This window comes from Phasianus colchicus, chromosome Z, assembly GCF_987193195.1.
Source record: "Phasianus colchicus chromosome Z, bPhaCol1.hap1.1, whole genome shotgun sequence".
NCBI lineage: Eukaryota > Metazoa > Chordata > Aves > Galliformes > Phasianidae > Phasianus > Phasianus colchicus.
Genome location: NC_143476.1, coordinates 5,133,728 through 5,204,205, shown reverse-complemented (window position 1 = coordinate 5,204,205; position 70,478 = coordinate 5,133,728). Strand labels below are relative to the sequence as shown.

The window sequence follows — 70,478 nt, the reverse complement described above, 5'->3', positions numbered from 1 at the left end:
ATGCCAGCAGCTGATGCCCACAAGGACTGCCAGCCTGGACTTATTTTCATTACATACCTTTGTCCTGATGTCCTTCTAGAAGCTGGGACATTTCTCCCTCTCAGCAGCAGAGGGCAGGAGAGTTGCAAGGTGAGGGCACACTCTCCCCTGTTTATCTGGCACTCAAAGAGAAAGAGAAAATGAAAACCAGATGTGTTTCCCTGCCCATGGCAAACACCAGCCTTTCCATCCTTACAGTCCTTCCTGACATCAGCACTAATTGAAACAACATCCCACTCACCTTTGCCATGTCTGGCAGAGGTTGCAGCTCTGTCTATTGCATCCCTCTAGCTGTCAAGTCAAGAGCTCCTGTGTCACACTAGGAAAAGCAATCTGTTACCTGCTGTGCCATGCTCATGTCAGCAGCAATGCAGATGCCAGCAGCTGATGCCCACAAGGACAGAGAGCCTGGACTTATTTTCATTACATACCTTTGTCCTGATGTCCTTCCAGAAGCTGGGACATTTCTCCCTCTCAGCAGCAGAGGGCAGGAGAGTTGCAAGGTGAGGGCACACTCTCCCCTGTTTATCTGGCACTCAAAGAGAAAGAGAAAATGAAAACCAGATGTGTTTCCCTGCCCATGGCAAACACCAGCCTTTCCATCCTTACAGTCCTTCCTGACATCAGCAGCAATGGAAACAACATCCCACTCACATTTGACATGTCTGGCAGAGGTTGCAGCTCTGTCTATTGCATCCCTCTAGCTTTCAAGTCAAGAGCTCCTGTGTCACACCAGGAAAAGCAATCTTTTACCTGCTTTGCCATGCTCATGGCAGCAGCAGTGCAGATGCCAGCAGCTGATGCCCACAAGGACTGCCAGCATAGACTTATTTTCATTACATACCTTTGTCCTGATGTCCTTCCAGGAGCTGGGACATTTCTCCCTCTCAGCAGCAGAGGGCAGGAGAGTTGCAAGGTGAGGGCACACTCTCCCCTGTTTATCTGGCACTCAAAGAGAAAGAGAAAATGAAAACCAGATGTGTTTCCCTGCCCATGGCAAACACCAGCCTTTCCATCCTTACAGTCCTTCCTGACATCAGCACTAATTGAAACAACATCCCACTCACCTTTGCCATGTCTGGCAGAGGTTGCAGCTCTTTCAATTGCATCCCTCTAGCTTTCAAGTCAAGAGCTCCTGTGTCACACCAGGAAAAGCAATCTGTTACCTGCTGTGCCATGCTCATGTCAGCAGCAATGCAGATGCCAGCAGCTGATGCCCACAACGACTGCCAGCCTGGACTTATTTTCATTACATATCTTTGTCCTGATGTCCTTCTAGAAGCTGGGACATTTCACCATCTCAGCAGAAGAGGGCAGGGGAGTTGCAAGGTGAGGGCACACTCTCCCCTGTTTATCTGGCACTCAAAGTGAAAGAGAAAATGAAAACCAGATGTGTTTCCCTCCCCATGGCAAACACCAGCCTTTCCATCCTTACAGTCCTTCCTGACATCAGCACTAATTGAAACAACATCCCACTCACCTTTGCCATGTCTGGCAGAGGTTGCAGCTCTGTCTATTGCATCCCTCTAGCTTTCAAGTCAAGAGCTCCTGTGTCACACCAGGAAAAGCAATCTGTTACCTGCTGTGCCATGCTCATGTCAGCAGCAATGCAGATGCCAGCAGCTGATGCCCACAACGACTGCCAGCCTGGACTTATTTTCATTACATACCTTTGTCCTGATGTCCTTCTAGAAGCTGGGACATTTCTCCCTCTCAGCAGCAGAGGGCAGGAGAGTTGCAAGGTGAGGGCACACTCTCCCCTGTTTATCTGGCACTCAAAGAGAAAGAGAAAATGAAAACCAGATGTGTTTCCCTGCCCATGGCAAACACCAGCCTTTCCATCCTTACAGTCCTTCCTGACATCAGCAGCAATGGAAACAACATCCCACTCACATTTGACATGTCTGGCAGAGGTTGCAGCTCTGTCTATTGCATCCCTCTAGCTTTCAAGTCAAGAGCTCCTGCGTCACTCAAGGAAAAGCAATCTTTTACCTGCTTTGCCATGCTCATGGCAGCAGCAGTGCAGATGCCAGCAGCTGATGCCCACAAGGACTGCCAGCATGGACTTATTTTCATTACATACCTTTGTCCTGATGTCCTTCCAGGAGCTGGGACATTTCTCCCTCTCAGCAGCAGAGGGCAGGAGAGTTGCAAGGTGAGGGCACACTCTCCCCTGTTTATCTGGCACTCAAAGAGAAAGAGAAAATGAAAACCAGATGTGTTTCCCTGCCCATGGCAAACACCAGCCTTTCCATCCTTACAGTCCTCCTCACATCAGCAGCAACTGAAAAAGCATCCCACTCACCTTTTCCATGTCTGGCAGAGGTTGCAGCTCTGTCTATTGCATCCCTCTAGCTTTCAAGTCAAGAGCTCCTGTGTCACACAAGGAAAAGCAATCTGTTACCTGCTGTGCCATGCTCATGTCAGCAGCAATGCAGATGCCAGCAGGTGATGCCCACAAGGACTGCCAGCCTGGACTTATTTTTATAACATATCTTTGTCCTGATGTCCTTCCAGAAGCTGGGACATTTCTCCCTCTCAGCAGCAGAGGGCAGGAGAGTTGCAAGGTGAGGGCACACTCTCCCCTGTTTATCTGGCACTCAAAGAGAAAGAGAAAATGAAAACCAGATGTGTTTTTCTGCCCATGGCAAACACCAGCCTTTCCATCCTTACAGTCCTTCCTGACATCAGCACTAATTGAAACAACATCCCACTCACCTTTGCCATGTCTGGCAGAGGTTGCAGCTCTATCTATTGCATCCCTCCTTCTGTCAAGTCAAGAGCTCCTGTGTCACACAAGGAAAAGCAATCTTTTACCTCCTTTGCCATGCTCATGTCAGCAGCAATGCAGATGCCAGCAGCTGATGCCCACAAGGACTGCCAGCATAGACTTATTTTCATTACATACCTTTGTCCTGATGTCCTTCCAGGAGCTGGGACATTTCTCCCTCTCAGCTACAGAGGGCAGGAGAGTTGCAAGGTGAGGGCACACTCTCCCCTGTTTATCTGGCACTCAAAGAGAAAGAGAAAATGAAAACCAGATGTGTTTCCCTGCCCATGGCAAACACCAGCCTTTCCATCCTTACAGTCCTTCCTGACATCAGCACTAATTGAAACAACATCCCACTCACCTTTGCCATGTCTGGCAGAGGTTGCAGCTCTATCTATTGCATCCCTCTAGCTGTCAAGTCAAGAGCTCCTGTGTCACACAAGGAAAAGCAATCTGTTACCTGCTTGGCCATGCTCATGGCAACACCAATGCAGATGCCAGCAGCTGATGCCCACAAGGACTGCCAGCCTGGACTTATTTTCATTACATACCTTTGTCCTGATGTCCTTCCAGAAGCTGGGACATTTCTCCCTCTCAGCAGCAGAGGGCAGGAGAGTTGCAAGGTGAGGGCACACTCTCCCCTGTTTATCTGGCACTCAAAGAGAAAGAGAAAATGAAAACCAGATGTGTTTCCCTGCCCATGGCAAACACCAGCCTTTCCATCCTTACAGTCCTTCCTGACATCAGCAGCAATGGAAACAACATCCCACTCACATTTGACATGTCTGGCAGAGGTTGCAGCTCTGTCTATTGCATCCCTCTAGCTTTCAAGTCAAGAGCTCCTGCGTCACTCAAGGAAAAGCAATCTTTTACCTGCTTTGCCATGCTCATGGCAGCAGCAGTGCAGATGCCAGCAGCTGATGCCCACAAGGACTGCCAGCATGGACTTATTTTCATTACATACCTTTGTCCTGATGTCCTTCCAGGAGCTGGGACATTTCTCCCTCTCAGCAGCAGAGGGCAGGAGAGTTGCAAGGTGAGGGCACACTCTCCCCTGTTTATCTGGCACTCAAAGAGAAAGAGAAAATGAAAACCAGATGTGTTTCCCTGCCCATGGCAAACACCAGCCTTTCCATCCTTACAGTCCTTCCTGACATCAGCACTAATTGAAACAACATCCCACTCACCTTTGCCATGTCTGGCAGAGGTTGCAGCTCTGTCTATTGCATCCCTCTAGCTTTCAAGTCAAGAGCTCCTGTGTCACACCAGGAAAAGCAATCTGTTACCTGCTGTGCCATGCTCATGTCAGCAGCAATGCAGATGCCAGCAGGTGATGCCCACAAGGACTGCCAGCCTGGACTTATTTTTATAACATATCTTTGTCCTGATGTCCTTCCAGAAGCTGGGACATTTCTCCCTCTCAGCAGCAGAGGGCAGGAGAGTTGCAAGGTGAGGGCACACTCTCCCCTGTTTATCTGGCACTCAAAGAGAAAGAGAAAATGAAAACCAGATGTGTTTTTCTGCCCATGGCAAACACCAGCCTTTCCATCCTTACAGTCCTTCCTGACATCAGCACTAATTGAAACAACATCCCACTCACCTTTGCCATGTCTGGCAGAGGTTGCAGCTCTATCTATTGCATCCCTCTAGCTTTCAAGTCAAGAGCTCCTGTGTCACACAAGGAAAAGCAATCTTTTACCTCCTTTGCCATGCTCATGTCAGCAGCAATGCAGATGCCAGCAGCTGATGCCCACAAGGACTGCCAGCATGGACTTATTTTCATTACATACCTTTGTCCTGATGTCCTTCCAGGAGCTGGGACATTTCTCCCTCTCAGCTACAGAGGGCAGGAGAGTTGCAAGGTGAGGGCACACTCTCCCCTGTTTATCTGGCACTCAAAGAGAAAGAGAAAATGAAAACCAGATGTGTTTCCCTGCCCATGGCAAACACCAGCCTTTCCATCCTTACAGTCCTTCCTGACATCAGCACTAATTGAAACAACATCCCACTCACCTTTGCCATAACTGGCAGAGGTTGCAGCTCTGTCTATTGCATCCCTCTAGCTTTCAAGTCAAGAGCTCCTGTGTCACACCAGGAAAAGCAATCTTTTACCTGCTGTGCCATGCTCATGTCAGCAGCAATGCAGATGCCAGCAGCTGATGCCCACAAGGACTGCCAGCCTGGACTTATTTTCATTACATACCTTTATCCTAATGTCCTTCCAGGAGCTGGGACATTTCTCCCTCTCAGCAGCAGAGGGCAGGAGAGTTGCAAGGTGAGGGCACACTCTCCCCTGTTTATCTGGCACTCAAAGAGAAAGAGAAAATGAAAACCAGATGTGTTTCCCTGCCCATGGCAAACACCAGCCTTTCCATCCTTACAGTCCTTCCTGACATCAGCACTAATTGAAACAACATCCCACTCACCTTTGCCATGTCTGGCAGAGGTTGCAGCTCTGTCTATTGCATCCCTCTAGCTTTCAAGTCAAGAGCTCCTGTGTCACACTAGGAAAAGCAATCTGTTACCTGCTGTGCCATGCTCATGTCAGCAGCAATGCAGATGCCAGCAGCTGATGCCCACAAGGACTGCCAGCCTGGACTTATTTTCATTACATACCTTTGTCCTGATGTCCTTCCAGGAGCTGGGACATTTCTCCCTCTCAGCAGCAGAGGGCAGGAGAGTTGCAAGGTGAGGGCACACTCTCCCCTGTTTATCTGGCACTCAAAGAGAAAGAGAAAATGAAAACCAGATGTGTTTCCCTGCCCATGGCAAACACCAGCCTTTCCATCCTTACAGTCCTTCCTGACATCAGCACTAATTGAAACAACATCCCACTCACCTTTGCCATGTCTGGCAGAGGTTGCAGCTCTATCTATTGCATCCCTCTAGCTGTCAAGTCAAGAGCTCCTGTGTCACACAAGGAAAAGCAATCTGTTACCTGCTTGGCCATGCTCATGGCAACACCAATGCAGATGCCAGCAGCTGATGCCCACAAGGACTGCCAGCCTGGACTTATTTTCATTACATACCTTTGTCCTGATGTCCTTCCAGAAGCTGGGACATTTCTCCCTCTCAGCAGCAGAGGGCAGGAGAGTTGCAAGGTGAGGGCACACTCTCCCCTGTTTATCTGGCACTCAAAGAGAAAGAGAAAATGAAAACCAGATGTGTTTCCCTGCCCATGGCAAACACCAGCCTTTCCATCCTTACAGTCCTTCCTGACATCAGCAGCAATGGAAACAACATCCCACTCACATTTGACATGTCTGGCAGAGGTTGCAGCTCTGTCTATTGCATCCCTCTAGCTTTCAAGTCAAGAGCTCCTGCGTCACTCAAGGAAAAGCAATCTTTTACCTGCTTTGCCATGCTCATGGCAGCAGCAGTGCAGATGCCAGCAGCTGATGCCCACAAGGACTGCCAGCATGGACTTATTTTCATTACATACCTTTGTCCTGATGTCCTTCCAGGAGCTGGGACATTTCTCCCTCTCAGCAGCAGAGGGCAGGAGAGTTGCAAGGTGAGGGCACACTCTCCCCTGTTTATCTGGCACTCAAAGAGAAAGAGAAAATGAAAACCAGATGTGTTTCCCTGCCCATGGCAAACACCAGCCTTTCCATCCTTACAGTCCTTCCTGACATCAGCACTAATTGAAACAACATCCCACTCACCTTTGCCATGTCTGGCAGAGGTTGCAGCTCTGTCTATTGCATCCCTCTAGCTTTCAAGTCAAGAGCTCCTGTGTCACACCAGGAAAAGCAATCTGTTACCTGCTGTGCCATGCTCATGTCAGCAGCAATGCAGATGCCAGCAGGTGATGCCCACAAGGACTGCCAGCCTGGACTTATTTTTATAACATATCTTTGTCCTGATGTCCTTCCAGAAGCTGGGACATTTCTCCCTCTCAGCAGCAGAGGGCAGGAGAGTTGCAAGGTGAGGGCACACTCTCCCCTGTTTATCTGGCACTCAAAGAGAAAGAGAAAATGAAAACCAGATGTGTTTTTCTGCCCATGGCAAACACCAGCCTTTCCATCCTTACAGTCCTTCCTGACATCAGCACTAATTGAAACAACATCCCACTCACCTTTGCCATGTCTGGCAGAGGTTGCAGCTCTATCTATTGCATCCCTCTAGCTTTCAAGTCAAGAGCTCCTGTGTCACACAAGGAAAAGCAATCTTTTACCTCCTTTGCCATGCTCATGTCAGCAGCAATGCAGATGCCAGCAGCTGATGCCCACAAGGACTGCCAGCATGGACTTATTTTCATTACATACCTTTGTCCTGATGTCCTTCCAGGAGCTGGGACATTTCTCCCTCTCAGCTACAGAGGGCAGGAGAGTTGCAAGGTGAGGGCACACTCTCCCCTGTTTATCTGGCACTCAAAGAGAAAGAGAAAATGAAAACCAGATGTGTTTCCCTGCCCATGGCAAACACCAGCCTTTCCATCCTTACAGTCCTTCCTGACATCAGCACTAATTGAAACAACATCCCACTCACCTTTGCCATAACTGGCAGAGGTTGCAGCTCTGTCTATTGCATCCCTCTAGCTTTCAAGTCAAGAGCTCCTGTGTCACACCAGGAAAAGCAATCTTTTACCTGCTGTGCCATGCTCATGTCAGCAGCAATGCAGATGCCAGCAGCTGATGCCCACAAGGACTGCCAGCCTGGACTTATTTTCATTACATACCTTTATCCTAATGTCCTTCCAGGAGCTGGGACATTTCTCCCTCTCAGCAGCAGAGGGCAGGAGAGTTGCAAGGTGAGGGCACACTCTCCCCTGTTTATCTGGCACTCAAAGAGAAAGAGAAAATGAAAACCAGATGTGTTTCCCTGCCCATGGCAAACACAAGCCTTTCCATCCTTACAGTCCTTCCTGACATCAGCACTAATTGAAACAACATCCCACTCACCTTTGCCATGTCTGGCAGAGGTTGCAGCTCTGTCTATTGCATCCCTCTAGCTTTCAAGTCAAGAGCTCCTGTGTCACACTAGGAAAAGCAATCTGTTACCTGCTGTGCCATGCTCATGTCAGCAGCAATGCAGATGCCAGCAGCTGATGCCCACAAGGACTGCCAGCCTGGACTTATTTTCATTACATATCTTTGTCCTGATGTGCTTCTAGAAGCTGGGACATTTCTCCCTCTCAGCAGAAGAAGGCAGGGGAGTTACAAGGTGAGGGCACACTCTCCCCTGTTTATCTGGCACTCAAAGAGAAAGAGAAAATGAAAACCAGATGTGTTTCCCTGCCCATGGCAAACACCAGCCTTTCCATCCTTACAGTCCTTCCTGACATCAGCACTAATTGAAACAACATCCCACTCACCTTTGCCATGTCTGGCAGAGGTTGCAGCTCTGTCTATTGCATCCCTCTAGCTTTCAAGTCAAGAGCTCCTGTGTCACACCAGGAAAAGCAATCTGTTACCTGCTGTGCCATGCTCATGTCAGCAGCAATGCAGATGCCAGCAGCTGATGCCCACAACGACTGCCAGCCTGGACTTATTTTTATAACATATCTTTGTCCTGATGTCCTTCCAGAAGCTGGGACATTTCTCCCTCTCAGCAGCAGAGGGCAGGAGAGTTGCAAGGTGAGGGCACACTCTCCCCTGTTTATCTGGCACTCAAAGAGAAAGAGAAAATGAAAACCAGATGTGTTTTTCTGCCCATGGCAAACACCAGCCTTTCCATCCTTACAGTCCTTCCTGACATCAGCACTAATTGAAACAACATCCCACTCACCTTTGCCATGTCTGGCAGAGGTTGCAGCTCTGTCTATTGCATCCCTCTAGCTTTCAAGTCAAGAGCTCCTGTGTCACACAAGGAAAAGCAATCTGTTACCTGCTGTGCCATGCTCATGTCAGCAGCAATGCAGATGCCAGCAGCTGATGCCCACAAGGACAGCCAGCCTGGACTTATTTTCATTACATATCTTTGTCCTGATGTGCTTCTAGAAGCTGGGACATTTCTCCCTCTCAGCAGAAGAAGGCAGGGGAGTTACAAGGTTAGGGCACACTCTCCCCTGTTTATCTGGCACTCAAAGAGAAAGAGAAAATGAAAACCAGATGTGTTTCCCTGCCCATGGCAAACACCAGCCTTTCCATCCTTACAGTCCTTCCTGACATCAGCACTAATTGAAACAACATCCCACTCACCTTTGCCATGTCTGGCAGATGTTGCAGCTCTGTCTATTGCATCCCTCTAGCTTTCAAGTCAAGAGCTCCTGTGTCACACCAGGAAAAGCAATCTGTTACCTGCTGTGCCATGCTCATGTCAGCAGCAATGCAGATGCCAGCAGCTGATGCCCACAACGACTGCCAGCCTGGACTTATTTTTATAACATATCTTTGTCCTGATGTCCTTCCAGAAGCTGGGACATTTCTCCCTCTCAGCAGCAGAGGGCAGGAGAGTTGCAAGGTGAGGGCACACTCTCCCCTGTTTATCTGGCACTCAAAGAGAAAGAGAAAATGAAAACCAGATGTGTTTTTCTGCCCATGGCAAACACCAGCCTTTCCATCCTTACAGTCCTTCCTGACATCAGCACTAATTGAAACAACATCCCACTCACCTTTGCCATGTCTGGCAGAGGTTGCAGCTCTTTCTATTGCATCCCTCTAGCTGTCAAGTCAAGAGCTCCTGTGTCACACAAGGAAAAGCAATCTGTTACCTGCTTGGCCATGCTCATGGCAACACCAATGCAGATGCCAGAAGCTGATGCCCACAAGGACAGCCAGCCTGGACTTATTTTCATTACATATCTTTGTCCTGATGTGCTTCCAGAAGCAGGGACATTTCACCATCTCAGCAGAAGAAGGCAGGGGAGTTGCAAGGTGAGGGCACACTCTCCCCTGTTTATCTGGCACTCAAAGAGAAAGAGAAAATGAAAACCAGATGTGTTTCCCTGCCCATGGCAAACACCAGCCTTTCCATCCTTACAGTCCTTCCTGACATCAGCACTAATTGAAACAACATCCCACTCACCTTTGCCATGTCTGGCAGAGGTTGCAGCTCTGTCTATTGCATCCCTCTAGCTTTCAAGTCAAGAGCTCCTGTGTCACACCAGGAAAAGCAATCTGTTACCTGCTGTGCCATGCTCATGTCAGCAGCAATGCAGATGCCAGCAGCTGATGCCCACAACGACTGCCAGCCTGGACTTATTTTTATAACATATCTTTGTCCTGATGTCCTTCCAGAAGCTGGGACATTTCTCCCTCTCAGCAGCAGAGGGCAGGAGAGTTGCAAGGTGAGGGCACACTCTCCCCTGTTTATCTGGCACTCAAAGAGAAAGAGAAAATGAAAACCAGATGTGTTTTTCTGCCCATGGCAAACACCAGCCTTTCCATCCTTACAGTCCTTCCTGACATCAGCACTAATTGAAACAACATCCCACTCACCTTTGCCATGTCTGGCAGAGGTTGCAGCTCTGTCTATTGCATCCCTCTAGCTTTCAAGTCAAGAGCTCCTGTGTCACACCAGGAAAAGCAATCTGTTACCTGCTGTGCCATGCTCATGTCAGCAGCAATGCAGATGCCAGCAGCTGATGCCCACAACGACTGCCAGCCTGGACTTATTTTTATAACATATCTTTGTCCTGATGTCCTTCCAGAAGCTGGGACATTTCTCCCTCTCAGCAGCAGAGGGCAGGAGAGTTGCAAGGTGAGGGCACACTCTCCCCTGTTTATCTGGCACTCAAAGAGAAAGAGAAAATGAAAACCAGATGTGTTTTTCTGCCCATGGCAAACACCAGCCTTTCCATCCTTACAGTCCTTCCTGACATCAGCACTAATTGAAACAACATCCCACTCACCTTTGCCATGTCTGGCAGAGGTTGCAGCTCTGTCTATTGCATCCCTCTAGCTGTCAAGTCAAGAGCTCCTGTGTCACACAAGGAAAAGCAATCTGTTACCTGCTGTGCCATGCTCATGTCAGCAGCAATGCAGATGCCAGCAGCTGATGCCCACAAGGACAGCCAGCCTGGACTTATTTTCATTACATATCTTTGTCCTGATGTGCTTCTAGAAGCTGGGACATTTCTCCCTCTCAGCAGAAGAAGGCAGGGGAGTTACAAGGTTAGGGCACACTCTCCCCTGTTTATCTGGCACTCAAAGAGAAAGAGAAAATGAAAACCAGATGTGTTTCCCTGCCCATGGCAAACACCAGCCTTTCCATCCTTACAGTCCTTCCTGACATCAGCACTAATTGAAACAACATCCCACTCACCTTTGCCATGTCTGGCAGATGTTGCAGCTCTGTCTATTGCATCCCTCTAGCTTTCAAGTCAAGAGCTCCTGTGTCACACCAGGAAAAGCAATCTGTTACCTGCTGTGCCATGCTCATGTCAGCAGCAATGCAGATGCCAGCAGCTGATGCCCACAAGGACTGCCAGCCTGGACTTATTTTCATTACATACCTTTGTCCTAATGTCCTTCCAGGAGCTGGGACATTTCTCCCTCTCAGCAGCAGAGGGCAGGAGAGTTGCAAGGTGAGGGCACACTCTCCCCTGTTTATCTGGCACTCAAAGAGAAAGAGAAAATGAAAACCAGATGTGTTTCCCTGCCCATGGCAAACACCAGCCTTTCCATCCTTACAGTCCTTCCTGACATCAGCACTAATTGAAACAACATCCCACTCACCTTTGCCATGTCTGGCAGAGGTTGCAGCTCTGTCTATTGCATCCCTCTAGCTTTCAAGTCAAGAGCTCCTGTGTCACACCAGGAAAAGCAATCTGTTACCTGCTGTGCCATGCTCATGTCAGCAGCAATGCAGATGCCAGCAGCTGATGCCCACAAGGACTGCCAGCCTGGACTTATTTTCATTACATACCTTTGTCCTGATGTCCTTCTAGAAGCTGGGACATTTCTCCCTCTCAGCAGCAGAGGGCAGGAGAGTTGCAAGGTGAGGGCACACTCTCCCCTGTTTATCTGGCACTCAAAGAGAAAGAGAAAATGAAAACCAGATGTGTTTCCCTGCCCATGGCAAACACCAGCCTTTCCATCCTTACAGTCCTTCCTGACATCAGCACTAATTGAAACAACATCCCACTCACCTTTGCCATGTCTGGCAGAGGTTGCAGCTGTTTCTATTGCATCCCTCTAGCTTTCAAGTCAAGAGCTCCTGTGTCACACCAGGAAAAGCAATCTGTTACCTGCTGTGCCATGCTCATGTCAGCAGCAATGCAGATGCCAGCAGTAGATGCCCACAACGACTGCCAGCCTGGACTTATTTTCATTACATACCTTTGTCCTGATGTCCTTCCAGAAGCTGGGACATTTCTCCCTCTCAGCAGCAGAGGGCAGGAGAGTTGCAAGGTGAGGGCACACTCTCCCCTGTTTATCTGGCACTCAAAGAGAAAGAGAAAATGAAAACCAGATGTGTTTCCCTGCCCATGGCAAACACCAGCCTTTCCATCCTTACAGTCCTTCCTGACATCAGCACTAATTGAACCAACATCCCACTCACCTTTGCCATGTCTGGCAGAGGTTGCAGCTCTGTCTATTGCATCCCTCTAGCTGTCAAGTCAAGAGCTCCTGTGTCACACTAGGAAAAGCAATCTGTTACCTGCTGTGCCATGCTCATGGCAACACCAATGCAGATGCCAGCAGCTGATGCCCACAAGGACAGCCAGCCTGGACTTATTTTCATTACATATCTTTGTCCTGATGTGCTTCCAGAAGCTGGGACATTTCACCATCTCAGCAGAAGAAGGCAGGGCAGTTGCAAGGTGAGGGCACACTCTCCCCTGTTTATCTGGCACTCGAAGAGAAAGAGAAAATGAAAACCAGATGTGTTTCCCTGCCCATGGCAAACACCAGCCTTTCCATCCTTACAGTCCTTCCTGACATCAGCACTAATTGAAACAACATCCCACTCACCTTTGCCATGTCTGGCAGAGGTTGCAGCTCTATCTATTGCATCCCTCTAGCTTTCAACTCAAAACCTCCTGTGACACACAAGGAAAAGCAATCTTTTACCTCCTTTGCCATGCTCATGTCAGCAGCAATGCAGATGCCAGCAGCTGATGCCCACAAGGACTTCCAGCATGGACTTATTTTCATTACATACCTTTGTCCTGATGTCCTTCCAGGAGCTGGGACATTTCTCCCTCTCAGCAGCAGAGAGCAGGAGAGTTCCAAGGTGAGGGCACACTCTCCCCTGTTTATCTGGCACTCAAAGAGAAAGAGAAAATGAAAACCAGATGTGTTTCCCTGCCCATGGCAAACACCAGCCTTTCCATCCTTACAGTCCTTCCTGACATCAGCACTAATTGAAACAACATCCAACTCACCTTTGCCATAACTGGCAGAGGTTGCAGCTCTGTCTATTGCATCCCTCTAGCTGTCAAGTCAAGAGCTCCTGTGTCACACAAGGAAAAGCAATCTTTTACCTCCTTTGCCATGCTCATGTCAGCAGCAATGCAGATGCCAGCAGCTGATGCCAACAACGACTGCCAGCCTGGACTTATTTTCATTACATACCTTTGTCCTGATGTCCTTCCAGAAGCTGGGACATTTCTCCCTCTCAGCAGAAGACGGCAGGGGAGTTACAAGGTGAGGGCACACTCTCCCCTGTTTATCTGGCACTCAAAGAGAAAGAGAAAATGAAAACCAGATGTGTTTTTCTGCCCATGGCAAACACCAGCCTTTCCATCCTTACAGTCCTTCCTGACATCAGCACTAATTGAAACAACATCCCACTCACCTTTGCCATGTCTGGCAGAGGTTGCAGCTCTGTCTATTGCATCCCTCTAGCTGTCAAGTCAAGAGCTCCTGTGTCACACCAGGAAAAGCAATCTGTTACCTGCTGTGCCATGCTCATGACAGCAGCAATGCAGATGCCAGCAGCTGATGCCCACAAGGACAGCCAGCCTGGACTTATTTTCATTACATACCTTTGTCCTGATGTCCTTCCAGGAGCTGGGACATTTCTCCCTCTCAGCAGCAGAGGGCAGGAGAGTTGCAAGGTGAGGGCACACTCTCCCCTGTTTATCTGGCACTCAAAGAGAAAGAGAAAATGAAAACCAGATGTGTTTCCCTGCCCATGGCAAACACCAGCCTTTCCATCCTTACAGTCCTTCCTGACATCAGCACTAATTGAAACAACATCCCACTCACCTTTGCCATAACTGGCAGAGGTTGCAGCTCTGTCTATTGCATCCCTCTAGCTTTCAAGTCAAGAGCTCCTGTGTCACACCAGGAAAAGCAATCTGTTACCTGCTGTGCCATGCTCATGGCAGCAGCAATGCAGATGCCAGCAGCTGATGCCCACAAGGACAGCCAGCCTGGACTTATTTTCATTACATATCTTTGTCCTGATGTGCTTCTAGAAGCTGGGACATTTCACCATCTCAGCAGAAGAAGGCAGGGGAGTTACAAGGTGAGGGCACACTCTCCCCTGTTTATCTGGCACTCAAAGAGAAAGAGAAAATGAAAACCAGATGTGTTTCCCTGCCCATGGCAAACACCAGACTTTCCATCCTTACAGTCCTTCCTGACATCAGCACTAATTGAAACAACATCCCACTCACCTTTGCCATGTCTGCCAGAGGTTGCAGCTCTGTCTATTGCATCCCTCTAGCTTTCAAGTCAAGAGCTCCTGTGTCACACCAGGAAAAGCAATCTGTTACCTGCTGTGCCATGCTCATGGCAGCAGCAATGCAGACGCCAGCAGGTGATGCCCACAAGGACTGCCAGCCTGGACTTATTTTCATTACATACCTTTGTCCTGATGTCCTTCCAGAAGCTGGGACATTTCTCCCTCTCAGCAGCAGAGGGCAGGAGAGTTGCAAGGTGAGGGCACACTCTCCCCTGTTTATCTGGCACTCAAAGAGAAAGAGAAAATGAAAACCAGATGTGTTTCCCTGCCCATGGCAAACACCAGCCTTTCCATCCTTACAGTCCTTCCTGACATCAGCACTAATTGAAACAACATCCCACTCACCTTTGCCATGTCTGGCAGAGGTTGCAGCTCTTTCTATTGCATCCCTCTAGCTGTCAAGTCAAGAGCTCCTGTGTCACACCAGGAAAAGCAATCTGTTACCTGCTGTGCCATGCTCATGTCAGCAGCAATGCAGATGCCAGCAGCTGATGCCCACAACGACTGCCAGCCTGGACTTGTTTTCATTACATACCTTTGTCCTGATGTCCTTCCAGGAGCTGGGACATTTCTCCCTCTCAGCAGCAGAGGGCAGGAGAGTTGCAAGGTGAGGGCACACTCTCCCCTGTTTATCTGGCACTCAAAGAGAAAGAGAAAATGAAAACCAGATGTGTTTCCCTGCCCATGGCAAACACCAGCCTTTCCATCCTTACAGTCCTTCCTGACATCAGCACTAATTGAAACAACATCCCACTCACCTTTGCCATAACTGGCAGAGGTTGCAGCTCTGTCTATTGCATCCCTCTAGCTGTCAAGTCAAGAGCTCCTGTGTCACACCAGGAAAAGCAATCTGTTACCTGCTGTGCCATGCTCATGACAGCAGCAATGCAGATGCCAGCAGCTGATGCCCACAAGGACAGCCAGCCTGGACTTATTTTCATTACATACCTTTGTCCTGATGTCCTTCCAGGAGCTGGGACATTTCTCCCTCTCAGCAGCAGAGGGCAGGAGAGTTGCAAGGTGAGGGCACACTCTCCCCTGTTTATCTGGCACTCAAAGAGAAAGAGAAAATGAAAACCAGATGTGTTTCCCTGCCCATGGCAAACACCAGCCTTTCCATCCTTACAGTCCTTCCTGACATCAGCACTAATTGAAACAACATCCCACTCACCTTTGCCATAACTGGCAGAGGTTGCAGCTCTGTCTATTGCATCCCTCTAGCTTTCAAGTCAAGAGCTCCTGTGTCACACCAGGAAAAGCAATCTTTTACCTGCTGTGCCATGCTCATGGCAGCAGCAATGCAGATGCCAGCAGCTGATGCCCACAAGGACAGCCAGCCTGGACTTATTTTCATTACATATCTTTGTCCTGATGTGCTTCTAGAAGCTGGGACATTTCACCATCTCAGCAGAAGAAGGCAGGGGAGTTACAAGGTGAGGGCACACTCTCCCCTGTTTATCTGGCACTCAAAGAGAAAGAGAAAATGAAAACCAGATGTGTTTCCCTGCCCATGGCAAACACCAGCCTTTCCATCCTTACAGTCCTTCCTGACATCAGCACTAATTGAAACAACATCCCACTCACCTTTGCCATGTCTGCCAGAGGTTGCAGCTCTGTCTATTGCATCCCTCTAGCTTTCAAGTCAAGAGCTCCTGTGTCACACCAGGAAAAGCAATCTGTTACCTGCTGTGCCATGCTCATGTCAGCAGCAATGCAGACGCCAGCAGGTGATGCCCACAAGGACTGCCAGCCTGGACTTATTTTCATTACATACCTTTGTCCTGATGTCCTTCCAGAAGCTGGGACATTTCTCCCTCTCAGCAGCAGAGGGCAGGAGAGTTGCAAGGTGAGGGCACACTCTCCCCTGTTTATCTGGCACTCAAAGAGAAAGAGAAAATGAAAACCAGATGTGTTTCCCTGCCCATGGCAAACACCAGCCTTTCCATCCTTACAGTCCTTCCTGACATCAGCACTAATTGAAACAACATCCCACTCACCTTTGCCATGTCTGGCAGAGGTTGCAGCTCTTTCTATTGCATCCCTCTAGCTGTCAAGTCAAGAGCTCCTGTGTCACACCAGGAAAAGCAATCTGTTACCTGCTGTGCCATGCTCATGTCAGCAGCAATGCAGATGCCAGCAGCTGATGCCCACAACGACTGCCAGCCTGGACTTGTTTTCATTACATACCTTTGTCCTGATGTGCTTCCAGAAGCTGGGACATTTCACCATCTCAGCAGAAGAAGGCAGGGGAGTTGCAAGGTGAGGGCACACTCTCCCCTGTTTATCTGGCACTCAAAGAGAAAGAGAAAATGAAAACCAGATGTGTTTCCCTGCCCATGGCAAACACCAGCCTTTCCATCCTTACAGTCCTTCCTGACATCAGCACTAATGGAAACAACATCCCACTCACCTTTGCCATGTCTGGCAGAGGTTGCAGCTCTGTCTATTGCATCCCTCTAGCTTTCAAGTCAAGAGCTCCTGTGTCACACTAGGAAAAGCAATCTGTTACCTGCTGTGCCATGCTCATGTCAGCAGCAATGCAGATGCCAGCAGCTGATGCCCACAAGGACAGCCAGCCTGGACTTATTTTCATTACATACCTTTGTCCTGATGTCCTTCCAGGAGCTGGGACATTTCTCCCTCTCAGCAGCAGAGGGCAGGAGAGTTGCAAGGTGAGGGCACACTCTCCCCTGTTTATCTGGCACTCAAAGAGAAAGAGAAAATGGAAACCAGATGTGTTTCCCTGCCCATGGCAAACACCAGCCTTTCCATCCTTACAGTCCTTCCTGACATCAGCACTAATTGAAACAACATCCCACTCACCTTTGCCATGTCTGGCAGAGGTTGCAGCTCTGTCTATTGCATCCCTCTAGCTTTCAAGTCAAGAGCTCCTGTGTCACACAAGGAAAAGCAATCTTTTACCTGCTGTGCCATGCTCATGTCAGCAGCAATGCAGATGCCAGCAGTTGATGCCCACAACGACTGCCAGCCTGGACTTATTTTCATTACATACCTTTGTCCTGATGTCCTTCCAGGAGCTGGGACATTTCTCCCTCTCAGCAGCAGAGGGCAGGAGAGTTGCAAGGTGAGCGCACACTCTCCCCTGTTTATCTGGCACTCAAAGAGAAAGAGAAAATGAAAACCAGATGTGTTTCCCTGCCCATGGCAAACACCAGCCTTTCCATCCTTACAGTCCTTCCTGACATCAGCACTAATTGAAACAACATCCCACTCACCTTTGCCATGTCTGGCAGAGGTTGCAGCTCTGTCTATTGCATCCCTCTAGCTGTCAAGTCAAGAGCTCCTGTGTCACACTAGGAAAAGCAATCTGTTACCTGCTGTGCCATGCTCATGGCAACACCAATGCAGATGCCAGCAGCTGATGCCCACAAGGACAGCCAGCCTGGACTTATTTTCATTACATATCTTTGTCCTGATGTGCTTCCAGAAGCTGGGACATTTCACCATCTCAGCAGAAGAAGGCAGGGGAGTTACAAGGTGAGGGCACACTCTCCCCTGTTTATCTGGCACTCAAAGAGAAAGAGAAAATGAAAACCAGATGTGTTTCCCTGCCCATGGCAAACACCAGCCTTTCCATCCTTACAGTCCTTCCTGACATCAGCACTAATGGAAACAACATCCCACTCACCTTTGCCATGTCTGGCAGAGGTTGCAGCTCTGTCTATTGCATCCCTCTAGCTTTCAAGTCAAGAGCTCCTGTGTCACACTAGGAAAAGCAATCTGTTACCTGCTGTGCCATGCTCATGTCAGCAGCAATGCAGATGCCAGCAGCTGATGCCCACAAGGACTGCCAGCCTGGACTTATTTTCATTACATACCTTTGTCCTGATGTCCTTCCAGAAGCTGGGACATTTCTCCCTCTCAGCAGCAGAGGGCAGGAGAGTTGCAAGGTGAGGGCACACTCTCCCCTGTTTATCTGGCACTCAAAGAGAAAGAGAAAATGAAAACCAGATGTGTTTTTCTGCCCATGGCAAACACCAGCCTTTCCATCCTTACAGTCCTTCCTGACATCAGCACTAATTGAAACAACATCCCACTCACCTTTGCCATGTCTGGCAGAGGTTGCAGCTCTGTCTATTGCATCCCTCTAGCTTTCAAGTCAAGAGCTCCTGTGTCACACAAGGAAAAGCAATCTTTTACCTGCTGTGCCATGCTCATGTCAGCAGCAATGCAGATGCCAGCAGTTGATGCCCACAACGACTGCCAGCCTGGACTTATTTTCATTACATACCTTTGTCCTGATGTCCTTCCAGGAGCTGGGACATTTCTCCCTCTCAGCACCAGAGGGCAGGAGAGTTGCAAGGTGAGCGCACACTCTCCCCTGTTTATCTGGCACTCAAAGAGAAAGAGAAAATGAAAACCAGATGTGTTTCCCTGCCCATGGCAAACACCAGCCTTTCCATCCTTACAGTCCTTCCTGACATCAGCACTAATTGAAACAACATCCCACTCACCTTTGCCATGTCTGGCAGAGGTTGCAGCTCTGTCTATTGCATCCCTCTAGCTGTCAAGTCAAGAGCTCCTGTGTCACACTAGGAAAAGCAATCTGTTACCTGCTGTGCCATGCTCATGGCAACACCAATGCAGATGCCAGCAGCTGATGCCCACAAGGACAGCCAGCCTGGACTTATTTTCATTACATATCTTTGTCCTGATGTGCTTCCAGAAGCTGGGACATTTCACCATCTCAGCAGAAGAAGGCAGGGGAGTTGCAAGGTGAGGGCACACTCTCCCCTGTTTATCTGGCACTCAAAGAGAAAGAGAAAATGAAAACCAGATGTGTTTCCCTGCCCATGGCAAACACCAGCCTTTCCATCCTTACAGTCCTTCCTGACATCAGCACTAATGGAAACAACATCCCACTCACCTTTGCCATGTCTGGCAGAGGTTGCAGCTCTGTCTATTGCATCCCTCTAGCTTTCAAGTCAAGAGCTCCTGTGTCACACTAGGAAAAGCAATCTGTTACCTGCTGTGCCATGCTCATGTCAGCAGCAATGCAGATGCCAGCAGCTGATGCCCACAAGGACTGCCAGCCTGGACTTATTTTCATTACATACCTTTGTCCTGATGTCCTTCCAGGAGCTGGGACATTTCTCCCTCTCAGCAGCAGAGGGCAGGAGAGTTGCAAGGTGAGGGCACACTCTCCCCTGTTTATCTGGCACTCAAAGAGAAAGAGAAAATGAAAACCAGATGTGTTTCCCTGCCCATGGCAAACACCAGCCTTTCCATCCTTACAGTCCTTCCTGACATCAGCACTAATTGAAACAACATCCCACTCACCTTTGCCATGTCTGGCAGAGGTTGCAGCTCTGTCTATTGCATCCCTCTAGCTTTCAAGTCAAGAGCTCCTGTGTCACACTAGGAAAAGCAATCTGTTACCTGCTGTGCCATGCTCATGTCAGCAGCAATGCAGATGCCAGCAGCTGATGCCCACAAGGACTGCCAGCCTGGACTTATTTTCATTACATACCTTTGTCCTGATGTCCTTCCAGGAGCTGGGACATTTCTCCCTCTCAGCAGCAGAGGGCAGGAGAGTTGCAAGGTGAGGGCACACTCTCCCCTGTTTATCTGGCACTCAAAGAGAAAGAGAAAATGAAAACCAGATGTGTTTCCCTGCCCATGGCAAACACCAGCCTTTCCATCCTTACAGTCCTTCCTGACATCAGCACTAATTGAAACAACATCCCACTCACCTTTGCCATGTCTGGCAGAGGTTGCAGCTCTGTCTATTGCATCCCTCTAGCTTTCAAGTCAAGAGCTCCTGTGTCACACTAGGAAAAGCAATCTGTTACCTGCTGTGCCATGCTCATGTCAGCAGCAATGCAGATGCCAGCAGCTGATGCCCACAAGGACTGCCAGCCTGGACTTATTTTCATTACATACCTTTGTCCTGATGTCCTTCCAGGAGCTGGGACATTTCTCCCTCTCAGCAGCAGAGGGCAGGAGAGTTGCAAGGTGAGGGCACACTCTCCCCTGTTTATCTGGCACTCAAAGAGAAAGAGAAAATGAAAACCAGATGTGTTTCCCTGCCCATGGCAAACACCAGCCTTTCCATCCTTACAGTCCTTCCTGACATCAGCACTAATTGAAACAACATCCCACTCACCTTTGCCATGTCTGGCAGAGGTTGCAGCTCTGTCTATTGCATCCCTCTAGCTTTCAAGTCAAGAGCTCCTGTGTCACACCAGGAAAAGCAATCTGTTACCTGCTGTGCCATGCTCATGTCAGCAGCAATGCAGATGCCAGCAGCAGATGCCCACAACGACTGCCAGTCTGGACTTATTTTCATTACATACCTTTGTCCTGATGTCCTTCCAGGAGCTGGGACATTTCTCCCTCTCAGCAGCAGAGGGCAGGAGAGTTGCAAGGTGAGGGCACACTCTCCCCTGTTTATCTGGCACTCAAAGAGAAAGAGAAAATGAAAACCAGATGTGTTTCCCTGCCCATGGCAAACACCAGCCTTTCCATCCTTACAGTCCTTCCTGACATCAGCACTAATTGAAACAACATCCCACTCACCTTTGCCATGTCTGGCAGAGGTTGCAGCTCTATCTATTGCATCCCTCCTTCTGTCAAGTCAAGAGCTCCTGTGTCACAGAAGGAAAAGCAATCTTTTACCTCCTTTGCCATGCTCATGGCAACACCAATGCAGATGCCAGCAGCTGATGCTCACAAGGACAGCCAGCCTGGACTTATTTTCATTACATATCTTTGTCCTGATGTGCTTCCAGAAGCTGGGACATTTCACCATCTCAGCAGAAGAAGGCAGGGCAGTTGCAAGGTGAGGGCACACTCTCCCCTGTTTATCTGGCACTCAAAGAGAAAGAGAAAATGAAAACCAGATGTGTTTCCCTGCCCATGGCAAACACCAGCCTTTCCATCCTTACAGTCCTTCCTGACATCAGCACTAATTGAAACAACATCCCACTCACCTTTGCCATGTCTGGCAGAGGTTGCAGCTCTGTCTATTGCATCCCTCTAGCTTTCAAGTCAAGAGCTCCTGTGTCACACTAGGAAAAGCAATCTTTTACCTGCTGTGCCATGCTCATGTCAGCAGCAATGCAGATGCCAGCAGCTGATGCCCACAAGGACTGCCAGCCTGGACTTATTTTCATTACATACCTTTGTCCTGATGTCCTTCTAGAAGCTGGGACATTTCTCCCTCTCAGCAGCAGAGGGCAGAAGAGTTGCAAGGTGAGGGCACACTCTCCCCTGTTTATCTGGCACTCAAAGAGAAAGAGAAAATGAAAACCAGATGTGTTTCCCTGCCCATGGCAAACACCAGCCTTTCCATCCTTACAGTCCTTCCTGACATCAGCACTAATTGAAACAACATCCCACTCACCTTTGCCATGTCTGGCAGAGGTTGCAGCTCTGTCTATTGCATCCCTCTAGCTGTCAAGTCAAGAGCTCCTGTGTCACACTAGGAAAAGCAATCTGTTACCTGCTGTGCCATGCTCATGGCAACACCAATGCAGATGCCAGCAGCTGATGCCCACAAGGACAGCCAGCCTGGACTTATTTTCATTACATATCTTTGTCCTGATGTGCTTCCAGAAGCTGGGACATTTCACCATCTCAGCAGAAGAAGGCAGGGGAGTTGCAAGGTGAGGGCACACTCTCCCCTGTTTATCTGGCACTCAAAGAGAAAGAGAAAATGAAAACCAGATGTGTTTCCCTGCCCATGGCAAACACCAGCCTTTCCATCCTTACAGTCCTTCCTGACATCAGCACTAATGGAAACAACATCCCACTCACCTTTGCCATGTCTGGCAGAGGTTGCAGCTCTGTCTATTGCATCCCTCTAGCTTTCAAGTCAAGAGCTCCTGTGTCACACTAGGAAAAGCAATCTGTTACCTGCTGTGCCATGCTCATGTCAGCAGCAATGCAGATGCCAGCAGCTGATGCCCACAAGGACTGCCAGCCTGGACTTATTTTCATTACATACCTTTGTCCTGATGTCCTTCCAGGAGCTGGGACATTTCTCCCTCTCAGCAGCAGAGGGCAGGAGAGTTGCAAGGTGAGGGCACACTCTCCCCTGTTTATCTGGCACTCAAAGAGAAAGAGAAAATGAAAACCAGATGTGTTTCCCTGCCCATGGCAAACACCAGCCTTTCCATCCTTACAGTCCTTCCTGACATCAGCACTAATTGAAACAACATCCCACTCACCTTTGCCATGTCTGGCAGAGGTTGCAGCTCTGTCTATTGCATCCCTCTAGCTTTCAAGTCAAGAGCTCCTGTGTCACACCAGGAAAAGCAATCTGTTACCTGCTGTGCCATGCTCATGTCAGCAGCAATGCAGATGCCAGCAGCAGATGCCCACAACGACTGCCAGTCTGGACTTATTTTCATTACATACCTTTGTCCTGATGTCCTTCCAGGAGCTGGGACATTTCTCCCTCTCAGCAGCAGAGGGCAGGAGAGTTGCAAGGTGAGGGCACACTCTCCCCTGTTTATCTGGCACTCAAAGAGAAAGAGAAAATGAAAACCAGATGTGTTTCCCTGCCCATGGCAAACACCAGCCTTTCCATCCTTACAGTCCTTCCTGACATCAGCACTAATTGAAACAACATCCCACTCACCTTTGCCATGTCTGGCAGAGGTTGCAGCTCTATCTATTGCATCCCTCCTTCTGTCAAGTCAAGAGCTCCTGTGTCACAGAAGGAAAAGCAATCTTTTACCTCCTTTGCCATGCTCATGGCAACACCAATGCAGATGCCAGCAGCTGATGCTCACAAGGACAGCCAGCCTGGACTTATTTTCATTACATATCTTTGTCCTGATGTGCTTCCAGAAGCTGGGACATTTCACCATCTCAGCAGAAGAAGGCAGGGCAGTTGCAAGGTGAGGGCACACTCTCCCCTGTTTATCTGGCACTCAAAGAGAAAGAGAAAATGAAAACCAGATGTGTTTCCCTGCCCATGGCAAACACCAGCCTTTCCATCCTTACAGTCCTTCCTGACATCAGCACTAATTGAAACAACATCCCACTCACCTTTGCCATGTCTGGCAGAGGTTGCAGCTCTGTCTATTGCATCCCTCTAGCTTTCAAGTCAAGAGCTCCTGTGTCACACTAGGAAAAGCAATCTTTTACCTGCTGTGCCATGCTCATGTCAGCAGCAATGCAGATGCCAGCAGCTGATGCCCACAAGGACTGCCAGCCTGGACTTATTTTCATTACATACCTTTGTCCTGATGTCCTTCTAGAAGCTGGGACATTTCTCCCTCTCAGCAGCAGAGGGCAGAAGAGTTGCAAGGTGAGGGCACACTCTCCCCTGTTTATCTGGCACTCAAAGAGAAAGAGAAAATGAAAACCAGATGTGTTTCCCTGCCCATGGCAAACACCAGCCTTTCCATCCTTACAGTCCTTCCTGACATCAGCACTAATTGAAACAACATCCCACTCACCTTTGCCATGTCTGGCAGAGGTTGCAGCTCTGTCTATTGCATCCCTCTAGCTGTCAAGTCAAGAGCTCCTGTGTCACACTAGGAAAAGCAATCTGTTACCTGCTGTGCCATGCTCATGGCAACACCAATGCAGATGCCAGCAGCTGATGCCCACAAGGACAGCCAGCCTGGACTTATTTTCATTACATATCTTTGTCCTGATGTGCTTCCAGAAGCTGGGACATTTCACCATCTCAGCAGAAGAAGGCAGGGGAGTTGCAAGGTGAGGGCACACTCTCCCCTGTTTATCTGGCACTCAAAGAGAAAGAGAAAATGAAAACCAGATGTGTTTCCCTGCCCATGGCAAACACCAGCCTTTCCATCCTTACAGTCCTTCCTGACATCAGCACTAATGGAAACAACATCCCACTCACCTTTGCCATGTCTGGCAGAGGTTGCAGCTCTGTCTATTGCATCCCTCTAGCTTTCAAGTCAAGAGCTCCTGTGTCACACTAGGAAAAGCAATCTGTTACCTGCTGTGCCATGCTCATGTCAGCAGCAATGCAGATGCCAGCAGCTGATGCCCACAAGGACTGCCAGCCTGGACTTATTTTCATTACATACCTTTGTCCTGATGTCCTTCCAGGAGCTGGGACATTTCTCCCTCTCAGCAGCAGAGGGCAGGAGAGTTGCAAGGTGAGGGCACACTCTCCCCTGTTTATCTGGCACTCAAAGAGAAAGAGAAAATGAAAACCAGATGTGTTTCCCTGCCCATGGCAAACACCAGCCTTTCCATCCTTACAGTCCTTCCTGACATCAGCACTAATTGAAACAACATCCCACTCACCTTTGCCATGTCTGGCAGAGGTTGCAGCTCTGTCTATTGCATCCCTCTAGCTTTCAAGTCAAGAGCTCCTGTGTCACACCAGGAAAAGCAATCTGTTACCTGCTGTGCCATGCTCATGTCAGCAGCAATGCAGATGCCAGCAGCAGATGCCCACAACGACTGCCAGTCTGGACTTATTTTCATTACATACCTTTGTCCTGATGTCCTTCCAGGAGCTGGGACATTTCTCCCTCTCAGCAGCAGAGGGCAGGAGAGTTGCAAGGTGAGGGCACACTCTCCCCTGTTTATCTGGCACTCAAAGAGAAAGAGAAAATGAAAACCAGATGTGTTTCCCTGCCCATGGCAAACACCAGCCTTTCCATCCTTACAGTCCTTCCTGACATCAGCACTAATTGAAACAACATCCCACTCACCTTTGCCATGTCTGGCAGAGGTTGCAGCTCTATCTATTGCATCCCTCCTTCTGTCAAGTCAAGAGCTCCTGTGTCACAGAAGGAAAAGCAATCTTTTACCTCCTTTGCCATGCTCATGGCAACACCAATGCAGATGCCAGCAGCTGATGCTCACAAGGACAGCCAGCCTGGACTTATTTTCATTACATATCTTTGTCCTGATGTGCTTCCAGAAGCTGGGACATTTCACCATCTCAGCAGAAGAAGGCAGGGCAGTTGCAAGGTGAGGGCACACTCTCCCCTGTTTATCTGGCACTCAAAGAGAAAGAGAAAATGAAAACCAGATGTGTTTCCCTGCCCATGGCAAACACCAGCCTTTCCATCCTTACAGTCCTTCCTGACATCAGCACTAATTGAAACAACATCCCACTCACCTTTGCCATGTCTGGCAGAGGTTGCAGCTCTGTCTATTGCATCCCTCTAGCTTTCAAGTCAAGAGCTCCTGTGTCACACTAGGAAAAGCAATCTTTTACCTGCTGTGCCATGCTCATGTCAGCAGCAATGCAGATGCCAGCAGCTGATGCCCACAAGGACTGCCAGCCTGGACTTATTTTCATTACATACCTTTGTCCTGATGTCCTTCTAGAAGCTGGGACATTTCTCCCTCTCAGCAGCAGAGGGCAGAAGAGTTGCAAGGTGAGGGCACACTCTCCCCTGTTTATCTGGCACTCAAAGAGAAAGAGAAAATGAAAACCAGATGTGTTTCCCTGCCCATGGCAAACACCAGCCTTTCCATCCTTACAGTCCTTCCTGACATCAGCACTAATTGAAACAACATCCCACTCACCTTTGCCATGTCTGGCAGAGGTTGCAGCTCTGTCTATTGCATCCCTCTAGCTTTCAAGTCAAGAGCTCCTGTGTCAAACCAGGAAAAGCAATCTTTTACCTGCTGTGCCATGCTCATGTCAGCAGCAATGCAGATGCCAGCAGCTGATGCCCACAAGGACTGCCAGCCTGGACTTATTTTCATTACATACCTTTGTCCTGATGTCCTTCTAGAAGCTGGGACATTTCTCCCTCTCAGCAGCAGAGGGCAGGAGAGTTGCAAGGTGAGGGCACACTCTCCCCTGTTTATCTGGCACTCAAAGAGAAAGAGAAAATGAAAACCAGATGTGTTTCCCTGCCCATGGCAAACACCAGCCTTTCCATCCTTACAGTCCTTCCTGACATCAGCACTAATGGAAACAACATCCCACTCACCTTTGCCATGTCTGGCAGAGGTTGCAGCTCTGTCTATTGCATCCCTCTAGCTTTCAAGTCAAGAGCTCCTGTGTCACACCAGGAAAAGCAATCTGTTACCTGCTGTGCCATGCTCATGTCAGCAGCAATGCAGATGCCAGCAGGTGATGCCCACAAGGACTGCCAGCCTGGACTTATTTTCATTACATACCTTTGTCCTGATGTCCTTCCAGGAGCTGGGACATTTCTCCCTCTCAGCAGCAGAGGGCAGGAGAGTTGCAAGGTGAGGGCTCACTCTCCCCTGTTTATCTGGCACTCAAAGAGAAAGAGAAAATGAAAACCAGATGTGTTTCCCTGCCCATGGCAAACACCAGCCTTTCCATCCTTACAGTCCTTCCTGACATCAGCACTAATGGAAACAACATCCCACTCACCTTTGCCATGTCTGGCAGAGGTTGCAGCTCTGTCTATTGCATCCCTCTAGCTTTCAAGTCAAGAGCTCCTGTGTCACACAAGGAAAAGCAATCTTTTAACTCCTTTGCCATGCTCATGGCAACACCAATGCAGATGCCAGCAGCTGATGCCCACAAGGACTGCCAGCCTGGAATTATTTTCATTACATATCTTTGTCCTGATGTGCTTCCAGAAGCTGGGACATTTCACCATCTCAGCAGAAGAAGGCAGGGGAGTTGCAAGGTGAGGGCACACTCTCCCCTGTTTATCTGGCACTCAAAGAGAAAGAGAAAATGAAAACCAGATGTGTTTCCCTGCCCATGGCAAACACCAGCCTTTCCATCCTTACAGTCCTTCCTGACATCAGCACTAATTGAAACAACATCCCACTCACCTTTGCCATGTCTGGCAGAGGTTGCAGCTCTGTCTATTGCATCCCTCTAGCTTTCAAGTCAAGAGCTCCTGTGTCACACCAGGAAAAGCAATCTTTTACCTGCTGTGCCATGCTCATGGCAGCAGCAATGCAGATGCCAGCAGCTGATGCCCACAAGGACAGCCAGCCTGGACTTATTTTCATTACATACCTTTGTCCTGATGTCCTTCTAGAAGCTGGGACATTTCTCCCTCTCAGCAGCAGAGGGCAGGGGAGTTACAAGGTGAGGGCACACTCTCCCCTGTTTATCTGGCACTCAAAGAGAAAAAGAAAATGAAAACCAGATGTGTTTCCCTGCCCATGGCAAACACCAGCCTTTCCATCCTTACAGTCCTTCCTGACATCAGCACTAATTGAAACAACATCCCACTCACCTTTGCCATGTCTGCCAGAGGTTGCAGCAGTTGCTATTGCATCCCTCTGGCTGTCAAGTCAAGAGCTCCTGTGTCACACTAGGAAAAGCAATCTGTTACCTGCTGTGCCATGCTCATGTCAGCAGCAATGCAGATGCCAGCAGCTGATGCCCACAAGGACTGCCAGCCTGGACTTATTTTCATTACATACCTTTGTCCTGATGTCCTTCCAGGAGCTGGGACATTTCTCCCTCTCAGCAGCAGAGGGCAGGAGAGTTGCAAGGTGAGGGCACACTCTCCCCTGTTTATCTGGCACTCAAAGAGAAAGAGAAAATGAAAACCAGATGTGTTTCCCTGCCCATGGCAAACACCAGCCTTTCCATCCTTACAGTCCTTCCTGACATCAGCACTAATTGAAACAACATCCCACTCACCTTTGCCATGTCTGGCAGAGGTTGCAGCTCTGTCTATTGCATCCCTCTAGCTTTCAAGTCAAGAGCTCCTGTGTCACACCAGGAAAAGCAATCTGTTACCTGCTGTGCCATGCTCATGTCAGCAGCAATGCAGATGCCAGCAGCAGATGCCCACAACGACTGCCAGTCTGGACTTATTTTCATTACATACCTTTGTCCTGATGTCCTTCCAGGAGCTGGGACATTTCTCCCTCTCAGCAGCAGAGGGCAGGAGAGTTGCAAGGTGAGGGCACACTCTCCCCTGTTTATCTGGCACTCAAAGAGAAAGAGAAAATGAAAACCAGATGTGTTTCCCTGCCCATGGCAAACACCAGCCTTTCCATCCTTACAGTCCTTCCTGACATCAGCACTAATGGAAACAACATCCCACTCACCTTTGCCATGTCTGGCAGAGGTTGCAGCTCTTTCTATTGCATCCCTCTAGCTTTCAAGTCAAGAGCTCCTGTGTCACACCAGGAAAAGCAATCTTTTACCTGCTGTGCCATGCTCATGGCAGCAGCAATGCAGATGCCAGCAGCTGATGCCCACAAGGACAGCCAGCCTGGACTTATTTTCATTACATACCTTTGTCCTGATGTCCTTCTAGAAGCTGGGACATTTCTCCCTCTCAGCAGCAGAGGGCAGGAGAGTTGCAAGGTGAGGGCACACTCTCCCCTGTTTATCTGGCACTCAAAGAGAAAGAGAAAATGAAAACCAGATGTGTTTCCCTGCCCATGGCAAACACCAGCCTTTCCATCCTTACAGTCCTTCCTGACATCAGCACTAATTGAAACAACATCCCACTCACCTTTGCCATGTCTGCCAGAGGTTGCAGCAGTTGCTATTGCATCCCTCTGGCTGTCAAGTCAAGAGCTCCTGTGTCACACAAGGAAAAGCAACCTTTTACCTGCTTTGCCATGCTCATGGCAGCAGCAATGCAGATGCCAGCAGCTGATGCCCACAACGACTGCCAGCCTGGACTTATTTTCATTACGTATCTTTGTCCTGATGTCCTTCCAGAAGCTGGGACATTTCACCATCTCAGCAGAAGAGGGCAGAAGAGTTACAAGGTGAGGGCACACTCTCCCCTGTTTATCTGGCACTCAAAGAGAAAGAGAAAATGAAAACCAGATGTGTTTTTCTGCCCATGGCAAACACCAGCCTTTCCATCCTTACAGTCCTTCCTGACATCAGCACTAATTGAAACAACATCCCACTCACCTTTGCCATGTCTGGCAGAGGTTGCAGCTCTGTCTATTGCATCCCTCTAGCTGTCAAGTCAAGAGCTCCTGTGTCACACCAGGAAAAGCAATCTGTTACCTGCTGTGCCATGCTCATGGCAGCAGCAATGCAGATGCCAGCAGCTGATGCCCACAAGGACAGCCAGCCTGGACTTATTTTCATTACATATCTTTGTCCTGATATTCTTCTAGAAGCTTGGACATTTCTCCCTATGAGCAGCAGATGGCAGGAGGGGTCCAAGTTGCAGGCACACTCTGCTTTATTTTTCTGGCACTCAAAGAAATAGAGAAGATGAAAACCAGATGTCTTTCCCTGCCCATGGCAAACACCAGCCTTTCCATCCTTACAGTCCTTCCTGCCATCAGCACTAATTGAAACAACATCCCACTCACCTTTGCCTAATCTGGCAGGGAGGTGATGCTCTTTCTATTATACCCCTCTGGCTTTGAATTCACCAGTGCTTGTGTCACACAAGGATATGCAAGATTCCAGCTGTTCTGCCATTCCCATAGCAACAACTATGCAGATGCCAGCAGGTGATGCCCACAAGGACAGCCAGCCTGGACTTATTTTCATTACATATCTTTGTCCTGAAGTCCGTCTAGAAGGTTGAACACTTCTCCATCTCTGCTGCAATGTTCAAAAAAGGTCTAAGTTTAGGGCACACTCTCCTCATGGCCTCTTGCACTCAAAGGGAAAGAGAAGATGAAAACCAGAAGTGTTTCTTTGCCCATGGCAGACACTAGCCTTTCCATCCTGACAGTCCTTCCTACTATCAGCTGGAATTGAAACAACATCCCCCACATCTCTTTTTTGAACTTATTCATGCATGAATAATAATAATGTGAATTTTTCTGTAAATCTTTTTTCTGCATCGAAATGATGTGATAACCGAAGCTTTTTTCTCTAAAACAACGCAGGAAATTTGCATTGCTTATCTATGTACGCAAAATATTTTTGCCATTCATCTCAAATATCAATACATATGGCAAAATAAGATAGAAAAATTATTTACAGACATTTTTGGACATGGATTACTTCTGGTCAAGTTGGAAAGAATCCCTAAGCTGCAATCATGAAATTCTTTTATCAGTTTCTCTGATTTAGCCAGTGTTACTAAAAGGGAAATAAGACACAGGCTTTTGATAGCAGCTGCCAATTTAAGAATGATAATAAGTTTTATTATTCTTGGCTATGATCAAAGTGCTGCATTTCAGGATTATCTCCAGCTCATCAAATATAATTAACAGTTTTGGATAGCCACATTATTATACAGCAATATTGTCTTCCTGCAAGGAATTTCATTGTTTTGACATGTGCCACAGGTTGTTAATAGATTGCCTGATTACCATTTATTTTTTTTATTGGCTTATGATGACTACAGATAATTATACAGCAGCACCATAAAAACTTTAAATCCTATCCCATGTATCTGCATTCATACGAAAATTATATTGGAAAGCATTGGTGAAACTAAGATTACAAAATAAAGCAGAGGACAATTTCAGTGAAAGCCTGCAGGTTTCACAGCTCTGCCCATTTCAAACCCCTGAAGACATCCACGGGTTTCCTGCTGTGGGACACAGGCACTCACCTGCAGCTCAGCACTGCCTGCTCATGCCTGCGCACACCTTCAGGCTGGAACCAAGGAAATCCTCAGCAAAGACATCAGTACACTTTTGTTATGATGACTTTCATAAAGAAGCATCAAGTATTTCTTCACGAGAAATACTGCAAGTCCCTTTGACACTAGCCCTTATTTTAAATGTTTACATTTGTGCTTCATTCAGGCGTGCTGTCACTCACAAAAAGATTTTTATTCTTTTGTTTTTCATTCTGAGTGATTTCTGCCTTGTTTACTGACTGTAGGCACAGCAATACTCCTGCACCTTCAGGGAAACAGCAAATCCATCTCTTTCACACCCTACTTCTATCAAGCTCATTCATCTTACAAGGTATTTATTGCAAGCAGCTCTTCCAAAAATGGAGATTAACAGAACCTGCAACCCAGGACACCTCAGTAAGCCAGTACTTTTCATCTCCTGAAGGTGTAGGTAGACACAGAGCTGGAACATCTTTTCCAGAGCTGTGTGATGCTATCTCATCTATGTTCCTTTACTGTTGACTCAGTTTCACTTCTTATCTAACCTGGTTGCATCCCAGGATTTCTGGTGCCAAAAATAAACTGACAGCTTTCATCACTAGTTAAAAGGAAACTGCAATAGGAAAAGCAATTTTTCTGATTTCTCTGTTGATCAGAGATGCTTCATGCAAGCCTGATGCGGTAGAAACAATATCAGCTTTAGAATGACAGTCATTAGAGCAGAATCCTTTCACTGATGAAATCCCACAGTCCTGATTCATACAACACTGACACTGGAGGACACAGTAGTTTAGATGAGAGCGCATTAAAAATGACTAAGTTAAGGTCTCAGCAAAGAGTGACAAGTATGAAAAAAAGAAGTTGCAGAAACTGCTTCAGTTTGGCACTCTGGCATAAAGTATGACAACACACAACCTGCCTGTGCAGTTCCAGAAGCAGAAGAAAGCCGTCAACCAAGACTTGTTCTCATCTGCTCTGAAAGTCCACTGGGACAAGGCCACTTTTCTCTGACGTGCTTCCAGAAGTATCACTTCTGAGCACTGTGCCAGGGAGTTACAAGATACTGTTTGTGTGTACAGAGGAGAAAAAGACGTCTGTCTGGAAACAGACTTGGTGAAGGAGAAGCAGCATTTCCAGAGTACTTCAGAAAGAACTGAGCACTGCCCCAAGAGCTTCAGAGCGGCAGGCTGTCACAGTGTGCCAACCAGCTCAGCTGTGAGTTGGCACTGAAGCTGCACCACAGGGAGAACAAAGCCCCCTGTGCACCCTTGGAGAGCCAAGGGTTGGAGATTCATGAACCTTGAGCTCCTTTCCAACCCGGGCCATGCTGTGATTCTGGGATTCTCACCTTTGCCTCATCTGGCAGAGGGAGGCAGCTCTTTCTGTTGTCTCCCTCTGGCTGTCAGGTCACCAGGGCCAGTGTCACACAGGGAACTGCAAACACTGTGTGTGCTGTGCCCTGCCCATGGCAGCACAGAGGCAGCTGCCAGCAGCTGATGCCCACAAGGACAGCCAGCCTGGACTTCCTTTGATTCCTTCCCTTTGGATCAGCGTCCTTCAGGAAGGCGGAACATCTCTCCAGCTGAGCAGCAGAGGACAGCAGGGCTTCGTTGTCTGGGCATGTTCTCTTCTGGCCCTCTGGCCCTCACAGACACAGGAGGAGGACACAGAGGCTGCTGTAACACAGCCAGCCCTGCCTCTCAGGTCAGCTCTCAGGCCATCCTCTCTCCCCTCAGCAGCAGCTCACTGTTCTGCACTCCTCTGGCCTGGGCTGGCAGAGGTGTGCAGCAGTTCTGCTGATCTCCCAGTGCTGGCCATGTCTGCAGTGCCTGTGTGAAAGACACAGGAAGCTGCCAGCATTGCACTGCTCTGCTGTGCCCCTGCCATCACCGAGTTTGCTGTCAGCAGCTGCTGCTACACGTCCATTCAGGCACAGGCCTTTCCTTCCTGGCCCTCTTTCCCCCCCTCTCTCCTCTGCTCTCTCTCGTGCTCCCCTTTGGCCTGGGCTGGCTGAGCAGTGCAGGCCTTGTTGTTGCTCCCTGGGCCAACTACGTCACGGTTCCCCGTGACTCTGCCAGCTGCTCTGACACAGCGACTGCGTCCTCAGTGTGGATTCCAGAATGCGACAGACGTCCAGAGAAGACTTCCAGGGCTGATTGGAACATGCTGCCATCAAGAACTGCCATGGCTCAGGCCCCCTGGGAATCTGCTCACAGCGAAAGCTGCTGTCACTCTGTGTGGGCACAGCCTTGTCTGTGTAGGCCTGCTCACACTGCAGCCCCTGTCTGCACCAGAACCGTGCCGATCCACCTTCTCTTGGCCTCCTTGCCTGCATGGAAAAGGGCAGCTTGGGCTGAAGTCCCTCAACTTTCAGATGGCCGAGTGAAGTCTCTGAGCCCTGGTGACCCACTCAGCTCTTCAGCCTGCTGACCTGCTCTGCTGGGGCTGTCTTAAAAGGCAGAGGGCACGTTATCCTAATGTCCCCACATCCATCCCTCTTAGCATACTGTAGGCCAGTTCCTAAAAGGACACCTGCACAATCTCTCTGAATGTTAATCAACATGTAGTTAGTTTTCAGTGGTGATTAGCTATGTGTTTAGTCAGAGGTGCAATGGTTCTAATGGTGAGAGAAAGACATTCCCAGTTGTCACCAGGTGGAACACACTTCAGACTGGAATCCTCAAGCAGACTGCAGTCAAGCTTTCTTAATTACTCGTTGTTGTTATCAATTCAGACGCATCTCTGAATTCCTGCTTGAATGAACATTCTGTAATAATCTGCTGAGACAGTGCAAGGCTTGACAATGAGACTATAGTTTATGAAAGCAGCACTTTTTACTTCCTTTACAAGTTCTTATCTGAATGCTAAATACAACATCAATTCACTTCTCACTGGGTTGAACGTTTTAAATATTTGGTAAACATAATGGTTCTGATTCCGACATTTAATATGAAAATATTAAAATTCCTTGTAAGTACTTTTTTGTTAGAATGCCAGATGCTAAAGGGATGAAGTGGCAGAAGAAAGCAAAATATCTCTGCTGATGGCAGGAAGGACTGTAAGGATTGAAAGGCTGGTGTTTGCCATGGGCAGGGAAACACATCTGGTTTTCTTGTTCCCTTTGTCTTTGAGTGCCAGAAAAACAGAGGAGAGCGTGCCCTCACCTTGGACCCCTCCTGCCCTCTGCTGCTGAGATGGAGAAACGTCCCACCTCCTACAAGGACATCAGGACAAAGGTAAGTATTGGAAATAAGTCCAGGCTGGCTGTACTTGTGGGCATCTGTTGCTGGAAAATTTAATGGCAGTAAACTGCCTAGATAATGACAGAATGAGGGTGACAATAGAATGGTACGTAATCACAGTGCAATGAAAAAAGTATGCAGGGTGCAGGAAGGGAGGTGTGGACATTCTGAGTTGCAACTCTTTATTTGCTCTAGAAAGCTCTATCAGAATGGAAGACTGAAGGAAATACTTTGAGGGTTTTTTTAATGTGACTGGATAAAAGATCCACGTGGCAAATTGAATAACTGAGTGGTAAAGGGACATAGATACCTCACTGTTTCATGGAACCTTTCAATTAAGCATCTGAGCACTGTGTACAGGACTTGGGAATATAAGTATTAGAGGATCATGGAATATCTGTATTTGGAAGGGACCTCGAGGATCATGTATTCCACCTCCTGGTTCCACACCGGACCTCCTATGGGTCAAGCCCTGTGTCTGAGAGCATTGTGCAAATGCTCTTTGGCCTTTGTCAGCTCAGTGCCAAACCACTGCCCCGGGGAGCCAGTGCCAAATTCCATGTATCTAGTTCATCCTACAGAATGATGCCAAGAACAGTTATAGAGATCGACTTACAAACAAAATTCTTGTCTTGAATTAATGGTACACTCACCATTTTAAAAAAAAAAAGAAAAAAAAAAATCAAAGCCACATTCTTACGCTGGCATTTTACAGTATTGTCAGATTTTTGTAATTCTGTTTTGTCATATAAGATTCTCTCATCGTGAAATAATGACCAAGTTCTCTTTTCAGATCTAAACATACAAATGCTGAAGGCAGCAGTGCTGTTCAAGAGTACATTACCAGCTCAAACACTGCTTTGGCTATAAAACTGAAGGCAGTCAGGAATTTTATCAAGGAGTTAGCATGTAAGTGTAGATTTAAAAGCAACCTGTATTGTTACTTAGAGTTTGATATAGTGTAATCCAATGCACAGTACTTGTAACGTGTGTTTTACAAAATGCTTTGCAATGTAGGCATCTATTAAGATAAATGCTGCAAGTTCTAATATGTCCATGACCTTTTCAAACAGTTCCTTACTCCTACACATCACTACCAATAGTTCTTCTGTCAGGAAGGATCACATGAGTAATTAACCTGTGACCTTAATTTTGAATTAAATGCATACAGTGGAAGTAAGAGCTGTGGGTTATTTTGCTCTTTCAGTGTTGAACAGCCGAGGTGTTTTGTTTTGGAGGGTGGACGGTGATGGGACAAGTGGGGAATGGCTTTAAACTGAGACGAGGGGTGTTGAGGTTTAGGTTGGATGTGAGGAGGAAGTTTTTCAGCCAGAGGGTGGTGAGGCACTGGAACAGGTTGCCCAGGGAGGCTGTGGATGCCCCATCCCTGCAGGCATCCAAGGCCAGGCTGGATGTGGCTCTGGGCAGCCTGGGCTGCTGGTGGGCAGGTTAGAAAGCCCACAGGACTTTATTGCAGCCCTGGGTGCAGGGGGATCACTGCTCCTAGCATGCACACAGAAGAGCTGGAGCACACAGGTGATGTACATTCCACTTGTGAACATTCCTGCAATTGCAGAGAGCGTGCGCCTGTTCCAATCACTGCTGCACATATTAAAAACTGATTGCAGATGAGCTGTTTTGGTATGGGGTTCTTGCCAACGGTCTGCAGTGGCTGTGTGATTCCTCGGGGAGTTGCTCTCCAGCCCAAAGGTCATGTCCTAAGTCGACCAGATCCCGTTTGTGTCCAGAAATGGCTGACAACAGATCAGCTGCTGGTCAAGTTTCTAACATCACACTGGCCTTGCTCCAGTGTCTGTGTCATCAGCCCCAGCACATACGGTGCACCTCTTCAAGGCTTTGCAACACTGAGACTCTGCACTTGGGCTCCAGACATCCTGCTGCACCAAGAGGTTATTCTAGCTTTGGTATCTTGCAACTTTGTATATAACTACATCACTGTAATCATAAATGTCTAGGAGAATGGAGATGGAGAAATTCATCTTCCTGTAATTCTCTGTACTGCAGCCCCGTGGTTGTCAACACCTAATGCAATATTGAAATTTCAGTTGAGAAATTGAAAGCTGTCCCTAACAAAAAAACATCTGCATTTGTTATTGAAATCACAGTAAGGATCAATAAATCCAAATGCTTCCAGCATAACCACGATTATAGGCAGTGTTTAGACAAGCTCTTACAGGAAAACCATGAACACAAGGCTTAGGAGAGACTAAGTGATGCACTCTGCAGGAATACTCATGGAAGTCTTCACAGTGCAGGAGTCTGATCTGATTACAGATGCTGTGCTTTAAGTACCCCTTATCATATCTTTTTTTTCACTGTTGTGCAGGGGTTGGACTCAGTGATCTCTGGAGGCTGGAGATGCTGTTTGCTAATGGCAGATGGAGAGAGGAAAAGCAAGTCCAAGGCATGCTGTGCATAGCCACCACATGGCATCTGCACCATTTCCCCCTGCACAAAGGAGGAGCAGCTCACAAGCTTGGCCTGGGCCAGGGAAGGGAGCAGACAAACATCTGGACCGATCCCAAACGAGCTGGTTCTGCAGGTTGGGTGTCTTCTGCTGCTTGTCTCACATCCTGCTGCTCAGCGGTAGATTTGTTCCTGCTCAGTGCTAACAGGAAACTCACACAGCATTTCTGTTTCAGCTGTGCCAACGCTTTGATCCCTTGCTGCTTGGATGGGGCGTTTGAAGAATGATGCCTGTGCTGATGTCCAGCCAGGCTTTGGGGATGAGTCTCCACACCAGGGTCCGTCTGACAGGACTGAGGGTTGGGGATCCAGCCAGGTTGAGTCCAGCGTGCTTTGCTCTTGTTCTTAGTGCTTGTTTTTGCTCAGGAGGGCAGGAGGTGAACCTCGTGAACCAATGCCTGCAGACGGGGTTTGCAGAGAAAGAGGTCCTGCAGGCCTTGTGTGACAGCCACGGAGCTGCAGCGAGGCTGCATCCGTGTAAAACACCAGAGATCCACGGAGGTGTGAAGGGGAGCTGTGGGCTGCAGTCACGCAGGAAGGGATGTGCATGCTCGGGGTTTGGTTGTTGTGTGTGTGTTAAGTGACTGTGATACCACTGCTGGGTCAGTGTGAGTGTACGGAACAAGTGTGACAGCCTTTTTGATGGAGTCCTGTGAAAGGAGTCCTATGGACTTGAGATCCAACTATCAGCCTGTGGGCATCATTTAGGAGTTGGGGTAGGGGATGAGGCAAGGGAAGTTGGGCTGAGAAAGGGATAAAGCAGTCTGGCAGCAGTTCTGTGTTTCTCCCATCTCCTGCTTTATTTCCTTCCAGGTGAAATAGATGGGTGCTGCAACATGCCCTTGAATGTAACAAAACCCACTCTAGTGTGGATTTGACATGGGCCCAGCACTGCAAGGTACGCTGCTGGGAGGAAGCGTCCATCTGGCTGAGGGCAGGAAGGCCCTCCAGAGGGATGCACTGAGGCCAGTTGTGCGAGGCTCAACAAGAGCAAGCGCCAGGTCCTGCGCTTTGGTCATGACAACCCCGTGCCAGCTTCTCCAGGATTTGGCTGGGGTAGAATTCCAAGCAGCCCCTGATTCCAGAACGTTGGGCTGGGCTGTTGGAATCTTCTGCCCTTGTGACTGGTCTTGCCTCCCCACCCTGTCCGTCGTGGTGGAGCAGCCTGGTGGCCCTCAGTGATGTCATAAGGGCTAGAATGAGGGGAGGAGCAGTGCGTGCTGCGTCCCTTCATTGGAGCGCTGGAGCTCTGACTGAGCAGCTCGCTTGTTGCACTTGTGCACCGACTGCGTCCCTTTGTCTTCACACCGTCCTGTGCAGCACCTTGTAGGTAAGCTGAGACAGTGTGGGAGAGACGGGGGGACAGTGAGTGCTGAGAACTGCTGGCTGGCGGAGCTCATAGGATCACATTATCTCCATCAGCAGAGGGGTGGCCATGAGGGACAGGGAGGCGATCGTCCCCCCCTGCTCTGCTCTTGTGAGGCCCCAGCTGCAGTACAGTGTCCAGAAAGACAGGGAGCTGTTGGAGAGGGTCCAGAGGCGAGCCACAGAGATGATCAGGGGACAGGAGCACCTCCCCTGCAAAGACAGGCTGAGGGAGCTGGGCTTGTTCAGCCTGGAGAAATGGAGGCTGTGGGGAGACCTCATGGCAAGGGGAAATGGTTTTAAGTTGAAAACTTAAGTTTTTAAGTTGAGGGAGGGCAGATTTTGGTTTTCCCCTCGTAGTCTTTGCTAAACCGTGGAAGCAAACTGACCTGCTCTTTCTCTCTCCTCTCTCCACCCTCTGCCTGCTTCCCTGCTGCAGCTTTTGCTCGTGGAAGATCAGAGCAAAGTGACAAGGAACGGCTGCGGATTCGTGAGATTTCTCTCCCTCGTTCTGATCTCTTGCCAGGTACCTGCCATGCTTTGTCCCCCCACATGCTTTAGCAGCCCGTGACGCCCCGTGTTTAGTAACACAGCCTCATCCAGCTTTGATGGGACGCTGGTCACGTGTGGGTTTTCTCCACGTGCTCTGCAGCTCAGCCCTCAGAAGGATGCTGTCTGTGGTGCTGTGACCAGCTGGTCTACAGGAAACCAATCCCTTAGGCAAAGAGTCCCAGCCCCAGCTTGTGCAGAGCTGCACAGCATCACCAGGGACACCAGCAGGCGTGCTTGGGCTGTGTGAGTGTGCCCGACAGCTGTAGGGAGCACAGCAGAGATGTGAACAGAGAAAATAAAAGTGTGTCTCTTTTCAGTTCCAGCTTGTCACACCTACGCTGATGGCTGTGGCGTGCAGCGAGATCAGCTGTGGGCCTGACCTGGCATGGACAGAGGTAGAGTATGAAGCTCTGATTGGTCTTTGTTCCCTGACTGCAGCCAGCAGAGTGAGCCGCAGATGTGCTCTCCTGCTTTCCAAGAGAGCTCCTCTGTGGCAAGACAGTAGTGCAAGCGTGGCAAGTTTATAAAAGTACCAGAGCCATCTCGGCTGTTGTGTTTGTCCTCTACTGACTTTTCCCTTGAAATGGCTGCAGAAACAACAATCATTCTCTGCTCAGCTTGGCCTCGCTGTTGGTTGGACTGCTCAAGAGAGCTGCTTGGTGCTTGCAATGGCACTGTTTGCACCTTGTAACTGCAGCCGTAGCTTTGGTTTCCCTCTTCACGGTCTCCTAGCATCTTAAACAGCCAGCCTTCCTGCACAAAGAGCGCAGGAAAGGTGGGGGCAAAATGGACAAGGCCAACTGTCTGCGTCAGTGCCATTGCTGATTAGTCTGGGTGGGGAGAGATGCATCTTTGCATTGCCTGGCGTGTGCCTGCTGCACACCAGGGAGAGAAACAGCCGTTATTAGACTTGCAGTTCCTTCTGAAGTGCCCACGATAAGGACCGAGTGCATTTCCTGCAGCTTTCTCTGCACATGTGCTCCTCACCTTGAAATCCTCCTTGTTGGTTCCCAGCTCCTCACCGTGGCCTGTGCTCTCTGTTTCAGACTGAGAACAAGGGGAAGCCCCTGCTGGACAATGAGGTGGCACCTGTGAATGTTCCAGCTATTGCTGCTGCCCATGTCGTTAAGAGACACGTTGCCCAGGCAGCGGATGAACTCTCCTTTGAGGTAAGCAGTTCAAGGCGTTCCTTGTTGCTCAATTTTACAGTGGCAAATGCCTTCAGAGCTGCACTGGTGCAAGTGCTCTCAAGCTCGGCGATGTTTGGCAGTGCAGAAGAATGCAGACATTTGAGCTGTGCTTTCCTCCCAGCTGTGCTGAAGCTGGGATTGACGTTGCAATCTCTTGCAGGTGGGAGACATCGTGTGTGTCATCGACATGCCACCAAAGGAGCTGACCCCCTGGTGGAGAGGCAAGCTCGGCTTCCAGGTAGGCACAAGATTCAGACTGGAGAGTGCAACTGCAGTAAAGGCAGGAATCTCAGCTTAGAGCTGCTCTGCCTGCTCAGGATGCCTAATGGACATAAACAGTTTCCCTGTGTCGGTGTCAGGGGACCTTGTCTTTGGCTGCAAATGTTGAAAAATTGTTACCTTTATGCTGTGAACTATGGCCATTTTCTGCTGGATAGTCTTATGGAACGTCAGGCAAGCACGTTCCGAGGGAAATGTTACGTGGCTTTTGGTTTAACAGTTCAGATCTGAGAAGTGCTGCATGCAATAGTTGGCCTCTCTTTTCTTCTTGTTACAGGTTGGATTTTTCCCAGGGGAGTGTGTGGAACTCATTAATAAGAACATTCCTGAGGCACTCATCAACTCAGTGCCAAAGCCAGGTAGGGATGTTACATTTGATGGTGTGGGAAAGCAAAATGAAGTCTTTTTTGGGGTGGTTCCATGTTTAGTACCTCCTTTATCCATGCCACATTGTCCTCTGGGTTGATGATCCTTCATGCACACCATGGGGCAGAGATTTGGCCCAATCCTCCTGTGTTTATGACTGGACTTGGGGAAACTATAGAACTCTCATGGAATGGCTTGGGATGGAAGGGACCTCAGGGATCATCAAGCATCCACTTCCCTGCATCAGGCTGTGCTGCCAGCCCCCACATTTAATGTCAGATTAGACCAGGCTGCCCAGGGCCCCATCCAACCTGGCCTTGCGCTCCTCCAGAGATGGGGAAAATCCCTTTTTGTATGTACTGGTTGGTAATGTTCTTCCCGTTCTGACGTGCTCTGTAGAATGTGCTGTGCTCGGCCTCGTCCAACGGAGCCAGACCTGAAATGACCTGGTTTCTTCCTTTTGTTGTGCAGTGCCCAAGAAACGCAGCAAGATCCTCACCTTCCTTCGTTCCTTGGTGAAGGCCCGCCCAAAGAAACCGACCGAGCGGGAGGTGGAGAAGGAAAGGGTGTTTGGCGGTGACCTGGGAGAGCATCTTCTCCACTCCGGTCGTGATGGTAAGGAGCTGCCCATTCCTGAGATCTTCCTCTGCTAGGCATCTAAAGAAGATGAAAGGGAGCTCATATCTAGCAGGGGGCAGGCTGATAGCCGTGGAGACACGTGTAATGGGAGTTGATGGCTGAAGGATCAAGTGAGGCGGATGCTCCTAAGAGACAAGCACATCTGTATTTGCTTCAGCCAAGCCTGGCTGGGCTTAGTGGATGGGATGTGAAGCACAGCCTGCAGCACGATTGAATCAGGAGCTCCACTGACGGCTGGCACGTGTTCTTCAGTCCCCCAGGTCCTCCAGAACTGTGCTGAGTTCATTGAGCAGCACGGCGTGGTGCAGGGGATATACCGCCTGTCCGGCGTCGCGTCCAACATCCAGAGACTGCGGTAAGAGTGCTGCGACTGACACAGCCTGAGTGCATCTGGTGTGGCTTTGGGCTTGCCTTCCTCTCGCTCAACCGGGTTTGCGTCCCTCTCTCCAGGCAGGAATTTGAGTCGGAGCAGATTCCTGAGCTCACCGTCCGTGACATTCACAGCGTGAGCTCCCTCTGCAAGATGTACTTCAGGGAGCTCCCGAACCCTCTGCTCACCCACCAGCTGTACGGCAAGTTCTCGGTAAGCACAAGGCCACGTCTTTCATTTCCCTCTTCCTGGGCCTCTTGGCAGATGGCTGCAGCAGTGCCCCAGCTCGGAGGCCCTTTTGCTGTCAGCCCCACGAGGTTTACTCGCAGTGGTGTACTAGCCTGATTGGTGTCTCGCTCCCTTTCTGCACTACTCCAGGATGCTGTTGGTGCCGCTACAGAGGAGGAGCGGCTGCTCAGAATGCAGGACGTCATCCAGCAGCTGCCCGCTCCTCACTACAGGTCAGTGCTGCCCTCAGCCTGCTGAGCTCAGCCCTGCTGCATTGCAGAGGGCAACGATGCGGTTCCAGGCTCTGTCTCATGCCGGCAACACGATGCCTGTGTATGCTGAAGGGTTGAAGGCTCCATGGGCTTACTTTATGGGGTCAGTTCCTGGGCACGGGGGCACGCTTGGTGCAGCTGATGGCTGCGGCTGTGCTGTGCTGGGGCTTGGTGCTGCAGCGTGGCACTCAGTCAAGTTGGATCTACTTCATCTTCGGTAACAGTAGCAATCACAAGAAGTAGCATGAATGGAGGTTTGCTTTCTGAATTGCAGCACGGCATGCTCGTTGGTGCTGAACGTTTGCCTCTCTTGTTTTCCAGGACTCTGGAGTATCTGATGAGACACTTGGCGTGTCTGGCTGGGAGCTCCAGTATAACAAACATGCATGCCAAGAACCTAGCCATTGTGTGGGCTCCAAACCTCTTAAGGTAAACTTCTGGTTCTGTTTCAACACAACGCTTCATCTGTTCTCCAGGGAAAAAAAACAGTCCTCCCTTTTTCTCCATCAAATGTGCTCTTCTCCTGTAAAATCTGTGGCTGACAGAAGAGCAGGAGCCTGGGCTGTTCTCCAACCCCACGGGCACAATGTGTAGGTGACAATTTCTGCAGTCTTGTTGAGATGGGACTGACGTGTCCTTGATCATGCAGGGGAATTTCTGCAGTGGCATCACTGATTGCCCACTGCGGAAGTCTCCAGAGCCTCAGCTGACAGCTTTTGGCTGCAACAATTCAGACTCGGGGAAACGGTCTTGGAGAAATGACTTCTAAAATCTGCCTTTTCTACAGATCACAGCAGAATGAGTCTGCCTGCGCCAGCGGAAGAGCTGCCTGCATGGAGCTGCAGACACAGTCAGATGTGGTGGAATTTCTCATCAACCACACAGACGTCCTCTTCTGCTCCAAATCCAGAGCAGACATCACAGATGCAGCAGGTAAGTGTCTTCCTCCATTAGCTTGATCTTGACCTGACACCTTGACCAAATGCAGGCCTTCTCCAGGATGTTTGAGATACTCTTTTACCATCAAGGGGACAGCAGACCTCTGGACTTCCATTAGGGTATGGCATCCTGTTGCTGGATGCTGAGAATGTCCAAGCCCAAACTTCACAAGGAGGAAACCGTCATTATTATGGTTTGCACGCAGGAAAAGCTTGATGCAAGTGTGGCAGCGAAGCTTTCTCAGTTCCCTGCCCCTTTTATCTAGGGGTGAGATCTCTTAATGATGACCATGTCCTTTGCCATAAACAGACTTCTGCCCACATGGTTATTTTGAGCTCCTCTTCTTCCAGTGGCTCGGATAAGCAAGCCTGAGAAAAATACAGCACCTCCCCCAGAACTGTGGTGGCTGTGCTGCTGCTTTCTGATCCTCGCTCTTACCTGTGGTTTTCCCTGACAGGGCACAATTCTCTCCCAGGGCCCAAGTCTGTGGGAGTCTCTTCTGCTGCCACAAAGCTGCTCAGCCTGGAGGAGGCACAGGCACAGAGGCGAGGCCACAGCAGCTCTCCCTCTGTGACAGAGAGCAGCCACGACATTGAAGTGGAAGAAAGCCCTGCAGCTGGGCAGGGCAAATTCCACACCGTCATCAACTTTCCATCCGAAAGGTAAAGAGGACTTTCTTTTCCAGCACCTAGCATCATTGTTTGGGTGGGTTTTTCTGTTTTTTTCTGCAGAAACCAGGCATTGCTAGGAACAAGCAACTGCTGCCAAGAGCTCAGTGCTGCTCTTCCCTCACCCTGCACCACGCACGACTAACAGCATTGGCTGTTTTCTCTCTCCAGGCAAAATCCACCCAGCAAGACTGAGGAATCACCAGCTAGCAGTTGGTGTTGCTGCTTCAGCCTCAGAAAGCCATCCTCTGGGAGCAAACGCCAACTGCAGCGCAATGCCAGGCAGCCCTCAGAAACAGCAGTGGTAGTCCTGGCAGGTAAGGGTGCAAATGCAGCTTCCAAATCCCTGCTTTTCAGGAACATAGAATTCAAGTTTGCTCTGCACTTGTATCTCCTTCTGCCATTCCAGCCCCTGCCTAACGTCTTCAGTACACCTCTGATCAACCACTGTCATAATTCAGCTTGTGAAAGTTTGACACTAACCCCTGTGTATCCTTTCTAGGTGAATCGAGCCCTTGCCAACCCACAAGATCCAGGGCAGGTAGCGAGGAAGCTCTGTGTGCTTCCATCAGTGGAGAGCTCTTAGGAAGCACAAATTGCTGCAGTTCCAACAGCAGCCTTCCACATGAAAACAGTGATGGAGAGAAGGAGCTCATCGAAGTCCATGCTCTCATTACACCTGGCTCTGCTGAAGTTGCTGACCTGGGCCTGCAAGACACCACAGTCACCAGCCTGGATTGTAACCAGGAGTCCATGCAGTGCAGCCCATCCCAAGCACAGTGTGAGTGCCCCAACAGCAGCACCTCCATGCAGGAGCAGGTCAGCATCAGTGAGGAGGAGCAGAGCCTCTTGCAGGGGGACTTTCAATCAGGCCTCCAGTCTCAGGCACAGGACAGCAGCACTGAGAGCTCTGAGCCACTCTCTCCATGACAAGACAGGATGAGTCCCATCTTCACCGTGGACCTCTCACACCCTCCTGTCCTTTATTTAATAATAAAAGCACACTCGTGCTCAACCAACGCCTTGACTGCCTCCAGAGTCTTCATTCACACGGACTGGGATGAATGCAGCACACAGCAAGGCACCCCAGCTTGCAATGCTGTGGCCGTGGGGTGCGTGCAGCACAGCTCCGGGTTTGTTCCTGTTTTGTCTGGCTTTGGGATGTCTGCAGGGGGAGCTCTGCTACCGTTTGGCATGGTAGCAAATAATCTCTCGCATCCTGGATGCTGCTCATGATACTCCCAAGCTTCCTGGCTGTGGCTTTGTGATGCTTTTCAGGGCTTTCTGATGCATTTCCATGCCTTGGCTGTTCTTTAACACCTCTCTCCTCCCATCATGTCCTGTCCTGGCTCCCATCTACGAACTGGCCGTGCAGATCATCTCCAGACCTGTCATCAGCACACTGCGGCAGGAGAAGCTCCCCCTGGCCAACGTCAGGCAGTACTGCTTGGTCTGCAGCTCAGTGGCCATTTCCCTTTTAGGCGGCTCCTGCAGAAGAATCAAGCAGCAGAACCTTTTGCTCACCCTTCACCACACAAATGCTGCAAAAGCAGAAACAACCTGGGAATCTCTGGTTTGCAAGACTTCACAGACACTTATTGACTGTGTCTGATGGTTCCCTCCCATCCTTGATTTCCTTCTCCCCTTCTCCTCGTCTGATCCCACTGCTGAGCCATGATCAAGCTGCCCAGTGTGGCAGAGCATCGTGCAGAGCCGTGCTGGCACCTCCTCCCCTTCCTCTCCTGCAGCTCAGCGTGCAACCTGAGCAAGTTTTTTTCTGAGAAAGTGACCAGCTCTTTTCCATCCCTTTGCCCCTACAAACAGTTGTCCAGAGGATCTCGTCCAAGAATTCCTGGAACAGCCTGCAGCTGGCTCTCCTGAAGTTCAGGCTCCTGCCTTTGCTTCCTGCCAGGCCCGCATTCCTTGAGATCACCAACTCAAGGAGGGCATGGTCACTGCAGCCCTGACCGCCTCCTGTCGTAACCCCTGGTGTGCACCATGTCCAGCAATGCTTCCCTTCTGCTTGCTGTGCCCAATGCCTGCACCACAGAGTGATTCTCACTGCACTCCAGGAGTCTGTCAGATTGCTTGCAGCCAGCCATGCTGATTTCCCAGACTGACTGGAATCCCCCATCAGGATGAGAGTCAGTGAGTGCGATGCTTCTGCTGGCTGCAGTAAGCAGCTCCCACCAACAGGCTCTCTTTCCAGGCGGCTGTAGCAGACCCTCACCTCCAGAAGCCCTGCACTGCTGCACTTCCTAATTTTACCCACAAGTTCACAACCTGCTCATGGCTCTTCTGAGTTCTTTGCACTCAACTTCTCATCATAGAGGGCAAATCCCTTGCCTTCCAGAATTCCATAGTATCAATTGTGTCTGCTTTATGTCAGGATTTTTTTTCTTTCTTTTCTTTTTCCATTTTCTAGGTAGGAAAATGAATTTCTGAGCCAGGAGAAGCAGAAGTGAAACAGTCTTCCTGGCACTGCTCAGGTTGCAGGAGTTGCCAAGTGCTCCTCAGGTAATGTGTGCTGAAGAGCTGACCTTGGTGGCAGGGGCTGTGGCTGCATTTTGTGCCTGTCATGCGGGAATCCAAGAAAGCCTATTCAGAGCAGGAGCTGCAGAGCGAGATAAACATCACGAGAAGGTAAGGCTGAGAAGCAAGGACACCTCCAGAAAGAAGAGAAAAACTGAGTCAAGTGAGCTGCGTGACGGCCGTGTGATGCTGACCATGATTGGAGGAAGAGCGCATGGCTGGGAATGACTGATGGCTCTGGTTGGATGGGTGCCTGTGTGCACAGAGGTAAGGAGTGTTTGTGGGATGTTTTGCTGGCATCTAACGGCTGTAAGGGGAAGTCAAGAGAGAAAACTTGTGAATGCATAGAAGGGATGTTAAAAAATGGAACAGACTGTTTGGATCAGTCACAGCTGAGTCCAGATTGCCACACTGTCAGAACCTGGGGCCTAGGATTTTCCTTTAAGAGTGCCAACTGCTCATTTTAAATGATAAAAAGTAACATTGATAGAAGCTTCCCTCCTTGCATTAGAATAAGGCATTGATATTTGATGTTTCTGTCTTTCCATTCCTTTAGCAGCCTGGGTGTTGATGCAGCTGTATGCATCTGCTGCCCTCTCCTTCTGTTTTGTGTAAAAGAACAGTAAAATATGCAATCAGTGTGAGATCTTTTAAAAGGATTTTACTTTATTTGCCCCTAGGCTGCAATGGCTGGGAAATGGCAGTGTCACCCAGGAGCCCACACGGCGACCTGATGTCTCATTGTTGGGGTCTATTGGAAACCACCACGATGACAAAAGAATGCCTGGGATTCCTCCGGCCCAAATGCCAAACCTTGCACTTGGCTGTGCTGAACCTCATGAGGTTCACCCAGGCCCACCTCTCAAGTCTGCTGAGCTCAAACAGATGTCATTTTTCTCGTGTCCTTCCATTCCGAGTCCATCTGTTCCCCAAAGCAAAAGAATTTGGAGGGAACCACCGACAGTTATGTGAGCAATTTCAGCGTCTATTTCTGATCATGGCAACAACTTCAGAGGTCACACTTAATTTACGGTGCCCGTTGTAATTCTGACCAAGGCTGCAGTTGCAGCTGACTTCCCAAGGCTGCAAGACGTGGTGGTGACACAGCCTTGTGCTTCTGCATTGGTGCTCATCCCACGTTTCCTTTCTCTGTCTCGCAGGTCAGCTCCTGCTGGAAGCAGATGGTATCCCAGTGTGAATGAAGGTCAGTGCAGGAGCAGCTGCTGATGGGAGGAAGGAAGTCCATGCTGAAGAGCTCTGAAGCATCTGCAGGTATGGTTCTGGAGGAGGCAGCAGTGATGTCGGAGGGCTCCCAGCAGGAAGCTGTCTCATCCAAATTCTTGCTGAGTGGTTGGAAGGGAGCTTTCTGCATGACAGCAGCACCAGTTGCTTGCTTCAAATGCTGCAAAGACAAGGATTAGCACGAGTTCCAGTATCTACAGTATCATCACGAATCACGATAGGATTACAATGTGTCCTCATACAAACGCAGCCATTTCTCCCTGAGTCCAAAGGCTGTCCGGAAAGCATCTGTGAGGTCTCTCACACCAAACCACTGCTGTCCGTGTGGGATCTGACTCATTAGGGTATAGGGGTTAGGAACCACAGGCTGTCTTTTGAGAACGGGTTCAGTCATTTCCTTACATCTTGCACCAGCCGATACGTGCCGTCTGCCTTCCGTGCCGACAGGATTGGGGTGTTATAAGGCCACAGACAAGGTTCCAGAAGACCATCCTTAACCACTGTCTGTGTTACAGCTTTTAGACCCACTCTCCCTTCTAAGGCTATGGGATATTGTTGCTGTTTCACAGCTCCACTCCCTCCTTGGGCAGTTCTTTGTAAGGGAAAATTGTGAGTCCACCCCGATTTCCTTCCCCTGCCCACACCTTTGGATTCATTTCTTCTTCATCACAGCTGTTAACACATTCATTGACCCCTGATATCTGTTTCACAGACTTGCAGCTGTAATCCTCATTTAACTGTTAAATCTCTCCCCCATAAATCGGTCCCTGCTTCAGGCACACAGAACAATTGCCCTGCAACTATTTTATCTTTCCATTTTAGTTCTGTGGTCTCCAAGAGTGGAGCTGTCACTTCTGATCCCTCAGCCCCAGTTATGCACAACAGCCACATCCAGATACACGTCTGGTACCTCTGAACTAGCTAATGCTGTAGGATGGAATGTTGTTTCTGCACTGGCTATCAAATGTGGGATTGCTCTGAAGTAGTACAGCACCATGTGTTTAGTAATTTGCCCTTAGAAACAGTTTGAAAAAGTAGAAAGACTTTATTAGTATTAGTATTAGTAAAAAGAAGTTATTTCATAACGTATTTTAGAAATACAGTTGTTCAATCATGTGATCAATTCTCACTTACAGAACTGTAATAGTTACAAATTGCATGGGTATAGCATTAAGGACCAGAAAGCATGTTGTAAGGCCATTCTGTTTGGATAGGAGAAGCTCAGCAAAAGAAAAACAGACTCCAAAGAAGCCAGGGCCTCCACACAAGGCCAAATTGACTCTGTAGGCAGGTTGGGATGCAACAGGCAGGCATCAAGAGACTCCCCTCTGTCCTCCTTCCAAACTTCTCTCTCTTCAGGGATGAGCAGCTGTCCAGAAATAGTGGCCAAGTGTTGATAAGCAGCTGTCAGGCGTTCAATAATTAGCAGTATACCTGCTGAGCTAGCAACAATTGGTGTTTAGCCAGTCACACACACACACACACAATGGCCCGGGTTGGAAGGGACCTCAAGGATCACGAATCTCCAACCCCCTGCCACAGGCAGGACCACCAACATCTGTAGCACTGCACATATGCACACTGCTGGATAGAAACAGCAGTGTGGGAAAAAACTGTATGCTGTGGATGCAAAGGGTGAATCAGAATGGCTTAACAGCTGTCCCACAAGGAAAAGCAATCCCTTACCTGCTGTGACATGCTCATGGCAACACCAATGCAGAAGCTAGCAGCTGATGCCCACAAGGACAGCCAGCCTGGACTTATTTTCACTACATATCTTTGTCCTGATGTCCTTCTAGAAGCTGGGACATTTCTCCATCTCAGCAGAAGAGGGCAAGAGGGGTAGAAAGCATGCACACTCTCCTCTATTTTTCTGGCACTCAAAGAGAAAGAGAAGATGAAAACCAGCATTGTTTCCCTGCCCATGGCAAACACCAGCCTTTCCATCCTTAAAGTCCTTCCTGACATCAGCACTAATTGAAACAACATCCCACTCACCTTTGCCATGTCTGGCAGAGGTTGCAGCTCTTTCTATTGCATCCCTCTAGCTTTCAAGTCAAGAGCTCCTGTGTCACACAAGGAAAAGCAATCTTTTACCTGCTTTGCCATGCTCATGGCAGCAGCAATGCAGATGCCAGCAGCTGATGCCAACAAGGACAGCCAGCCTGGACTTATTTTCACTACATATCTTTGTCCTGATGTCCTTGTAGAACCTGGGACATTTCTCCATCTCAGCAGAAGAGGGCAGGGGAGTTCCAAGGTGAGGGCACACTCTCCCCTGTTTATCTGGCACTCAAAGAGAAAGAGAAAATGAAAACCAGATGTGTTTCCCTGCCCATGGCAAACACCAGCCTTTCCATCCTTACAGTCCTCCTGACATCAGCAGCAACTGAAACAACATCCCACTCACCTTTGCCATGTCTGCCAGAGGTTGCAGCTCTTTCTATTGCATCCCTCTAGCTTTCAAGTCAAGAGCTCCTGTGTCACACAAGGAAAAGCAACCTTTTACCTGCTTTGCCATGCTCATGGCAGCAGCAATGCAGATGCCAGCAGCTGATGCCCACAGGGACAGACAGCCTGGACTTATTTTCATTACATATCTTTGTCCTGATGTCCTTCTAGAAGCTGGAACATTTCTCCATCTCAGCAGAAGAGGGCAGGATGGGTCCAAGGTGAGGGCACACTCTCCCCTGTTTCTCTGGCACTCAAAGAGAAAGAGAAAATGAAAACCAGATGTGTTTCCCGGCCCATGGCAAACACCAGCCTTTCCATCCTTACAGTCTTCCTGACATCAGCACTAATTGAAACAACATCCCACTCACCTTTGCCATGTCTGGCAGAGGTTGCAGCTCTTTCTATTGCATCCCTCTAGCTTTCAAGTCAGGAGCTCCTGTGTCACACAAGGAAAAGCAACCTTTTACCTGCTGTGCCAGGTTCTTGGCAGCAGCAATGCAGATGCCTGCAGCTGATGCCCACAAGGACAGCCAGCCTGGACTTATTTTCATTACATATCTTTGTCCTGATGTCCTTCTAGAAGCTGGAACATCTCTCCATCGCAGCAGAAGTGGGCAGGAGGGTTCCAAGGTGAGGGCACACTCTCCCCTGTTTATCTGGCACTCAAAGAGAAAGAGAAAATGAAAACCAGATGTGTTTCCCTGCCCATGGCAAACACGAGACATTCCATCCTTACAGTCCTTCCTGACATTGTCAGCAACTGAAACAACATCCCACTCACCTGTGCCATGTCAGGCAGAGTTTGCAGCTCTTTCTATTGCATCCCTCTAGCTTTCAAGTCAAGAGCTCCTGTGTCACACAAGGAAAAGCAACCTTTTACCTGCTTTGCCATGCTCATGCCAGCAGCAATGCAGATGCCAGCTGCTGATGCCCACAAGGGCAGCCAGCCTGGACTTATTTTCATTACATATCTTTGTCCTGATGTCCTTCTACAAGCTGGAACATTTCTCCATCTCAGCAGAAGAGGGCAGGAGTATTCCAATGTTAGGGCACACTCTCCTCTATTTACCTAGCACTGAAAGATTAAGAGAACAAGAAAATAGATGTGTTTCCCTGCCCATGGCAAACACGAGACTTTCCATACTTACAGTCTTCCTGACATCAGCATAAATGGAAACAACATCCCACTCACATTTGCCATGTCTGGCAGAGGTTGCAGCTCTTTCTATTGCATCCCTCTAGCTGTCAAGTCAAGAGCTCCTGTGTCACACAAGGAAAAGCAACCTTTTACCTGCTTTGCCATGCTCATGGCAGCAGCAATGGAGATGCGAGCAGCTGATGCCCAAAGGGACAGACAGCCTGGACTTATTTTCATTACATATCTTTGTCCTGATGTCCTTCTACAAGCTTGGCCATTCTCCCTCTGAGCAGCAGGGGCAGGAGAGTTCCAAGGTGAGGGCACACTCTCCCCTGTTTATCGGGCACTCAAAGAGAAAGAGAAAATGAAAACAAGATGTGTTTCCCAGCCCATGGCAAACACCAGCCTTTCCATCCTTACAGTCTTCCTGACATCAGCAGAAATGGAAACAACATCCCACTCAAGTTAGCCATGTCTGGCAGAGGTTGCAGCTCTTTCTATTGCATCCCTCTAGCTTTCAAGTTAAGAGCTCCTGTGTCACACAAGGAAAAGCAATCTTTTACCTGCTGTGCCATGCTCATGCCAGCAGCAATGCAGATGCCAGCAGCTGATGCCCACAAGGACAGCCAGCCTGGACTTATTTTCATTACATATCTTTGTACTGATGTCCTTCTACAAGCTGGAACATTTCTCCGTCGCAGCAGAAGAGGGCAGGAGAGTTCCTAGGTGAGGGCACACTCTTTTCTATTTATCTAGCATTGAAGGATTAAGACAAAATGAAAAGCAAATGTGTTTCCCTGCCCATGGCAAACACCAGACTTTTCATCCTTACAGTCCTTCCTGCCATCAGCACTAATTGAAACAACATCCCACTCACCTTTTCCTAATCTGGCAGGGAGGTGATGCTCTTTCTAATATACCCCTCTTGCTTTGAATTCACCAGTGCTTGTGTCACACAAGGAAATGCAACATTCCAGCTGTTCTGCCATTCCCATAGCAACAACTATGCAGATGCGAGCAGCTGATGCCCACAAGGACAGCCAGCCTGGACTTATTTTCATTACATATATTTGTCCTGAAGTCCTTCTAGAAGGTTGAACACTTCTCCATCTCTGCTGCAATGGTCAAAAAGGGTCCAAGTTTAGGGCACACTCTCCTCATGGCCTCTTCCACTCAAAGACAAAGGGAACATGAAAACCAGAAGTGTTTCTTTTCCCATGCAGACACTAGCCTTTCCATCCTGACAGTCCTTCCTACTATCACCTGGAATTGAAACAACATCCCCCACATCTCTTTTTTGAACTTATTCATGCATGAATAATAATAATGAGAATTTTACTGTAAATCTTATTTCTGCATGGAAACGATCTGATAACCGGAGCTTTTTTCTCTAAAACAATCCAGCGAATTTGCATTGCTTATCTATGTACGCAAAATGTTTTTGCCATTCATCTCAAATATCAATACATCTGGCAAAATAAGATAGAAAAAGTATTTACAGACATTTTTGGACATTGATTACTTCTGGTCAAGTGGGAAAGAATCCCTAAGCTGCAATCATGAAATTCTTTTATCAGTTTCTCTGATTTAGCCAGTGTTACTAAAAGGGAAATAAGACACAGGCTTTTGATAGCAGCTGCCAATTTAAGAATGATAATACGGTTTATTTTTCTTGGCTAAGATCAAAGTCCTGCATTTCAGGATTATCTCCAGCTCATCAAGTATAATTAACAGTTTTGGATAGCCACATTATTGTATAGCAATATTGTCTTCCTGCAAGAAATTTCATTGTTTTGACACGTGCCACAGGTTGTTAATAGATTGCCTAATCACCATTTATTTTTTTTATTGGCTTATGATGACCACAGAAAATTATACAGCAGCACCATAAAAACTTTAAATCCTATCCCATGTATCTGCATTCATACGAAAATTATATTGGAAAGCATTGGTGAAACTAAGATTACAAAATAAAGCAGAGGACAATTACAGTGAAAGCCTGCAGGTTTTACAGCTCTGCCCATTTCAACCCCCTGAAGACATCCACGGGTTTCCTGCTGTGGGACACAGGCACTCACCTGCAGCTCAGCACTGCCTGCTCATGCCTGCGCACACCTTCAGGCTGGAACCAAGGAAATCCTCAGCAAAGACATCAGCACACTTTTGTTATGATGACTTTCATAAAGAAGCATCAAGTATTTCTTCACGAGAAATACTGCAAGTCCCTTTGACACTAGCCCTTATTTTAAATGTTTAGATTTGTGCTTCATTCAGGCGTGCTGTCACTCACAAAAAGATTTTTATTCTTTTGTTTTTCATTCTGAGGAACACAGTGATTTCTGCCTTGTTTACTGACTGTAGGCACAGCAATACTCTTTCACCTTCAGGGAAACAGCAAATCCATCTCTTTCACACCCTACTTCTATCAAGCTCATTCACCTTACAAGGTATTTATTGCAAGCAGCTCTTCCAGAAATGGAGATTAACAGAACCTGCAACCCAGGACACCTCAGTAAGCCAGTACTTTTCATCTCCTGAAGGTGTAGGTAGACACAGAGCTGGAACATCTTTTCCAGAGCTGTGTGATGCTATCTCACCTGTTGTCCTTCACTGTTGACTCAGTTTCACTTCTTATCTAACCTGGTTGCATCCCAGGATTTCTGGTGCCAAAAATAAACTGACAGCTTTCATCACTAGTTAAAAGGAAACTGCAATAGGAATAGCAATTTTTCTGATTTCTCTGTTGATCAGAGATGCTTCATGCAAGCCTGATGCGGTAGAAACAATATCAGCTTTAGAATGACAGTCATTAGAGCAGAATCCTTTCACTGATGAAATCCCACAGTCCTGATTCATACAACACTGACACTGGAGGACTCAGTAGTTTAGATGAGAGCGCATTAAAAATGACTAAGTTAAGGTCTCAGAAATAGCAAAGACTGACAAGTATGAAAAAAAGAAGTTGCAGAAACTGCTTCAGTTTGGCACTCTGGCATAAAGTATGACAACACACAACCTGCCTGTGCAGTTCCAGAAGCAGAAGAAAGCCGTCAACCAAGACTTGTTCTCATCTGCTCTGAAAGTCCACTGGGACAAGGCCACTTTTCTCTGACGTGCTTCCAGAAGTATCACTTCTGAGCACTGTGCCAGGGAGTTACAAGATACTGTTTGTGTGCACAAAGGAGAAAAAGACGTCTGTCTGGAAACAGACTTGGTGAAGGAGAAGCAGCATTTCCAGAGTACTTCAGAAAGAACTGAGCACTGCCCCAAGAGCTTCAGAGCGGCAGGCTGTCACAGTGTGCCAACCAGCTCAGCTGTGAGTTGGCACTGAAGCTGCACCACAGGGAGAACAAAGCCCCCTGTGCACCCTTGGAGAGCCAAGGGTTGGAGATTCATGAACCTTGAGCTCCTTTCCAACCCGGGCCATGCTGTGATTCTGGGATTCTCACCTTTGCCTCATCTGGCAGAGGGAGGCAGCTCTTTCTCTTGTCTCCCTATGGCTGTCAGGTCACCAGGGCCAGTGTCACACAGGGAACTGCAAACACTGTGTGTGCTGTGCCCTGCCCATGGCAGCACAGAGGCAGCTGCCAGCAGCTGATGCCCACAAGGACAGCCAGCCTGGACTTCCTTTGATTCCTTCCCTTTGGATCAGCGTCCTTCAGGAAGGCGGAACATCTCTCCAGCTGAGCAGCAGAGGACAGCAGGGCTTCGTTGTCTGGGCATGTTCTCTTCTGGCCCTCTGGCCCTCACAGACACAGGAGGAGGACACAGAGGCTGCTGTCACACAGCCAGCCCTGCCTCTCAGGTCAGCTCTCAGGCCATCCTCTCTCCCCTCAGCAGCAGCTCACTGTTCTGCACTCCTCTGGCCTGGGCTGGCAGAGGTGTGCAGCAGTTCTGCTGATCTCCCAGTGCTGGCCATGTCTGCAGTGCCTGTGTGAAAGACACAGGAAGCTGCCAGCATTGCACTGCTCTGCTGTGCCCCTGCCATCACCGAGTTTGCTGTCAGCAGCTGCTGCTACACGTCCATTCAGGCACAGGCCTTTCCTTCCTGGCCCTCTTTCCCCCCCTCTCTCCTCTGCTCTCTCTCGTGCTCCCCTTTGGCCTGGGCTGGCTGAGCAGTGCAGGCCTTGTTGTTGCTCCCTGGGCCAACTACGTCACGGTTCCCCGTGACTCTGCCAGCTGCTCTGACACAGCGACTGCGTCCTCAGTGTGGATTCCAGAATGCGACAGACGTCCAGAGAAGACTTCCAGGGCTGATTGGAACATGCTGCCATCAAGAACTGCCATGGCTCAGGCCCCCTGGGAATCTGCTCACAGCGAAAGCTGCTGTCACTCTGTGTGGGCACAGCCTTGTCTGTGTAGGCCTGCTCACACTGCAGCCCCTGTCTGCACCAGAACCGTGCCGATCCACCTTCTCTTGGCCTCCTTGCCTGCATGGAAAAGGGCAGCTTGGGCTGAAGTCCCTCAACTTTCAGATGGCCGAGTGAAGTCTCTGAGCCCTGGTGACCCACTCAGCTCTTCAGCCTGCTGACCTGCTCTGCTGGGGCTGTCTTAAAGGGCAGAGGGCACGTTATCCTAATGTCCCCACATCCATCCCTCTTAGCATACTGTAGGCCAGTTCCTAAAAGGACACCTGCACAATCTCTCTGAATGTTAATCAACATGTAGTTAGTTTTCAGTGGTGATTAGCTATGTGTTTAGTCAGAGGTGCAATGGTTCTAATGGTGAGAGAAAGACATTCCCAGTTGTCATCAGGTGGAACACACTTCAGACTGGAATCCTCAAGCAGACTGCAGTCAAGCTTTCTTAATTATTCGTTGTTGTTATCAATTCAGACGCATCTCTGAATTCCTGCTTGAATGAACATTCTGTAATAATCTGCTGAGACAGCGCAAGGCTTGACAAGGAGACTATAGTTTATGAAAGCAGCACTTTTTACTTAGGTGCACTTTTCATCTGTTGAACTTCCTGTCATCTATTGGAAATCTCTAGTCCTTAAAGGCACCAATGCATGAGATTCACCTATTCTATAGAAGTCTGACTGAACCCCATACTGGGATTATTTTTGTTCAATCCAAGCACCTTGGACGTTACTATACATTTATTCAATCATGAGGTAAGTCTGCTTCAGAAGCAATATAGAAAACATAAAGGGGGAAGAAGATAATGTATTAGTGAAGACTTAACTAGTATTCATAAACTGAAAACTGTGAAACACTATGATGATTACAGAATTTCCTGGAGAAATGTCAAGTTCTTATCTGAATGCTAAATGCAACATCAGTTCACTTCTCACTGGGTTGAATGTTTTAAATATTTGGTAATAATAATGGTTCCTTAATTCTGACATTTAATATAAAAACATTACAAACGCTTGTAAGTACTTTTTCGTTAGAATGTCAGCGGCTAAACAGATGAAGTGGTAAAAGACAGCCAAATATCACTATTGAAGGCAGTAAGGACCGTAAGGATGGAAAGGCTGGTGTTTGCCATGGGCAGGGAAACACATCTGGTTTTCATTTTCTCTTTCTCTTTGAGTGCCAGAAAAATAGAGGAGAGCGTGCCCTCACCTTGGACCCCTCCTGCCCTCTGCTGCTGAGATGGAGAAATGTCCCACCTCCTACAAGGACATCAGGACAAAGGTAAGTTATCAAAATATTTCCAGGCTGGCTGTACTTGTGGGCATCTGTTGCTGGAAAATTTAATGGCAGTAAACTGCCTAGATAATGACAGAATGAGAGTGACAATGGAATGGTACGTAATCACAGTACAATGAAAAAGTATGCAGGGTGCAGGAAGGGAGGTGTGGACATTCTGAGTTGCAACTCTTTATTTGCTCCAGAAAGCTCTATCAGAATGGAAGACTGAAGGAAATACTTTGAGTGTTTTTTAATGTGACTGGATAAAAGATCCATGTGGCAAATTGAATAACTGAGTGGTAAAGGGACATAGATACCTCACTGTTTCATGGAACCTTTCAATTAAGCACCTGAGCACTGTGTACAGGACTTGGGAATATAAGTATTAGAGGATCATGGAATATCTGTATTTGGAAGGGACCTCGAGGATCATGTATTCCACCTCCTGGTTCCACACCGGACCTCCTATGGGTCAAGCCCTGTGTCTGAGAGCATTGTGCAAATGCTCTTTGGCCTTTGTCAGCTCAGTGCCAAACCACTGCCCTGGGGAGCCAGTGCCAAATTCCATGTATCTACTTCATCCTACATAATGATGCCAAGAACAGTTATAGGAAAAAAAAAAAAAAAAAAAACCCCCAAAAAAAAAAAGAAAAGAAAAAAAAGAAAAGAAAAAAGAAAAGAAAAAAAAAGAAAAAAAAAAGAAAAAAAAGCCACATTCTTACGCTGGCATTTTACAGTATTGTCAGATTTTTGTAATTCTGTTTTGTCATATAAGATTCTCTCATTCTCTCATCATGAAATAATGACCAAGTTCTGTTTTCATATCTAAACATACGAATGCTAAAGGCAGCAATGCTGTTCAAGAGTACATTACCAGCTCAAACACTGCTTTGGCTATAAAACTGAAGGTAGTAAGGAATTTTATCAAGGAGTTAGAAGAAAACATGTAAGTGTAGATTTAAAAGCAACCTGTATTGTTACTTAGAGTTTGATATAGTGTAATCCAATGCACAGTACTTGTAACGTGTGTTTTACAAAATGCTTTGCAATGTAGGCATCTATTAAGATAAATGCTGCAAGTTCTAATATGTCCATGACCTTTTCAAACTGTTCCTTACTCCTACACATCACTACGAGTAGTTCTTCTGTCAGGAAGGATCACATGAGTAATTAACCTGTGACCTTAAGTTTGGAATTAAATGCATACAGTGGAAGTAAGAGCTGTGGGTTATTTTGCTCTTTCAGTGTTGAACAGCCGAGGTGTTTTGTTTTGGAGGGTGGACAGTGATGGGACAAGTGGGGAATGGCTTTAAACTGAGACGGGGGGTGTTGAGGTTTAGGTTGGATGTGAGGAGGAAGTTTTTCAGCCAGAGGGTGGTGAGGCACTGGAACAGGTTGCCCAGGGAGGCTGTGGATGCCCCATCCCTGCAGGCAGCCAAGGCCGGGCTGGATGTGGCTCTGGGCAGCCTGGGCTGCTGGTTGGCAGGTTAGAAACCCAGCATGACTTTATTGCAGCCCTGGGTGCAGGGGGATCACTGCTCCTAGCATGCACACAGAAGAGCTGGAGCACACAGGTGATGTCCATTCCACTTGTGAACATTCCTGCAATTGCAGAGAGCGTGCGCCTGTTCCAATCACTGCTGCACAGATTAAAAACTGATTGCAGATGAGCTGTTTTGGTATGGGGTTCTTGCCAACGGTCTGCAGTGGCTGTGTGATTCCTCGGGGAGTTGCTCTCCAGCCCAAAGGTCATGTCCTAAGTCGACCAGATCCCGTTTGTGTCCAGAAATGGCTGACAACAGATCAGCTGCTGGTCAAGTTTCTAACATCACACTGGCCTTGCTCCAGTGTCTGTGTCATCAGCCCCAGCACATACGGTGCACCTCTTCAAGGCTTTGCAACACTGAGACTCTGCACTTGGGCTCCAGACATCCTGCTGCACCAAGAGGTTATTCTAGCCTTGGTATCTTGCAACTTTGTATATAACTACATCACTGTAATCATAAATGTCTAGGAGCATGGAGATGGAGAAATAAATCTTCCTGTAATTCTCTGTACTGTACCCCCGTGGTTGTCAATACCTAATGCAATTGATAAATTGAAAGCTGTCCCTAACAAAAAAACATCTGCATTTGTTATTGAAATCACACTGAGGATCAATAAATCCAAATGCTTCTAGCATAACCACGATTATAGGCAGTGTTTAGACAAGCTCTTACAGGAAAACCATGAACACAGGGCTAAGGAGAGACTAAGTGATGCACTCTGCAGGAATACTCATGGAAGTATTCACAATGCAGGAGTCTGATCTGATTACAGATGCTGTGCTTTAAGTACCCCTTATCATATCTTTTTTTGTCACTATTCTTAGGAAAATATCCTAAACTCGGGGTATCAGATACCACTAAGAAAGAACTCTTACATCGTTCTTATACGTCTAAAGATCTCAAATGTTTGGAGGGCACTGGTTGTTGTTGGAGATTTCTGTGACCTCCCTCCCAACAGGTGTCCTATTTTCCTTCTTTGTAAGAGCAGGAACTTCTTCACGGTGAGCATGGAACAGGCTGCCCAGGGAGGCTGTGGGTTCTCCTTCTCTGGAGATGTTCCAGAGCCGCCTGGACGCCCAGCTGTGCAGCCTGCTGTAGGGAGCCCGTTGTGCAGGGGTTGGACTCAGTGATCTCTGGAGGTCCCTTCCAAGCCCAGTGCTGTGATTCTGTGGTTTTAATCCTTGCTTCTTGCAGCAGTGCAGTGTTTCAGAAGAGAGAAAAAATCAGCTGGATTTCTGTGGTTGGTAAAGCTGTGCGGAGAACTGGGCTGACTGCTGCACCTGGAAATGTGTGCAAAGTCTGCAGACGCAGAGGAATCACTTTGCAGGCTGAGCTTGTCTAAGGTAGCTCCTTGCTTGGTGAGCTTCTGCTTTAAAGGACCAAGCTGCATAAGTAAGGTAGTTTAAAAAGCAAGCCTGCCAGTTCTTTTTTAACTAAGTGATTTTTTTTTAGCAAGGAAAGGTTTGAGATGCTGTTTTTTAATGGAAGATGGAAGATAGAGAGAGGAAAAGCAAGTGCAAGGCATGCTGTGCATAGCCACTACATGGCATCTGCACCATTTCCCCCTGCACCAAGGAGGAGCAGCTCACAAGCTTGGCCTGGGCCAGGGAAGGGAGCAGACAAACATCTGGACCGACCCCAAACGAGCTGGTTCTGCAGGTTGGGTGTCTTCTGCTGCTTGTCTCACATCCTGCTGCTCAGCGGTAGATTTGTTCCTGCTCAGTGCTAACAGGAAACTCACACAGCATTTCTGTTTCAGCTGTGCCAACGCTTTGATCCCTTGCTGCTTGGATGGGGCGTTTGAAGAAGGATGCCTGTGCTGATGTCCAGCCAGGCTTTGGGGATGAGTCTCCACACCAGGGTCCGTCTGACAGGACTGAGGGTTGGGGATCCAGCCAGGTCGAGTCCAGCGTGCTTTGCTCTTGTTCTTAGTGCTTGTTTTTGCTCAGGAGGGCAGGAGGTGAACCTCATGAACCAATGCCTGCAGACGGGGTTTGCAGAGAAAGAGGTCCTGCAGGCCTTGTGTGACAGCCACGGAGCTGCAGCGAGGCTGCATCCGTGTAAAACACCAGAGATCCACGGAGGTGTGAAGGGGAGCTGTGGGCTGCAGTCACGCAGGAAGGGATGTGCATGCTCGGGTTTGGTTGTTGTGTGTGTGTTAAGTGACTGTGATACCACTGCTGGGTCAGTGTGAGTGTACGGAACAAGTGTGACAGCCTTTTTGATGGAGCCCTGTGAAAGGAGTCCTATGGACTTGAGATCCAACTGTCAGCCTGTGGGCATCATCCAGGAGTTGGGGTAGGGGATGAGGCAAGGGAAGTTGGGCTGAGAAAGGGATAAAGCAGTCTGGCAGTAGTTCTGTGTTTCTCCCATCTCCTGCTTTATTTCCTTCCAGGTGAAATAGATGGGTCTGCAACATGCCCTTGAATGTAACAAAAGCCACTCTAGTGTGGATTTGACATGGGCCCAGCACTGCAAGGTACGCTGCTGGGAGGAAGCGTCCATCTGGCTGAGGGCAGGAAGGCCCTCCAGAGGGATGCACTGAGGCCAGTTGTGCGAGGCTCAACAAGAGCAAGCGCCAGGTCCTGCGCTTTGGTCATGACGACCCCGTGCCAGCTTCTCCAGGATTTGGCTGGGGTAGAATTCCAAGCAGCCCCTGATTCCAGAACGTTGGGCTGGGCTGTTGGAATCTTCTGCCCTTGTGACTGGTCTTGCCTCCCCACCCTGTCCGTCGTGGTGGAGCAGCCTGGTGGCCCTCAGTGATGTCATAAGGGCTAGAATGAGGGGAGGAGCAGTGCGTGCTGCGTCCCTTCATTGGAGCGCTGGAGCTCTGACTGAGCAGCTCGCTTGTTGCACTTGTGCACCGACTGCGTCCCTTTGTCTTCACACCGTCCTGTGCAGCACCTTGTAGGTAAGCTGAGACAGTGTGGGAGAGACGGGGGGACAGTGAGTGCTGAGAACTGCTGGCTGGCGGAGCTCATAGGATCACATTATCTCCATCAGCAGAGGGGTGGCCATGAGGGACAGGGAGGTGATCGTCCCCCCCTGCTCTGCTCTTGTGAGGCCCCAGCTGCACTACAGTGTCCAGAAAGACAGGGAGCTGTTGGAGAGGGTCCAGAGGCGAGCCACAGAGATGATCAGGGGACAGGAGCACCTCCCCTGCAAAGACAGGCTGAGGGAGCTGGGCTTGTTCAGCCTGGAGAAATGAAGGCTGTGGGGTGACCTCATGGCAGCCTTCAGTACCTAAAGGGAGCCTAAAAAGAGGAGGGGAATCAACTCTTTGAAAGGGTAGATAACTGCAGGACAAGGGGAAATGGTTTCAAGTTGAAAACTTAAGTTTTTAAGTTGAGGGAGGGCAGATTTTGGTTTTTCCCTCGTAGTCTTTGCTAAACCGTGGAAGCACACTGACCTGCTCTTTCTCTCTCCTCTCTCCACCCTCTGCCTGCTACCCTGCTGCAGCTTTTGCTCGTGGAAGATCAGAGCAAAGTGACAAGGAACGGCTGCGGATTCGTGAGATTTCTCTCCCTCGTTCTGATCTCTTGCCAGGTACCTGCCATGCTTTGTCCCCCCACATGCTTTAGCAGCCCGTGACGCCCCGTGTTTAGTAACACAGCCTCATCCAGCTTTGATGGGACGCTGGTCACGTGTGGGTTTTCTCCACGTGCTCTGCAGCTCAGCCCTCAGAAGGATGCTGTCTGTGGTGCTGTGACCAGCTGGTTTTATGGAAAGCAATCCCTTAGGCAAAGAGTCCCAGCCCCAGCTTGTGCAGAGCTGCACAGCATCACCAGGGACACCAGCAGGCGTGCTTGGGCTGTGTGAGTGTGCCCGACAGCTGTAGGGAGCACAGCAGAGGTGTGAACAGAGAAAATAAAAGGGTGTTTCTTTTCAGTTCCAGCTTGTCACACCTACGCTGATGGCTGTGGCGTGCAGCGAGATCAGCTGTGGGCCTGATGTGGCATGGACAGAGGTAGAGTATGAAGCTCTGATTGGTCTTTGTTCCCTGACTGCAGCCAGCAGAGTGAGCCGCAGATGTGCTCTCCTGCTTTCCAAGAGAGCTCCTCTGTGGCAAGACAGTAGTGCAAGCGTGGCAAGTTTATAAAAGTACCAGAGCCATCTCGGCTGTTGTGTTTGTCCTCTACTGACTTTTCCCTTGAAATGGCTGCAGAAACAACAATCATTCTCTGCTCTGTTTGGCCTCGCTGTTGGTTGGACTGCTCAAGAGAGCTGCTTGGTGCTTGCAATGGCACTGTTTGCACCTTGTAACTGCAGCCGTAGCTTTGGTTTCCCTCTTCACGGTCTCCTAGCATCTTAAACAGTCAGCCTTCCTGCACAAAGAGCGCAGGAAAGGATGTGGCAAAATACACAAGGCCACCTGTCTGCGTCAGTGCCATTGCTGATTAGTCTGGATGGGGAGAGATGCATCTTTGCTGGCGTGTGCCTGCTGCACACCAGGGAGAGAAACAGCCGTTATTAGACTTGCAGTTCCTTCTGAAGTGCCCATGATAAGGACCGAGTGCATTTCCTGCAGCTTTCTCTGCAGATGTGCTCCTCACCTTGAAATCCTCCTTGTTGGTTCCCAGCTCCTCACCATGGCCTGTGCTCTCTGTTTCAGACTGAGAACAAGGGGAAGCCCCTGCTGGACCATGAGGTGGCACCTGTGAATGTTCCAGCTATTGCTGCTGCCCATGCTATTAAGAGATACGTTGCCCAGGCAGCGGATGAACTCTCCTTTGAGGTAAGCAGTTCAAGGCGTTCCTTGTTGCTCAATTTTACAATGGCAAATGCCTTCAGAGCTGCACTGGTGCAAGTGCTCTCATGCTCGGCGATGTTTTGCAGTGCAGAAGAATGCAGTCATTTGAGCTGTGCTTTCCTCCCAGCCGTGCTGAAGCTGGGATTGACGTTGCAATCTCTTGCAGGTGGGAGACATCGTGTGTGTCATCGACATGCCACCAAAGGAGCTGACCCCCTGGTGGAGAGGCAAGCTCGGCTTCCAGGTAGGCACAAGCTTCAGACTGGAGAGTGCAACTTCAGTAGAGGCAGGAATCTCAGCTTAGAGCTGCTCTGCCTGCATATGATGCCTAATGGACATAAACAGTTTCCCTGTGTCTGTGTCAGAGGACCTTGTCTTTGGCTGCAAATGTTGAAAAATTATTACCTTTATGCTGTGAACTATGGCCATTTTCTGCTGGATAGTCTTATGGAACGTCAGGCAATCACGTTCCGAGGGAAATGTTATGTGGCTTTTGGTTTAACAGTTCAGATCTGAGAAGTGCTGCATGGAATTGTTGGCCTCTCTTCTTGTTACAGGTTGGATTTTTCCCAGGGGAGTGTGTGGAACTCATTAATAAGAACATTCCTGAGGCACTCATCAACTCAGTGCCAAAGCCAGGTACGGATGTTACATTTCATGGTGTGGGGAAGCAAAATGAAGTCTTTTTTGGGGTGTGTTCCATGTTTAGTACCTCCTTTATCCATGCCACATTGTCCTCTGGGTTGATGATTCTTCATGAACACCATGGGGCAGGGATTTGGCCCAATCCTCCTGTGTTTATGATTGGAATTGGGGAAAGTATAGAATACTCATGGAATGGCTTGGGATGGAAGGGACGTCAGGGATCATCATGCTCCAACCCTCCCGCCTCAGGATGGTCTCCCAGCCCCCACATTTAATGTGAGACTAGATCAGGCTGCCCAGGGCCCCATCCAACCTGGCCTTGGGCTCCTCCAGAGATGGGGAAAATCCCTTTTTGTATGTACTGGTTGGTAATGTTCTTCCCGTTCTGACATGCTCTGTAGAATGTGCTGTGCTCGGCCTCGTCCAACGGAGCCAAACCTGAAATGACCTGGTTTCTTCCTTTTGTTGTGCAGTGCCCAAGAAACGCAGCAAGATCCTCACCTTCCTTCGTTCCTTGGTGAAGGCCCGCCCAAAGAAACCGACCGAGCGGGAGGTGGAGAAGGAAAGGGTGTTTGGCGGTGACCTGGGAGAGCATCTTCTCCACTCCGGTCGTGATGGTAAGGAGCTGCCCATTCCTGAGATCTTCCTCTGCTGGGCATCTAAAGAAGATGAAAGGGAGCTCATATCTAGCAGGGGGCAGGCTGATAGCCGTGGAGACACGTGTAATGGGAGGTGATGGCTGAAGGATAAAGTGAGGCGGATGCTCCTAAGAGACAAGCACATCTGTATTTGCTTCAGCCAAGCCTGGCTGGGCTTAGTGGATGGGATGTGACTCCCGGGAGCACAGCCTGCAGCACGATTGAATCAGGAGCTCCACTGACGGCTGGCACGTGTTCTTCAGTCCCCCAGGTCCTCCAGAGCTGCGCTGAGTTCATTGAGCAGCACGGCGTGGTGCAGGGGATATACCGCCTGTCCGGCGTCGCGTCCAACATCCAGAGACTGCGGTAAGAGTGCTGCGACTGACACAGCCTGAGTGCATCTGGTGTGGCTTTGGGCTTGCCTTCCTCTCGCTCAACCGGGTTTGCGTCCCTCTCTCCAGGCAGGAATTTGAGTCGGAGCAGATTCCTGAGCTCACCGTCCGTGACATTCACAGCGTGAGCTCCCTCTGCAAGATGTACTTCAGGGAGCTCCCGAACCCTCTGCTCACCCACCAGCTGTACGGCAAGTTCTCGGTAAGCACAAGGCCACGTCTTTCATTTCCCTCTTCCTGGGCCTCTTGGCAGATGGCTGCAGCAGTGCCCCAGCTCGGAGGCCCTTTTGCTGTCAGCCCCACGAGGTTTACTCGCAGTGGTGTACTAGCCTGATTGGTGTCTCGCTCCCTTTCTGCACTACTCCAGGATGCTGTTGGTGCCGCTACAGAGGAGGAGCGGCTGCTCAGAATGCAGGACGTCATCCAGCAGCTGCCCGCTCCTCACTACAGGTCAGTGCTGCCCTCAGCCTGCTGAGCTCAGCCCTGCTGCATTGCAGAGGGTAATGATGCGGTTCCAGCCTTTGTCTTTCTGAATTGCAGCACGGCATGCTCGTTGGTGCTGAACGTTTGCCTCTCTTGTTTTCCAGGACTCTGGAGTATCTGATGAGACACTTGGCGTGTCTGGCTGGGAGCTCCAGTATAACAAACATGCATGCCAAGAACCTAGCCATTGTGTGGGCTCCAAACCTCTTAAGGTAAACTGCTGGTTCTGTTTCAACACAACGCTTACATCTGTTCTCCATTAAAAAAAAAAACAGTGCTCCCTTTTTCTCCATCAAATGTGCTCTTCTGTAAAATCTGTGGCTGACAGAAGAGCAGGAGCCTGAGCTGTTCTCCATCCCCACGGGCACAATGTCTAGGTGACAATTTCTGCAGTCTTGTTGAGATGGGACTGACGTGTCCTTGATCATCCAGGGGAATTTCTGCAGTGGCATCACTGATTGCCCACTGCGGAAGTCTCCAGAGCCTCAGCTGACAGCTTTTGGCTGCAACAATTCAGACTCGGGGAAACGGTCTTGGAGAAATGACTTCTAAAATCTGCCTTTTCTACAGATCACAGCAGAACGAGTCTGCCTGCGCCAGCGGAAGAGCTGCCTGCATGGAGCTGCAGACGCAGTCGGATGTGGTGGAATTCATCATCAACCACACAGACGTCCTCTTCGGCTCCAAATCCAGAGCAGACATTGCAGATGCAGCAGGTGAGTGTCTTCCTCCATTAGCTTGATCTTGACCTGACACCTTGACCAAATGCAGGCCTTCTCCAGGACCTTTGAGATACTCTTTTACCATCAAGGGGACAGCAGACCTCTGGACTTCCATTAGGGTGTGGCATCCTGTTGCTGGATGCTGAGAATGTCCAAGCCCAAACTTCACAAGGAGGAAACCGTCATTATTATGGTTTGCACGCAGGAAAAGCTTGATGCAAGTGTGGCAGCGAAGCTTTCTCAGTTCCCTGCCCCCATTTCCTTGGGTTTTTCCTTGCCTATTTTGATACAGTAAGCTGCTCCTAGTTATAACCATGTCCTTTGCCATAAACTGACCTCTGCCCACATGATTATTTTGGGCTCCTCTTCTTCCAGTGGCTCGGATAAGCAAGCCTGAGAAAAGTACAGCACCTCCCCCAGAACTGTGGTGGCTGTGCTGCTGCTTTCTGATCCTCGCTCTTACCTGTGGTTTTCCCTGACAGGGCACAATTCTCTCCCAGGGCCCAAGTCTGTGGGGGTCTCTTCTGCTGCCACAAAGCTGCTCAGCCTGGAGGAGGCACAGGCACAGAGGCGAGGCCACAGCAGCTCTCCTGTTGTGACAGAGAGCAGCCGGACATTGAAGTGGAAGAAAGCCCTGCAGCTGGGCAGGGCAAATTCCACACCGTCATTGACTTTCCATCTGACAGGTAAAGAGGACTTTCTTTTCCAGCACCTAGCATCATTGTTTGGGTGGGTTTTTGTGTTTTCCTGCAGAAACCAGGCAGTGCTAGGAACAAGCAACTGCTGCCAAGAGCTCAGTGCTGCTCTTCCCTCACCCTGCACCACGCACGACTCACAGCATTGGCTGTTTTCTCTCTCCAGACAAAATCCACCCAGCAAGACTGAGGAATCACCAGCTAGCAGTTGGTGTTGCTGCTTCAGCCTCAGAAAGCCATCCTCTGGGAGCAAACGCCAACTGCAGCGCAATGCCAGACAGCCCTCAGAAACAGCAGTGGTAGTCCTGGCAGGTAAGGGTGCAAATGCAGTTTCCAAATCCCTGCTTTTCAGGAACATAGAATTCAAGCTTGCAGTGCACTTCTATCTCCTTCTAGCATTCAATCCCCTGCCTAAATCTTCACCCCTGATCAAGAATCACTGTCGTAATTCAGCTTGTGAAAGTTTGACACTAACCCTTGTGTATCCTTTCTAGGTGAATCGAGCCCTTGCCAACCCATAAGATCCAGGGCAAGTAGCGAGGATGCTCTCTGTGCTTCCATCAGTGGAGAGCTCTTAGGAAGCACAAATTGCTGCAGTTCTAATAGCAGCCTTCCATCTAACAACATTAATGGAGAGAAGGAGCTCATCGAAGTCCATGCTCTCATTACACCTGGCTCTGCTGAAGTTCCTGACCTGAGCCTCCCAGACACCACAGTCACAAGTGTGGATTTTAACCCAGAGTCTCTGCAGTGCAGCCCATCTGAAGCACAGTGTGAGTGCCCCGACAGCAGCACCTCCATGCAGGAGCAGGTCAGCATCAGTGAAGAGGAGCAGAGCCTCTTGCAGGGGGACTTTCAATCAGGCCTCCAGTCCCAGGCACCGGACAGCAGCACTGAGAGCTCTGAGCCACTCTCTCCATGACAAGACAGGATGAGTCCCATCTTCACCGTGGACCTCTCACACCCTCCTGTCCTTTATATAATAATAAAAGCACACTCGTGCTCAACCAACGCCTTGACTGCCTCCAGAGTCTTCATTCACACGGACTGGGATGAATGCAGCACACAGCAAGGCACCCCAGCTTGCAATGCTGTGGCTGTGGGGTGCGTGCAGCACAGCTCCGGGTTTGTTCCTGTTTTGTCTGGCTTTGGGATGTCTGCAGGGGGAGCTCTGCTACCATTTGGCATGGTAGCAAATAATCTCTCGCATCCTGGATGCTGCTCATGATACTCCCAAGCTTCCTGGCTGTGGCTTTGTGATGCTTTTCAGGGCCTTCTGATGCATTTTGATGCCTTGGATGTTGCTTAACACCTCCCTCCTCCCATCATGTCCTTTCCTGGCTCCCATCTACGAACTGGCCCTGCAGATCATCTCCAGACCTGTCATCAGCACACTGCGGCAGGAGAAGCTCCCCCTGGCCAACGTCAGGCAGTACTGCTTGGTCTGCAGCTCAGTGGCCATTTCCCTTTTAGGCGGCTCCTGCAGAAGAATCAAGCAGCAGAACCTTTTGCTCACCCTGCACCACACAAATGCTGCAAAAGCAGAAACAACCTGGGAATCTCTAGTTTGCAAGACTTCACAGACACTTATTGACTGTGTCTGATGGTTCCCTCCCATCCTTGATTTCCTTCTCCCCTTCTCCTCGTCTGATCCCACTGCTGAGCCATGATCAAGCTGCCCAGTGTGGCAGAGCATCATGCAGAGCCGTGCTGGCACCTCCTCCCCTTCCTCTCCTGCAGCTCAGCGTGCAACCTGAGCAAGTTTTTTTCTGAGAAAGTGACCAGCTCTTTTCCATCCCTTTGCCCCTACAAACAGTTGTCCAGAGGATCTCGTCCAACAATTCCTGGAACAGCCTGCAGCTGGCTCTCCTGAAGTTCAGGCTCCTGCCTTTGCTTCCTGCCAGGCCCGCATTCCTTGAGATCACCAACTCAAGGAGGGCATGGTCACTGCAGCCCTGACCGCCTCCTGTCGTAACCCCTGGTGTGCACCATGTCCAGCAATGCTTCCCTTCTGCTTGCTGTGCCCAACGCCTGCACCACAGAGTGATTCTCACTGCACTCCAGGAGTCTGTCAGATTGCTTGCAGCCAGCCATGCTGATTTCCCAGACTGACTGGAATCCCCCACCAGGATGAGAGTCAGTGAGTGCGATGCTTCTGCTGGCTGCAGTAAGCAGCTCCCACCAACAGGCTCTCTTTCCAGGCGGCTGTAGCAGACCCTCACCTCCAGAAGCCCTGCACTGCTGCAGTTCCTGATTTTACCCACAAGTTCACAACCTGCTCATGGCTCTTCTTAGTTCTTTGCACTCAACTTCTCATCATAGAGGGCAAATCCCTTGCCTTCCAGAATTCCATAGCATCAACTGTGTCTGCTAATGTCAGGATTTTTTTTCTTTCTTTTCTTTTTCCATTTTCTAGGTAGGAAAATGAATTTCTGAGCCAGGAGAAGCGGAAGTGAAACAGTCTTCCTGGCACTGCTCAGGTTGCAGGAGTTGCCAAGTGCTCCTCAGGTAATGTGTGCTGAAGAGCTGACCTTGGTGGCAGGGGCTGTGGCTGCATTTTGTGCCTGTCATGCGGGAATCCAAGAAAGCCTATTCAGAGCAGGAGCTGCAGAGCGAGATAAACATCACGAGAAGGTAAGGCTGAGAAGCAAGGACACCTCCAGAAAGAAGAGAAAAACTGAGTCAAGTGAGCTGCGTGACGGCCGTGTGATGCTGACCATGATTGGAGGAAGAGCGCATGGCTGGGAATGACTGATGGCTCTGGTTGGATGGGTGCCTGTGTGCACAGAGGTAAGGAGTGTTTGTGGGATGTTTTGCTGGCATCTAACGGCTGTAAGGGGAAGTCAAGAGAGAAAACTTGTGAATGCATAGAAGGGATGTTAAAATCTGGAACAGACTGTTTGGATCATTCACAGCTGAGTCCAGATTGCCACACTGCCAGAACCTGGGGCCTAGGATTTTCCTTTAAGAGTGCCAACTGCTTATTTTAAATGATAAAAAGTAACATTGAAAAAAGCTTCCCTCCTTGCATTAGAATAACGCATTGATATTTGATGTTTCTGTCTTTCCATTCCTTTAGCAGCCTGGGTGTTGATGCAGCTGCATGCATCTGCTGCCCTCCCCTTCTGTTTTGTGTAAAAGAACAGTAAAATATGCAATCAGTGTGAGATCTTTCTGAAGTATTTTACTTTATTTGCCCCGAGGCTGCAATGGCTGGGAAATGGCAGTGTCACCCAGGAGCCCACACGGCGACCTGATGTCTCATTGTTGGGGTCTATTGGAAACCACCACGATGACAAAAGAATGCCTGGGATTCCTCCGGCCCAAATGCCAAACCTTGCACTTGGCTGTGCTGAACCTCATGAGGTTCACCCAGGCCCACCTCTCAAGTCTGCTGAGCTCAAACAGATGTCATTTTTCTCGTGTCCTTCCATTCCGAGTCCATCTGTTCCCCAAAGCAAAAGAATTTGGAGGGAACCACCGACAGTTATGTGAGCGATTTCAGCGTCTATTTCTGATCATGGCAACCACTTCAGAGGTCACACTTAATTTACGGTGCCCGTTGTAATTCTGACCAAGGCTGCAGTTGCAGCTGACTTCCCAAGGCTGCAAGACGTGGTGGTGACACAGCCTTGTGCTTCTGCATTGGTGCTCATCCCACGTTTCCTTTCTCTGTCTCGCAGGTCAGCTCCTGCTGGAAGCAGATGGTATCCCAGTGTGAATGAAGGTCAGTGCAGGAGCAGCTGCTGATGGGAGGAAGGAAGTCCATGCTGAAGAGCTCTGAAGCATCTGCAGGTATGGTTCTGGAGGAGGCAGCAGTGATGTCGGAGGGCTCCCAGCAGGAAGCTGTCTCATCCAAATGCTTGCTGAGTGGTTGGAAGGGAGCTTTCTGCATGACAGCAGCACCAGCTGCTTGCTTCAAATGCTGCAAAGACAAGGATTAGCACGAGTTCCAGTATCTACAGTATCATCACGAATCACGATAGGATTACAATGTGTCCTCATACAAACGCAGCCCTTTCTCCCTGAGTCCAAAGGCTGTCCGGAAAGCATCTTTGAGGTCTCTCACACCAAACCACTGCTGTCCGTGTGGGATCTGACTCATTAGGGTATAGGGGTTAGGAACCACAGGCTGTCTTTTGAGAACGGGTTCAGTCATTTCCTTACATCTTGCACCAGCCGATACGTGCC

The 70,478-nt window shown here is 49.1% G+C and overlaps 2 protein-coding genes and 1 long non-coding RNA gene across 3 annotated transcripts; all 3 read left to right on the top strand.

Moving 5' to 3' along the window:
* Positions 1-34,774: 34,774 nt before the first annotated feature.
* LOC149912291 (uncharacterized) lies at positions 34,775-59,875 on the top strand. The gene is made up of 3 exons (XR_016462063.1): positions 34,775-34,964; positions 59,415-59,621; positions 59,722-59,875. It is a non-coding gene; the product is annotated as an uncharacterized LOC149912291 (long non-coding RNA).
* LOC149912292 (rho GTPase-activating protein 32-like) lies at positions 39,809-41,130 on the top strand. The gene is made up of 3 exons (XM_090132680.1): positions 39,809-39,887; positions 40,206-40,287; positions 40,766-41,130. Exons 1-3 carry the CDS (start codon positions 39,837-39,839, stop codon positions 40,945-40,947), a joined length of 315 nt encoding a protein of 104 aa, XP_089988806.1. The 5' UTR covers positions 39,809-39,836; the 3' UTR covers positions 40,948-41,130.
* Positions 59,876-62,578: 2,703 nt separating the features above from the next.
* LOC149912290 (rho GTPase-activating protein 32-like) lies at positions 62,579-66,647 on the top strand. The gene is made up of 10 exons (XM_090130982.1): positions 62,579-62,697; positions 62,879-62,956; positions 63,270-63,351; positions 63,831-63,974; positions 64,259-64,361; positions 64,457-64,589; positions 64,755-64,837; positions 64,975-65,082; positions 65,441-65,586; positions 66,640-66,647. Exons 2-10 carry the CDS (start codon positions 62,906-62,908, stop codon positions 66,645-66,647), a joined length of 858 nt encoding a protein of 285 aa, XP_089987108.1. The 5' UTR covers positions 62,579-62,697; positions 62,879-62,905.
* The last annotated feature ends 3,831 nt before the right edge of the window (positions 66,648-70,478 follow it).

Coding starts and splice junctions, on each gene's coding strand:
- LOC149912292 (XM_090132680.1), top strand. CDS start 39,837: ATGCCACCAAAGGAGCTGACCCCCTGGTGGAGAGGCAAGCTCGGCTTC. Junction 39,888..40,205: donor GAGGCAAGCTCGGCTTCCAG/GTAGGCACAAGA, acceptor TTCTTGTTACAG/GTTGGATTTTTCCCAGGGGA. Junction 40,288..40,765: donor CAACTCAGTGCCAAAGCCAG/GTAGGGATGTTA, acceptor TTTGTTGTGCAG/TGCCCAAGAAACGCAGCAAG.
- LOC149912290 (XM_090130982.1), top strand. CDS start 62,906: ATGCCACCAAAGGAGCTGACCCCCTGGTGGAGAGGCAAGCTCGGCTTC. Junction 64,362..64,456: donor TCCAACATCCAGAGACTGCG/GTAAGAGTGCTG, acceptor CCCTCTCTCCAG/GCAGGAATTTGAGTCGGAGC. Junction 64,590..64,754: donor AGCTGTACGGCAAGTTCTCG/GTAAGCACAAGG, acceptor GCACTACTCCAG/GATGCTGTTGGTGCCGCTAC.